This window comes from Enhydra lutris, unplaced genomic scaffold, assembly GCF_002288905.1.
Source record: "Enhydra lutris kenyoni isolate GAN:26980312 unplaced genomic scaffold, ASM228890v2 scaffoldscaffold15, whole genome shotgun sequence".
Taxonomy (NCBI): Eukaryota; Metazoa; Chordata; class Mammalia; order Carnivora; family Mustelidae; genus Enhydra; species Enhydra lutris.
Window position 1 is genome coordinate 20949249 of NW_019154099.1, and position 72089 is coordinate 21021337.

Here is a 72089-nt window from a genome sequence, read left to right on the forward strand (position 1 = left end):
GTTCACTGCAGACCTAAGTTCTTATACAGAACATATTACTATATTTTTAAATTATGTTAATACAAAACATTTCATAATCTTTGACTGGAACATAAATGATACGATGTGTATTGATGATCTAGCACATACCTTACACTATTAGCCCTGTGCTACTTAAAGCTCTGAAGACCAGCATTGATTAGCATTAATTGGGACATTGTTAAAAATGAAAATTAATGAGATGCACCCTAAAACTACTAAGACTGCTGGATGTGGGTCCCAGTTCTCCACGCTATTGTGATGACCACTAAAATTTAGATTACATAGTCAATATATTAAAACATAGTAATTATTTAAGGAGAGAAGTAATGCATGTCCTTATATTCAAAAGCTAAATCAGAAATTATAAAGTAATAGTAAATGTCAAAAATTCTAGTCTTACATTAAGTACATACTTTATGGGTGTGCTTTTGTTTTATTGTTTTAAAAATAGTATTGCATTTCAAATTGCAGAAAAATCCTTTTAACCCATCTAAAATATGAAAATTTATTTCATACAGTACAGTTACTCTTTCTTGTCTGTGATGACCTTATTGCAGAAAAAGGAGAAGTAAAAGCAATGGCTATAAGTATTTGATAATTGTAGTTTCTAGAAGAAAACCTTCTAGAATGTATCTCTGAACTTCTCTAGGTTGATATAAAAGAGACTTCACATGTAATGGAATTCATAAAAATGTTAAGTTTAATGAAAGTTTTCTCCTCATGTTATTCTTTTACGTGAAATTACTTTTGTCAGTGAAGAGTGCCAGTGGCCATTTTGTGAAGATACAAAGAAGACCAAAATAGTAATGGTGAAATAGTCATCAAAATCTTATATTCAAAGATAACTCTCAGTATTGTTTCCTGAATTTATAAATCGAAATTTCTATAAACCACTTTTTTTTTTTTTAATGGGCATAGTACTGAGTTCTAGGTTCTTCCATGGTTTGCTTCACACAGTTGTATAGTATATTTTGTGTTCAACAGCTGTTTTTATTTCTTACTTCAATTTATTCAATTTATTTAAACAAATAACAAAACGTTTATCTGTTTCTCCCATTCTCCAATGCCCACCTCTTCCCTTACATCTGTTAATATTTGCTTTATATGTTTAATTGCTCCTATGTTGGGTGCATACATATTTACAATTGTTATATCCTCTTGTTGGATGGATCCCTTTATTATTATGTCATATCCTTCTTTGTCTCTTCTTACAGTTTTTGTTTTAAAGTCTATTTTGTCTGATGTAAATATAGATACTCCAGCTTTCTTTTGGTTTCCGTTTGCATAAAGTATCAAGGTACCAAATTGATGGGTCTTTTTAAAATTCATTCAGCTATTATATGTCTTTTTGATTAGAAAATTTAGGCCATATACATTTAAAGTAATTATTGAAAGGGATATGCTTACTGTCATTTTGTTAATTGTTTTTAGTTGTTTTTTAGTTCTTATCTATTCCTTTCTTCTTCTTTTGTCCTTTGTGGTTGCATGACTTTTTATAGTGGTATGTTTATATTCCTTTCTCTTTCTCTTTTGTGTATTTACTATAGTGTTTTTTTTTTCTTTGCAGTTGCCATGAGGCTTACATATAATAATTTATATTCATAAATGTGATAAATGTCATAAGTTGACAACAGCTTAAGTTTGATCCCATTCTAAACTCAACATTATACTCTCCCTACCTATTTCACATCTTCTTATGCTGTCCCTTAACTAGTTTTTGTAATCATAGTCTTACTCTTTTTGTCTTTTAACCTTTATACTAGTTTAATAATTAATCTACTACTTTTACAGCATATTTACTTTTCCAGTGAGATTTGTTCTTTCATATGTTTTCTTGTTACTAATTAGTGCCATTTCTTTTCAGCTTAAAGAAGTTCCTTTAACATTTCTTGTAAGGCTAGTTTAATGGTGATGAACTCGGTTAGCTTTTGCTGGAAAACCAACTCTCCTTCAATTCTGAATGATTTCAGCTCAGGTCATGATCCTGGAGTCCTGGGATCGAGTCCTGCATCAGGCTCCCTGCTCAACAGGGAGTCTACTTCTCCTCTGACCCTCTCCCCTCTCATGCTCTCTCTCTCTCTCTCTCTCTCTCAAGTAAATAAGTAAAATCTTAGGAAAAAAAAAAGAAAAAACTATGGCTGATACTGTGCTGAATAGTAATGTAATGACGTTTTCTCTTAACATTTGAAAAAAAATCCAATCTCATCCATTTTGTCAACATTTTACTGCGTCTAAAAATTGCAATAAAGCAAGGCAAATAAATAAAAGGCATTAAGATTACAAATTAAGATAAAGTTCAAAAAATTCAAATATTGCAAAGTGTGACAAGAAAAGATGAACAGAGAAACAAAAAGTAGATTTGAAAGATTAAAAGTAAATATTGAGGGACGTCTGGGTGGCTCAGTTGGTTAAGCAGCTGCCTTCGGCTCAGGTCATGATCCCAGCGTCCTGGGATCGAGTCCCACATCGGGCTCCTTTCTCGGCGGAGAGCCTGCTTCTCCCTCTGCCTCTGCCTCTGCCTGCCATTCTGTCTGCCTGTGCTCGCTCTCTCTCCCTCTCTCTCTGACAAATAAATAAAATCTTAAAAAAAAATGAAATCATTTATAAAAGTAAATATTGAAATAATAAACCTGAATTCAGCCATAACAAAAATTCTATTTCATAAATTTTTTTTAAATATTGGGAAGAGCTTAGGGGTGCCTGGGTGGCTCAGAGGGTTAAGCCTCTACCTTCGGCTCAGGTCATGATCTCAGGGTCTTGGGATTGAGCCCCGCATCGGGCTCTCTGCTCAGCGGGGAGCCTGCTTCCTCCTCTCTCTCTGCCTCTCTCTCTGCCTACTTGTGATCTCTGTCTGTCAAATAAATAAATAAATAAATAAAATCTTAAAAAAAATAAAATAAAATATTGGGAAGAGCTTAAACAATTTAACATATCATTAAATAAATTATAATATGTCCACATAATAAAGTTCCACACAGCTGTGTAGTGTCGTCCATTTACTTAACCATCTTATCTTTCAGTGGTCATGTTGAACATTTTGGAAAATGCTAGAGAAAAAAACTTGGGGTAAGTCTTTAATGTTAATACAGAATATGCTGGAGGATTTTTCACCAACTAGTATAAACTGTTTTTTGGAATGTCCATTATTTAAAAGAGTTTTATTCAAAAGCATTTGCGTTTCACAAAAGACATTGGTTACATAGAATTATTTTTTAATTCAAAATGTAATGAGATCATGCTTCTTTGGTATTGGCAATTTAATTAAAAAACACAAACAGAAACAGAAATAAAGTATCCACTATTCTAAGGCCTTTTAAAGATATAGTTTTTGCTATTTCTTTTTTATGCAGGGGTCCCCTTTTAGTTTATAATTCTGCTTTTAGCTAGTGAGATGACATGCCCTCCATGATTCTCTACTCTTTAAAAGAAAATAGAATTTATAAATATTACAACAATAGAGAAACAATACACATCTTTTAAAATGACCATATTATCCTAATTATTTCAGGAAAAAAATCCCAAAACATTATAGTAGCTCTCCAATCAGATAACTATATATTTGGCAGGATTCCTACAAGGTATTCACATATTGCTTTTCATTAAAGTGTTTTCCCTTGTATACCTTGTATTATTATCTAGAAAGCATTAAAGTAAAGATAAAGATTTGAATTAATTTACATTCACAGCAATTTAGAATCATTCCCTGTGTAATCTCAAATATCAGTAATTTGTGTTTTAGGATCTTATGGCACTAAACTTTTTGCCTTCTCATCATGGTACCTTCCTCAATCTAATCTTTGCCTTCAAACTGTGGTATTATGTCAATAAGTTCTTTCTTGAGCATTCTAAAAAAAAAAAAATAGAAATTTTCGTATAATGATATAAAGCATTTGTTTAATACAATAGAAATTTTATATTTTGAAACTCTTTAGTGCTTGTCACAATAGTATACTTGTCCTAGTAGATAGATATATTGCATATATCAGCTTTTATTTAAGTAAATAGATGGAAAACTCACATTTTTTCCACCTAGTGAGTTCTTTATGTCAATGTGGCATAAACTGGATCTTTTTATAACTTAAATTTCTCCAAATGTAAACTGTATTCATATGTAGACATCCACATCTTAGCCTGAAAAGATGCCTGTCTATTCTTACCTTTTCCCCTTTGTGATCACAGCACTTAATTGTCACCAAAGAACCAAAAGATTTCTGTGTGCAGAGACACTGACAGCTCCATAATGAAGATATGTGAATAGTAAAATGGCAAGGCTTTTAGGGCTGTATATATTATGAAAAGGTTAATGAGTAGTGCTACCCACAGAGCACTATTTAGCTGACTTTGAAATTTTATTGATGAGAAAACTTTTGATTTTCTTTTCTGAGGACTATGCTCTTGATGATACTTATTAGCTTCCTAAAAGAAAGTACACATTTATGTCTTTTTGTTAATTGAAAGGATTTTTAAGCTGTGGAGATATGGACTGCCATTTCAAAATATTTATATTTCTGAGTGGCTAACTTACTGCTTGTTAGATATAAAAGTGCAGAATTGTTGTTTTTCCTATTATGTTGCACTTGTTGCCTCTCCTTACATAGGCTGAAAAATAAGTGCTAATAAAAATAATAAAATAATTATAACAGTGGCATTAGTTGTTCTTGGTTACAAGCAACATAAATTGATTCTGGCTGTTTAAAACAAAAGTTGGATATGTTGGATGTGTATGGGGAAATCACTACATTGATCACAGGTTAGAGAACATAGGCTAGAGAAGTATGCAAAAATGAGAGTTGGCAACAGGAACGTCTGGCCGGAAAGTTGTTAGGCCTTCTATTACCACTGAACATTTTTTCACTGCCAGAATAAGCAGTTTCACATATCCGTTTATTTTGCATCAAAATCTCTACGTTCACGTTTCCATATTTGAGAATCTTGATTGGTTAAACTTCATCATTATAGGCTTCTGATTCAGGAATTTAGGTTATTATCTTTCACAATATAGGACTGGTCTGATTGAAGAAGAGGCTGGTTGATGCTAAATAGCAAAAATGACAAGTAGTCACTATTTTTCACCATTTGGTTATTCAAAATCCAAAAACTCTCTTCTCCTTACCTTTATATTTGTAAGTAAAATAAGGCACTTGTCCCTTAGTAGAGATTCACTCTGTTACCTAAAGAGAGAGAAACCCAAATATTGTCAAGTACTGATCCAGCTCCACATACAGGATCTTTGAATAAAATCTTTAATATTCACTTAAAACTTAATAGATGTATTTTTAAGCAGTTTAGGTTTACAGAAAATTAAATGTTAACTACAGAGAGTTCCCATATATATTACCTTAGTCCTCCCTTCCTCCACTCAGTTTCTCCTAATATTAACATCTTGCATTAATGTAGTTCATTTGTTGTAATTCCTGAATGTGGATACATTATTATTAACTAAAGTAAGCAGTTCACATTTGGTTTAACTCTATGTACTGTACATTCTGTTGCTATTGACAAATATATAATGACATTTATCTACCATTATTGTATATGGAGTAGTGTCACTGTCTTAAAAATCCAACTACTCATGGGTACATATCTGAATTTGTTAACTCTCATCTCCACTACCCATTATTGCCTTTGAATAAGGTCTCAGATAGATGAGATTCTTTACCCCCAGAGTCAAAAACCCTTTTGTATTTATGGGAATATGAGAAAGAAAACATGGAGTTCCTAGTTTTATCCACAGTTCAGCCATTCTCCAGTAAGTGAAATGTGCCTTATTTTTTAGTGATAAACAGGATCTATTATCCAAGCCAATATCCTGAACCTATTTTTTGTTTATTCATCCTGGGATTCATCTACCCAACTTCAAAACTGGCAGGAGCTCTCTAAATGACTCTGTGGCAGTTTTATTTTGGGATCATTACTCTCTTTCTGATGAAGTAGTCCTTTGTGTCATGAAATTGATTCCAGAAACCCAGCAGAGCCCAGAGCTCCAGAGCAGAAGACAAACTTTTGTTTAACAAATCATTGAATAGAACCATCAAAAATCCCTCTCATATACACATTTCACCATTCTCTGAGATGCCCAGAAATGTATGTGTTGTTTTTTCAGAGCTTGCACCAACTCTTTGAAGATGTGCTCCAAATGGGAACCGTATAGAACAGAAACAATGAACTTCTATGAGAAGGTTGATTGGCAAAGTGTATATTCCCCCCAAAAATATAACTTTTAAGTAAATGTTACTCAGAATTATTCTCAAAATTCCTACAGCTATCTCATCACTGTAGGCCTCCCTTCTCTCACTGGATCTTTTATAGATCAATCAACTCTGTCAAAATCTAATGTCAAAAATTGTCAAATTTTGCTATAAGCCCACTTATTTATAGCCAAATATTAAGGCAGTTAGAAAAAAAAAACTATTCAATTAAATGTTACTTGGGGTATACTGAGATATTCAATGTCAGCTTTCCTCTCTGCATTAGAGAGAGCAAGAAAGAATTGGGGGCAAGTAAGAGAAAGATTGATATTCAATTAATTAACATATAGTGTATTATTAGTTTCAGAGGTAAAGTTCAGTGATTCATCAATTGTATATAACACCAAGTGCTCATTATATCACATGCCTTCCTTAATGTCCAACACCCAGTTACCCCAACCCCCCACCACTTTCCCTCCAGCAACCCTCAGTTTGTTTCCTATAGTTAAGAGTCTCGGGGAGCGTGGGTGGCTCAGATAGTTAAGCAGCTGCCTTTGGCTCAGATCATGATCCTGGGGTACTGGGATGGAGCCCCGCATTAGGCTTCCTGGTGGGAGCCTTTTTCTCCCCCATTCCTCTACTGCTCCTCCTGCTTGTGCTCTCTCACTTTGTCAAATAAATAAATAGTCTTTAAAAAAAAAAAAGAGTCTTTTATGGTTTGTCTCTGTCTCTGAATTTCATCTTATTTTATTTTCCCCTCCATTTCCCTATGATCTCTGTTCTGTTTCTTAAGTTCCACATATAAGTGAAATCATATGATAATTGTCTTTCTCTGACTTATTTCATTTAGCCTAATACCCTGTACTTTCACCCACATCATTGCAAATGGCAAGATTTCAAAATTTGGTGGCTGAGTAGTATTCCTGTGTGTGTGTGTGTGTGTGTGTGTGTGTGTGTGTGTGTGTGACATCTTCTTTATCCATTCATCTGTCAATAGACAGCTGGGCTCTTTCCTTAGTTTGGCTATTGTGGACATTGCTGCTATAAACATTGGGGTGCATGTGTCCCTTCGGATCACTCCATTTGCATCTGAGGTAAATATCTAGTAGTACACTGGGTTGTACTATAGCTCTGTTTTTAACTTTTTGAAGAACCTCCACACTGTTTTCCAGAGTGGCTGTACCAACTTGCATTCCTACCAGCACTTTAAGAGGGTTTCTCTATCTCCACATCCTCGTGAACACTTGTTCTTTCCTGACTTATTAATTTTAGCCATTCTGACTGGTGTGTTAATTTTAGCCATTCTGACTGGTGTGAGGTGGTATCTCATTGTGCTTTTGATTTGCATTTTTCTAATGCCCAGTGATGTTGAGCATTTTTTCATGTGTCTGTGGCCATTTATATGTCTTCTTTGGAGAAGATTTTATTTATGTATTTATTTGAGATAGCAAGCAAGTGCACCCACGTGAGTAGGGGGAGGGGCAGAGAGAGAAGGAGAATCTCAAGCAGACTTCCCCCTAAGTGCAGAGCCCCATGCAGGACAACCCAGAAATCATGACCTGAGCTGAAACAATGAGTCAGATGCTTAACTGACTGTGTCACGTAAGGCATCCCTGCAATGTTTTCTTTATACAAACAGAAGAAATTAAAGAAATATCTTGCTAAAGGCGTTTATTTTCTTGGTATTTTAGGACTGAAACATATTTTACCTATACAATTTATCCTTCTATGGTCTCCCTTCATTTTTAAGGATAAGTTTTAATGCCTCAGAATAACAAAGTCCTACATGATCCAGTCCCAGAAAATCTTTCCAACCACAAATTTGTCTTAATTGAATTCTAGTTTTAACATTCAATATACATCCCACTTCCTTCAGAATTTTCTTCAGTCTAAGTACTCTCTGCTCTAGAAAATCTAAATTAATTATGGAACTTTGATTATCCCATTTACTTTCCTATCTCTGTTAATGCCCTATCTTCTGTCTAGAAAGCCCTTTGTTATACTCTTCTTACTTCCTATTGAATAGATACTCATGCTTCAGAACATATTTCAAATGTTACTTCCTCTATAAATTCCTCCTTAACTTTTCCCAGCAGAGTTAATCATTTCCTCTATTGTAGTCTTAGAACACTTTGAAGACGCAGTATTTGCTTTAAATTACTGGTTTACCCATCCTCTTTGCCCACTAGATGGTGATAATAGAGGTTACATCATAGGCATCCTTGTACCTCAATTGTTAAAAAGAATAGATGCTCATTTGTTGAGTGTTGAACATTTGAGATTTCCAGCCACTTTGGAAAGTAGTTGTTTATATGAACAGTATCTCTAATGGAACTTTGACCCTGAAGACTAATCCATATTCAGTATACTAGAGTATTTTTTTTAACATATATTTATTTAGGACTCTAAATGTATCATCTATTTAATAAAAACATGGATACAAAAAGAGACAAATCAAAATGGATTAATTTTTTCACTCAAAATATTCAAATATAGATTAAAAAGTTTTCTCTTTTCAAATTGACAAAAAGAAAGTAGATATTTTAGCATGGAATTTTGGGTAGTTTTCAGAATTGTGATCTTAAAAAAAAACAAAGACTTTATTAATTTGTTCAAAACAAATTATACTGATAAATAAATGAAAGAATAAATACATAATTAAGATTCAACATATGGTCACTGATATGGCTAATGTTATTAGAAACACTTCTTGGAGAAGCTATGGAACTTACTAGGATGGTGGATTGTTAACAATTAAATTTAGGCTTTACCTATAAGGCTTAGAACTGAAACTAATAAAAATTTTAAATGATCATTTTAGAATTGACGATAAGATAGCATGTGAATACACTGGACAGGTTAAATACATCGGAAATCTGAGGTAGTTAAAAATCATGAGCAGTCTCTGTTTTAACAATGCAATTTTGAAATTCTATTCCAGGTTAGCCCCAGGGAAACATGTTAAATACCTATAAAATGATGGCAAATGTCAAAATCTCTAATACAACTAAATGGATAAATCTTCCCCAATTAGGTCAAAACAATATAAAGCAGGTTTCAGTCAACACATCTTTTTGTATGCCTAACATGTTTTGTAACACCTGAAAGAAAAACTAGAAGATAAAGCATCAAGACAACTTGCCAGCTTAGAGATATATACACCCCATATCTCAAAAGACAGTGCCAGTGATGACTGACTAAAATTTTGAAATAACAAGTTATTGAGAATTGTCATTGTGATAAATTATTTACAAAATTTGTCTTATTTATTTTCTTAGCCAGCTCAGGCTAGTATAACAAAATACCATAGACTGAGTGGTTTAAAGAGCAGAAATTTATTTTCTTACAGTTCTGGAGCTTGGGAAAACCAAAATCAAGGTGTCAGCAGAGTCTGTTCCTAGTAAGGGCCTCTCTGCTGGCTTATGTCTTCACATAGACTTTCCTCAGTATGTGTGTATGGAAAGAGACAAGGAGGAAGATCTATAGTGTCTGTTCTAATAAGAGCACTAATCCTATCAGTACCCAGTCTTATGACCTCATCTAATTTCCTCCCAACTGCCCCATCCTACATACATACCATTAAACTGAGGGTCAGCATTTCACCATATAAATTTTGAGGAGACACAAACATCCAGTCTATAACATTTATTAAGTCCTCTTATCTATGGCCAAACTACAAAAGCATTCATTACATTTATTTAGAAAATACCTTTTATTTAAGAAAAAAACATTTAAAAAGATTGTGGTGATTGAGGACAAAATAGAACACAGAATATAGTCCAAAGATTTGCATGAAGCTGTGTGGTCTTTGTCCTCGATCTTGAAAACGAGTGAGAGAGAGAGAGAGAGAGAGAGAGAAGATTATAGTGTCGGTAACAAACTGAACTTTAAATAAACAGAAAATAGTTTCTTTTCCCTGGGAAGATTCTGATTTTCATCATTGTTGTTAGGACACTTAAAAGGACACTTAAAATATTTGAAAGACAACCAGGTTTCAGATTCATGAAGTTATTCAAATAAAGTCACACAAATAGGAAGAAAACTTGGGAATTTTTATGCAGAACAGTTTGAAGTTTAAATCTATATTCATAACAACTGGGATATACAGTCTAAACGATCTCCTGCACCTTTATATTTAAGACATATTAATAAAACATAAGTTACAAAATAATTTAAAAACTAAATAGCTTATGACAAATGCCAATCACATAGTAATTGCTTTGGACTGAATGACTGTATCCACTTTAAAATTCATATGTTAAAATCCTAACCCCCAGTATGACAGTACCAGGAGGTGGGACTTTGGTGGGTGGTTAAATCATGAGGGTGGAGTCCTCATGAATGGAATTAGCACTTTAAAAAAGAAATCCCTGAGAGTTCTCTCACTCTTGCCTAGTGAAGACACAGTGAGAAGACAGCCATCCATCCACAGGCCAGGAAGAGTGCTCTCAATAGACACCAAATCTGCTGGCATCTTGATCTTAGACTTCATAGTTTCTAGAACTATGAGAGATAAATGTTTGTTATTCAAGCCACCCAGTCTATGGTATTTTTGGTATAGTAGACTGAACAGACTAAGATTGCAATTATAAAGATAGTTCAATTTACTGTTTTCCTTTAGTTTTTGTAGAAACCTATTTCAAACATTTATAATTAAAATTATTATTTAATTTTTATTTGGCTTAAGGATCTCAGAAATCAGTGTGAATTAGGGTATCCAATAATACGCTTCAAAATATATTTTTTTGAAAGATTTAATTTATTTATTTGACAGGCAGAGATCACAAGTAGGCAGAGAGGCAGGCAGAGAGAGAGAGAGAGGAGGAAGCAGGCTTCCTGCTGAGCAGAGAGCCCGATGCAGTGCTCGATCCCAGGACCCTGAGATCATGACCTGAGCTGAAGGCAGAGGCTTTAACCCACTGAGCCACCCAGGTGCCCCAAAATATATTTAAAAAAAAATTAAAATAACACTGTCAGATTATTATGCAGAAATAAGATTAAATCCTCAAAGACACTGCTATTCAGTGATTTATGATCATTTTTCATGTTGTTGCTTCAATTTGTTCAAATTATTCAGGTACAGTTGAACCAGAGGAAGCTGATTTATGTCATTTGAACCTGCTCAATAATGATTTAGTTGGAGAATTTTAGACTATTTACTTGGAATCTAGACAATATCTGTTGTCCTTGTGCAAGGAAAATGTTAGTGGGGGAGTAGTGGTCTTGGGGCATCATAAAAGCAGAAAAAGATATGCTCAGTTCACCTCTGTTTTCCAATTGTAGACCAGAGTGGATCCCTGAGGGTGTCCCACACAAATCCCGACTGTATGCATTATGATAAAAACACCAGAAGTAAAGCTGTTCCTCCCAGACACATCATGTTACATAGAAATAATGGCTTTTCATCTTTATCTATTGGTTTAATTTCCCTTATGAAGTTGACCCAAGTGTCTTACTATCTCATCTTTTAAAGATAAAGTTTATTAACCCAACTATCCTATCTTCTTCTTCTTCTTCTTCTTTTCTTTTTTTTTGAGATTTTATTTATTTGACAGAGAGGCAGGTGGTTGGCGTGTGGGGTAGGCTCCCTGGTGAGCAGAGACCCCCCAATGCTGGGGCTCGATCCCAGGACTCTGAGATCATGACCTGAGCCGAAGGCAGAGGCTTAACCCACTGAACCACCCAGGTGCTCCCCAACTATCCTATCTTCTAAAGAAAAAGTTTAACAAGCAAGAATACACACACATGTGTACATACATATACATACTGGACATCCCAACATAAACAACCATAATACTGTAAAAAAGGCAGAAGGCAGCTTTTTTTTTTTTTTTTTTTAAGCTTTGGATAACAGCTTTCAAAATTTCTAGTCCTTAGAGAATAAAAATTCACGGATCAAAGCTTATGATCATATCAGCTCTCCCTGTGGACCACTGCACCATGAGTTTGCATCTAATCAGAGTATGATGGTAGCACTAAGTTGAAGAAGTAGTTATTAGTGAGTGGGGCAGTGATTGGACTTAATGAGGTGAGTCACCAGAGAGAAGTCAACTGCCTACAAGTGTGAGAAGCAATTTGGGTCTAAATTCTCTGTTACCTTAACTAGGACTGGGCTTTAATATACAGAGGACGTCTACAAAATGTTTATCAGATAGCATCTACTACATATTTAGAGCAGGGCAGATAATTGAGGTTAAACAGTGTCAGGAACCACTTAAGGCCTGTTTCAACCCAAGTGTGAAAATTGTGGCAAATCTTTTTGTCACTCCAGTCCTGAAACTGAGATAAAAATTATAGCTCTATCTGCTCCAGACCTACCATAGCAAAGCCTATATCAAATCCCTGCAAAAAAATGATGGGCACATAATTTGAAAGTTGAAAGTCTCACCAAATTACAGGAACTTTGTTAATATAAAGCATTTAGACAGCTCTGCCTTAGGAAAATATAAAACCAAGCCTATACAAGTTCAAGGTGATAAGAAATAGTAATGTCCCAACTAAAATAAAATCAATGATCTCCAGAAGAAGATAACAGAGCACATAGTCTCTACAATTTATCCTCCACAATGTCCAATATACAAGCAATAATTCCACTCATGTAAATAAGTAGGAATATGTGAATCAGAATCAAGAAAAAAAAGCAGTCAATAAAAATCTGTTGCCACGATGGCTGAGAAAGTTGCCTTTAAAAGACAAAAAGGTTAAAAGTTACTATAAATATATTCATTTTTTTTTATTTTAAAGATTTTATTTATTTATTTGTCAAAGAGACAGAGAATACAAACAGGGAGTGGGGCAGACAGAGGGAGAAGCAGGCTTCCTGCTGAGCAAGAACCTGGAGGCAGGACTCAATGGGATCAGGATCTGAGCCAAAGGCAGACACTGGCAGATGCCACCGAGGCATCCCTATAAATATATTCAAAGAGAGGCACCTGGGTGGCTCAGTTTGTTAAGCATCTGCCCTCAGCTCAGATTGTGATTCTGAGGTCCTGGGATGGAGTCAAGGGTTGGACTCCCTACTCCACAGTAGCCTACTTCTCCCTCTGCCTCTCTCTCTCTCTGTCTCTCATGAATAAATAAATAATATCTTTACACACACACACACACACACACACACAGAGAGAATTAAAATAAATGTTTTATTGAATGAATATATAAAATCTTAGCAGAAAAATGGTAAGAGTTTATGATGGAAAAGTAAGTAACCTTAAAAAATGAGTCAATACTCTTCTCCTACCCCCTTAACCCCCCATGTTGCATCTCCTCTCCCTCATATCAGGAGACAAACCATAAGTGACTCTTAACCTCACAAAACAAACTGAGGGTTGATGGGGGGAGGGGGCTTGGGAGAGGGGGGTGGGGTTATGGACATTGGGGAGGGTATGTGCTATGGCGAGTGCTGTGAATCGTGTAAACCTGGAGATTCACAGACCTGTACCCCTGGGGATAAAAATATATTATATGTTTATAAAAAATAAAATTAAAAAATATTTTTAAAAAAAGCTATGAAAAAAAAATGAGTCAATAGATATTATCCCATCTGAAGAGCTGAAGTAAAAAATATATATAAAAAAAGTTTGGAGAAAAATAAATAGAGGTTTATGAAGCTTCGAGCAATATTAAACTATCTAACGTACATGTAATAAGACTCCCAGAAGGAGAAGAGAGAGAAGATGGAAATACAAATAATAAATAAATAAATAAATAAATGTCAAATGTGATTAAAGCATCCAATTATAATTTTCTAATTATAATTTATTAATTATATTAATATTATGTATTAATATTATATATAATATATCATTATATTATTAATATTATATTAATATTATATTAATAATATATTATATAATATTATATATTAATAGTATATTAATATCATATTAATTATAATATCTAATAAACTCAAGTAGGTCTCAGAAACAAAGTAATTAGGCACATCATGATCAAACAGGCAAATATCCGGAGAAAATCTTCAAAACGTATATAAAAAAATGGCATATTACATATTGTATAACAAAGATAAGGATGGTAGAAAAAATTATCAGAAGTAACTGAGAATGGAAGATAGTGAAGAAACTAATGACATGACAGCTTTAAAGAGCTAACCATAATAACAACAAAGTTGCCTTTCTTCCAATAATTCAATATGCAGAAAGAATATCCTTTAAAATTTAAGATTAAAATAAATACATTTTCAGGTAACTAAAAGCTTAGAGAATCTGACACCAGATCTGAGCTATAAGAAATGATAATAGGAGCGCCTGGGTGGCTCAGTGGGTTAAGGCCTCTGCCTTCAGCTCAGGTCATGATCTCAGGGTCCTGGGATCAAGCCCTGCATTGGGCTGTCTGCTCAGCGGGGAGCCTGCTTCCTCCTCTCTCTGCCTGCCTCTCTGCCTACTTGTGATCTCTGTCTGTAGAATAAATACATAAAAATCTTAAAAAAAGAAAAAGAAATGATAATATATATTTTTTAAGTTGAAGAACTATATAGAAACTTGAATCTATGGAAGGAAAAAACATGAACACTGAAAATGATAAATAGATGAGTAAGTAATATACTCATCTAGTCTTCATATACATTTGAGGAAAAGTAATTTGGGGGATATAGGTAAAAAAATAATGGTGTGATGGGTTTTATGTTATATAAAGTTATCGAGGAATGCCAATGCCTCACTAATGAGACATTTCATTATAGTTCTAAAGAAACTGATGGAGTCAGCCATGAAGATACCTAAGAAAAGAGCCTTTTAGACAAAAATAAACAAAAAGACCCTAAAATGAAACTATGCTTGGGGTATTCAAAGGTTGAGAAGGAATTCTGTGTATCTGGTATGGACAGAGGGAGAATGGAGTAAGTAGTAGAAAATATGGACCAGATCAATTTCCAGGACATGGTGAGTATTTGGCTTTGCTCTAAATGTGACAGGAAGCTACTGCAAGGTCTTGAATGAAATGACATAGTATATCTTTAATTTTAAAAAGGCCACTCAGGTTTCTGCAATAAGTAGATGTGTAGAATGCTAGAGTGGATGCAAAACAATCAAAATCTGAATATATTTTTAAGGAGAAGCCAATAGGATTCATGGATGAATTGAATACAGAGAGTGAAAGAAAAAACAAGGAAGATTTGCTAATTTCTGGGCAGTTGATGTGATGAAGACTTTCAGTTAGCATTCATCAAAAAACAGATGGGATACTGAAATCGGGTGATTTGAAAAGAATTTAATAAAGGGAAGAGACTATTTACAAAGGTTAGGTCTGGGAAAATCAAGAAGTGTTTGTACAGTACTCTGGGGGCTAATAACTAATGAGAGAGTGGTTGCCATGATAATCCCTAAGTCTAAGGGAAGCAGCAGTTACCACAAACCATAAAGAGTACTTCCAGAAATAGGATTGCCCTAAGAAAGTTATGTTGTTCAGCAAAGTGTTGCAGACAACACATGGTGATCTTAGTGAAAAGGATCCAGGGCCATAAATATGCCAATATTACTCTTTTCTTGCTCTCTAGACTTCATTCTGGGCTCTCTCATTATAAAATCCAGCTGGAAGTAAGAGGGCAAGAGGGATTCTTCATTCAGTTCATATGGTTTAAGTCTGCTATGGTAGAAAGCAAAGTGGAAAAATTTGAACAATGGATGCAAGGCAGTTATTTGAAGATATATAACACAGGTAGAATGCCAAGAATCAATCATTAGACAGCAAAGAAGTGTTCAGTAGTCTGGAGTTTAAGGGAAAGATTAGCATAAGTAATATAAATTAAAGACTGCCAGCAAAATACAATATATAAAACCATGTGGTCGGATGTGTAGTTTCTAATAAAACACATGTCAAAAGTCTCATACTAGGACTATCTAAAATTAGGTGAAGAAATGAAAGAAATCAACAAATCAGGCTGAAAGGATTATTTGGTGAGGTAGTAGGAGAACCATGAAAGAGTTCTGGCTTATAGCCAGGTGAAGATTGATTCAAGAAGTAGGGAGGTGATGGGATGTATGGGTGGCTCAGTCAGCTGAGCGACCCACTCTTGATTTTAGTTCAGGTCTGATCTCAGGGTTCCAAGATCAAGTCCCGTTTTGAGCTCCACGGTCAATGTACAGTCTGCTTAAGGCTCTCGCCCACCCCGAAATCCACCTCACATTCTCTATCAAAAAAAGATGAAATAGGGAGGTGATTTAAAAAGTGGCGAATATTGCTTATATGTTTAGTAGGATAAGACCTAAGGAATGGTTACTGTTTTTGGTGTTATGAATGTGATTTTAATGAACAGCATCCAGGCCTGGACCTCACAAAACACCCAAATATTTGCCAGTTCCAGGAGACTTGGACTTCCTTTGGCTTTGGTGCTCACTCCACTTTGAGGACCATTAAATTGGCTTGACAATCTCAAATTATCATTAAGTAAACTAGACATCTTAAAGTAAAACTTCCCAAAGCTTCTCTAGCACCAAATTAAATTTAGAAAGGTCTTTAAATCTCTGTAATGATTATTGTAAGGCCAATTGAATATATACACTGTAATTTGTTAGATTGGCTTAATCTACACGTTTGTTCTCTTGTTAATGAGTGTTAACCTTGTGGAAAGTACTGAACCATGCTTGTTGATGACATATTACTCTATCAGTCCTCTCGTTTCAGTAGGATTCTGCATACAGGGCATATAAATACATGGTAGGACAAATCTCAACACATAGCTTTCTGTTCAGCAACCAACTTACTTCCCTGAAAAAATGTATCTTTGTTACCTTAAAAGTAAAGAATAGTAGAAACAAAATTTGCTTTCTAGCAGGGCCTAATTTTTTTTTTTTTTTTTTTTTTTTTTTTTTAGTAACATATAATGTATCATTTGTTTCAGGGGTACAGGTCTGTGAATCATCAGTCTTACACAATTCACAGCATTCACCATAGCACATACCCTCCCCAGTGTCCATAGGGTGTCTAGCAGGGTCTAAATCTAAGAAGTATACAGGATACTATTTTGACCACCCTATTGTAGACTCTGATCTGGATATAATTTTGTGTTTCATGGTGGATAAAGGTCAGTTACCAATATTATAGATGACTTTGAACTATGATTATTTATAACAAGAGCTCCCATAAGTTTTTCGATTTCTCAGTTATTTTATATTTGTGAACAACTACCACACATTTAGTTTACTGTATACGATACTGAAAATCATTTCAGGGACAATTACATTGGTGCCTTTTCTTCCCACAAAGTCTATAGAGGTTTGAAATCTTTGTTAAAGTTTCAAGTCACTTCCTCAAAATCTGTGTATGTTTAGCAAAGAAATGCAGTGTCCCTCCTGATATTGGATATTTGGTTTTAGGCCCTTATGAGAAACTTAACTGCTAAAATTTGATTTCTTAGTCATAAATTCAGTAACAATTTTCCTTGTAACTTCTATAACTGGAAATCCCCTTAACATTTAGTGTTGCCTTTTCAAAAAACTTGAATCATTGCTCTTGAACAACTCCAGGAGAAGAATATTACTTTTTTTTGCCTTTCTCATTCATCTAATTGCTTTCTTATTGATTCATATTGGAATTTCTTTCCACTGTATTATGGATCCCATTGGGAAAAGAGCAAGGCAAATTTGTATGTTTGTTAACATTCATCACAGGGCACAATTCAGTGTCTACCACAAAGTAGGAATCATTAAAAATAAGGTAAATGTATAAATTAAGGCAATCTAGTGAATTGGAATTTATTTATCCATTACATGAAAGTATGTGGTTCCTTTTCATGGGTGTTCACAAGTTATTAAACACATATCTGTTTCTTCTTTTCTTGACTATGTGATAGTCAAATACCTAGAGATCAAAATAATGTTTTACACAATTTTGAATCCCTGGATCTTGTCAGAATATCTGGTGCAGAGTAGACACACACTAGGTACTGGTTGAACCTAAAATTTGCCATAAAATTAGACTGAGATTCTAACTGATTGCCATATCCTCCTGTAATTCAGATAAAGCAATAGAAGAAATATTTTTATATCTCTCATACATATATGTATATATTTGTATTTATATGTCTATATTTAAATTGTCAATATATGTATATATTTAAAATGCTATTATTGTGCTTAAAAGATTCTATCCTCTTAAGTGGAAAAAGTTTGAAGAAATGATCCATATTTATTACAGTAAGGATTACAGGATTACAGATATCTTAAATCACTAATATTTTAGAGAATATGACAAAAATCTAAAAGTCTTCTCCCTTGAATCATCCGCTTATATTCATGCGAAGTTTGATTCCAAAGGGTTCATAAACCCTAACTTCCAGTATCCAAGGGTCATAGATAAAAATACAGATTTATAGTAATCCATATGAAAAGATCCCAATACATCACTTCAATCCATGACTGAGGAAACCATGTTTCAGTGATACATCACTAAAAATCTCAAAGCATAATAACAATAATGTTGGTAAAAATAATAATAAAATAATATGTGTAGTATCATGCAAAGGAAACAATAATAAATTTGGAATTAGGTATCTTACATTTAATTGTATAACACTGTTAAAAAATTTTATTCTTCTTTGACTCAGAACATCAGCCCACATATTGGACATTGTGGAGAAACTATTGTAGGCACTCAGTAAATATGTGTAATCTGACTAGTAATTATTTTCCCATCTTCTGTCTGTGATGGTTAAGCTGATAAATCTGAGTTATAATAATTTGTTTTCTAATAACATTTTCTGTTAGTTCAATACGTGAATTTTAATTTTAAATTCATTTTAAATCTTGTTTGTTTTTAACCTGAGTTTTGATTAATATTTTTAATATTTAACTTCATATTTACTATATCATTTAGTGAGATGAATAATTGGTGTTGATTTAACAAATTAAATGAATGTGCTCAGGAAATAATTCTATATAAGTTTATATTCTAAACTCCTCCAGTTTCTATTCTTGAAGCTGACCTTACAAAAAATACCAGGGTAGTGCAATTTGAGGCACATGGAACTTGTTTTACTGTTTAATTCATTGACACTTGATATCATTTTATTTTTTTCTTCTATCCTGATAGTAGCTAAAGATCTCCAAGATGTATGAATTCAGATACATTCCCAATTTTTAATTTTTTCTTTTTTGTTCACAACTGAACACTTAAGGAATATTAAAAGTTCAAGATACATCGATATGACCTTACACTTCTTTAATAAAATAATAAAGTAACTTCACATTTCTAAAAAATAATAAATGTATAGCCTTATTTTTTAATGCAAGCCAATGATGCTTAAAGTTTAGACAGCAGGCAAATATATATCTTAATGGTCAAATTTTACATGTATTATAGTTTTCTAATTGTTTTCATTTCAATGATATAAATGTTGACATGTTTATCCTGTGAAATTCTACTTGTAAATGATTATGACTCAATTGTAGCTGCACAAATTTTAAAATATAATTTTAAGTTGTAAAATATCAGTGAAATTTACAGTAAAATCCAGTTTATATCAAATTCAAAATTATACTATATATAGTGAAATTATGAGGAAAAAAGAAAGCATAAAATATTCAGAATATTTGTATTAAGATTATGAACAATATCAGTAATACTTTCAAATTGGCTTTCATGAGAACACAGGCATTTATTGTATTATTCTTTATATTCCATACATGCCTTAAGTATATTCTGTAGTATGTATGAAATGTATCACTAAAACATGTAAAAGGCTGAGTTCTAAAATGAGGAAAAATACAGCACACTTGCAAAACTCTTTCTATATGCAAAGCAATATATTTGGAAATTAGTCATACTTTTTTTTATAAATATTTAAAGTATTTATATATTGTTGGAATTAAGAATAATACTTTGGTGAAGTTCCAAAAATGTTTTGTGGATGGCTGCTTTTAACCATTCAACTAATTGTCTCCTCATAATTCCTGACACTTCTAATTCATATCTTTGGCCAAGAAACTTCCTCTATTCAGGAAATGGATATTTTCTCAGTATTATTATCTTAGTTAATTGTCCACTGACATATTATTATAATTAAAAATGCATTTTAATGGTTCACTTATATAAACAGACAGTTTTGCTGAATTCCAGAGAAGGGGGCTTTTTATTTTTAAATGTTATTTGTATAGATATTTTTTATTATTTTAAAGTTCTTAAAGGAGTTTGAAGACTATTTAGAACAATATTAATTTTAAATTTTCTACAATTAAAAATAGATCCTTTTCATTTATGTGATCACAGATGGCCAAGCAATTTTTGACCAGAATAAAATTGCAGAAAACCTTAACATTTAGAAAGGGGTGCTTTATTTTCTTTTCCCTTTAAAATATTATATTGTAGAGAGATTTTCTATTTTAATTTAAAATATTGTTTGAGAGAACTAGTAATGTCTCGCAAAATATGGTTTTGTTTGAAGAGTACTTAGATCTCTGTTAACTTTAAATTTACTGCAACTTAAAAAATCCTTTTTATCTATGCAAGCACACAGCTGGCAAGTCTAGGTAAATGACAAGATTGTGTGCAATATTTAACAATACACCATATTGCAAACAAGAAAAAAACAAAACAAAACAGGTTTTCATTCATGTAATCATTAATATCTGATAAAAAATTAAAAGTCTTTCAGCATTTTGACAATCTGTATGCATGTCATTCAAGAAGATATAGCAGGTAGATTTAAAAATTAATCTCTCAAAAGGCAAAATATTCAATATAAACTTAAAGTGGCTTAAAATGAGCCAGTGATGTTTGTCATTTTTATTATTCTTACATGGCTGCATAGTTTCCACATTAGTGCTTAAATCAAAACTTTTAGCATTGTTCTTAAAAGCCACTGAAAGCTTTTTCTTTTCTTTCTTCCCTTTTTTTTTTTTTTGTTTAAAATTTTTATTTATTTACAGATAGAAAGGGAGGGAGAGAGCACACAAGAAGGGGAAACACAGGCAGAGAGTAGAAGCAGGCTCCGCACTGACCAGGGAGCCTGATTTGGGACTTGATCCCAGGACCCTGGGATCATGACCTGAGCTGAAGGCAGATGCCTAACCTGCTGAACCATCCAGGCATCCCACTTAAAACCTTTTCTTATCGCACAGACTAGTTCTTGGTGTACTTACGGGCTCAAAGCATTCTGATTCATGCTTATTCAATTTCCCTTTCTTTTGGCTCATTATTTTTCAGATGTGCTACATCCACCTCATAATTTTCTGATGCCTTAATTCTCCTCAACTCCTTGTCTCCTTTTTTCTATTCTTTTCTAGGGAAATTCTTCTGCATTTTTAAAAATAATTTTTTTCTCTCATTTTACCTCAGTATGTTCTTCACTAAATAATTCTTTTTCATGAATTTTACTCTTTTTCTTTGTTTACTCTTCCAGTATAGAAAAAAACACACTTAAGACCCTTCATGTCACCAGTATCTTGACATTCTGTGTGCAAAATGCCATCTCTACAACATTTTTCATGCCTTCCTGAGACCATTACAAGCTACTTTTGTCCTTATTCTTGTGCTAAAATTGCTTTCTCAGAGTATTAACTTCTGCTAAAGCATATGAAATAAAGAATAAAAAAAGGGAGCATACATGAATGCCAAAATGGAGACCCAAGGAAATAAAAATATCTATTTATTGTAACAAATATATTAACAAAACATGCACTCAGAACTTGACATCTATGATTTCGCATTGGGTAAATTTATACAAATTATAAAACTAACCTGCATCATAGTTTCCTTTTCTAAAAAGAATAAATTAGTATTAGCTTTCTTTTTTGCTTCATTGTTGTCAGTTACATAAAATAATGTGTTAAGATTTTATGCAAGCCCGGCATCTGGGTGGCTCAGTGGGTTAAGCCTCTGCCTTCGGCTGAGGTCATGGGCTCAGGGTTCTGGGATCGAGCCCCGAGTCGGGCTCTGCTCAGCATGCAGCCTGCTTCTCCCTGCCTCTCTGCCTACTTGTGATCTCTCTCTCTGTCAAATAAATAAATAAAATCTTTAAAAGAAAAAAAAAAAAGATTTTATGCGAGTGACTGCCAAATAACAAACACAGCCCAAATATGGGGGTGTGTGTGTCTGTGTGTGCTCCTGGTATTAAAAACAATCTTTCAGTATTACTTAACCAAAAAAACTTTTGATATTACCTAACTAAAGAGGGAATAAATTTAAGTTGAAATAATGTTCAGTGTGTGTTGAATGAAAAATAAGCATATACTTTTCTCTTAATACTGATATGAAGTCCATATTTTTAGTTACAGACAAAAGTCATTACTCATCATTGGCAGGAAACTGTAATATCTATTTATATGACAATCTAATAAACAAACTTAAATCCTATCACATTTTGAGATTCCAAGAATGGTGAATTCTGTAGAGTTTAAATATAGCTAATCTTCTTTTATTTATTTTTTTTTTAAAGATTTTATTTATTTATTTGACAGAGAACACAAGTAGGCAGAGAGGCAGGCAGAGAGAGAGGAGGAAGCAGGCTCCCTGCTGAGCAGAGAGCCCGATGCGGGGCTCGATCCCAGGACCCTGAGATCATGACCTGAGCCGAAGGCAGTGGCTTTAACCCACTGAGCCACCCAGGTGCCCCACTAATCTTCTTTTAAAATTGAGTCATGCTACTATATTTTATTGATACATATGACTATCAATGAAAGTAGCTCCTGTCAAAAAAGAAAACTAAGTAAGAGATCATTTGTATTTAATGAGTAAATAGGTATTGGTTAATTTCTTAATTTTTAAAAATATAAATGATATATTTTCACTTTTTTATCACTAAGGAAAATATATCAACATGACCAGAATTTTCCCTTCATATAAGATCATAGAAGTAAAAATACTTTTCTATACTGGTCAGTGTACTGATAATTACAGCCAAACATTGCCAAGGTCACAATATGACATTTCTAACACAGGACTTAGAATATAGTCTCAAGAAGTCCATCTTAATTAATCAAAGTATCATATTTTCCAAGTTCTTATTATATGTATATACATGTTCAATTCCATAAATATATCATAATTAAGCAGTCTAATTTCTAATATGGCAGCACAAAGGGAGAATATATATATCAAATTATATGAATTCATATGAATAATTTATTTAATCTGAGACTGTCATAGGGTGGAATGATTCATGTACCGTGCCTCTTAGCACTCATTCTGAAGAATTAACTATAATAGTAGAAACAAAGAAATCAGGAGTTGACAAAATCATCCACTGATTAATATTTTTGGGGTTGTGAAACTGTCCCTCATAGAAGCTATCAATAATCTTTGAATAAAAGTACAGATATTTGCAAGGAAAAACAACTTTCTACAAGCCCTAGAACTGCATTAGCTAAAGTAAAAAGGAACACATACACAAACACACACAGAAATACCCAAAATCTCAATGTGATCAGTCTTGAAGATTCCCAGAGCTATACACAACTTGCCTATATTTCTGGTCATATCAACATAAACACTCAAGTTCCTGTTCATGAGAGTCCATCCATCTTCATATTCCTTTCATAAATCTTTTATTCTCTCTCCTTGTCCAGAAATGTCCAAATCTCCAAACCCTCAAAACAAGATATAAACAAAACATGATCACTGTCCCTAAGCAGTCAACAACAGTCCTGTTGTTATTGTTTGCATAATATAACATTACTATTCTGAGTAAATCTGGGCAATAGCTGTCTTTCAAAAGTCTTTGAAGATTGACTTATTAATTTGTTAACTGATTGACCTCATTCAGACCATCCAAGTAAACTCATTCTGAGAATTTTGATTTACTGGGGCACCTGGGTGGCTCAGTGGATTAAAGCCTCTGCCTTTGGCTCAGGTCATGATCCCAGGGTCTTGGGATCAAGCCCCGCATCAGGCTTTCTGCTTAGCAGGGAGCCTGCTTCCTACTCTCTCTTTCCCTGCCTGCCTCTCTGCCTACTTGTGATCTCTGTCTATCAAATAAATAAATAAAATATTTTTAAAAAAGAATTTTGTTTTCTAAAATTATATGCTATTAAGCCAAAGGTTAGCTTTTATAATTGTTCTCATTGAGGAAATCTGATTTTCCAGGGCCCCCCAGGGGCCTTGCTTGCTTTGCTACAATAGGTTTTTCATTTCTAAGGTCTTCATTTTGATGACCCAATACTCCTCAATAAGCAAAAAAATATAATCTTATCTTTGGGGAAGACTTTATAGATAAGGGTAGAGGCTCTTATTTCAAGTAGATACAATATAAGTTACATTTATTTCAATTACAAATATGAATTTCATTTTGTACTGTAGCAGAAACCAATCAATCTTCATGGGAAACAAAGAGTGTGAAGCATATATGATGGAAGCAGCATTTAAATGTGATACAGTTTTATAGAAACACTTGTTATAAGGGCTCTGCAAGACTGATGAACTAAAGTGTTTTATGTTAATGTGTAATTTTTACATGGGCTACAATCTAAGTATTATATGTGTTTAAAAAAGCAAATTTGACAGAGACACAAGAAAAGATATTGTAGAATGCATGTTTCTTTGCAATAGAATCTAATGTGGGATATCAGAAATTACAGTTTATTATTCCTAAGCAGAATGTAAATTTCAAAAGAAAAAAAATCTTTCCAAAGTAAAGTAGAAAAATTGATTTTTCTCTCTAAAAAATACAGTCTCTAACTTACAATGGTTTGACTTACAATTTTTCAACTTTTACAATGACGCAAAAACAATATGCATTCAATAGAAACTGTACACTGAATTTTGAAATTTTGATCTCTTCCTGGGCTAGTGATACATGGTACCATACTCTCCCATGATGTGGGACAATGGCAGTGAGCCACAGCTGTCAGACACATGATTGCGAAGATAAACAACCGAGACACTTACAACCCTTCTGCACCCATACAACCATTCTAATTTTCACTTTCAGTGCGATATTCAATGAATTACATGAGATAGTCAGAACTTTATTATAAAAAGCTTTGGTGTTAGATGATTTTGCCCAACTGTAGGCTAATGTAATTGTTCTGCACACATTTAAGGTAGGCTAAATTATAAACTTCCATAGGTTAGGTGTATTAAATGCATTTCAACCTATGATATTTTAACTCATGATGAATTTAGCAGAACATAACCCCATCATAAGTCAAAACAGATTCTGGTTTAACTATCCAATTTCTTAATTAAATCAACTCTAATGTTAAAATTAAATTCTTAGGGAGAATATGTATTATTAACATGGAATGAATAAAAAATCATAATTTTTATGTCTTCCACATCCAGTCAGGATTGCATAGGAAAGCAATATACCTTCCTGACAAAAGGATACAAAAATTTCTTATAATCACTCAAAAGAGACTTTCAGCAAAGATAATGAAGCAATAACTAAAATACAGATGTCCTTCCTAGAAATTTACTAAAATGAGAACTTTGTCAATAAAAGCCAAAAATAGGGAAAACAATACATGTTATAACTGAAATGTACTTTAAAAAAATTTCTCCAGGACATGGTAAAAGGGAAACTGAATTAAAGATAAATATTTTCAAAAAAGAAGTTCAATGTCATAAAAGGTAAGTAACAAAAATATTGTCAGAAGACCACACACCATCTTAATTGGGATGATAGACAAATAGTAGCCATTTTTTTAAATCTCTGTATGATTCATTTCAGGTTTTTTTTTTTTTCATTTATATCTAATTTCTAACTTATATCTAGATCTCATGCTGACCAAAATGATAAACAGAATCTTTTAAGACATTCAAAAGAGTAGAAAGCATTAAACCTATCTAAAAGGATATATAAACCAACTTAAGCAAACAGAAATGAGAATTAAAATACATGAGCACATATACAAAGTATACACACACACACACACAATTATATATAATAAAATAATCCTGCTAGGAGAAGTTAGTACAGTGGACATTAGAGCTGGCAGTTGATTAAAAAAAAAAAAAAATCTAGGGGCGCCTGGGAGGCTCAGTGGGTTAAGCCACTGCCTTCAGCTCAGGTCATGATCTCAGAGTCCTGGGATCGAGTCCCGCATCAGGCTCTCTGCTCAGCAGGGAGCCTGCTTCCTTCTCTCTCTCTCTCTCTTTCTGCCTCTCCATCTACTTGTGATCTCTATCTATCAAATAAATAAATAAAATCTTTAAAAAAAATCTTTTCTCAAAAATATGTTTCGGGGCACCTGGGTGGCTCAGTGAGTTAAAGCCTCTGCCTTCGGCTCAGGTCATGATCCCAGGATCCTGGGATCGAGCCCCACATCGGGCTCTCTGCTCCGAGCCTGCTTCCTCCTCTCTTTCTGCCTGCCTCTCTGCCTACTTGTGATCTCTGTCTGTCAGATAAATAAATAAAATCTTAAAAAAATATGTTTCTGAGAAAAATAATAATTTCCAATGGAGCAAACTTTGAGAAACACCAGTTGATAAATGCTCCCTTAGCTAAGTTTAATTCCTTCACTGCGCAGTTCTTGCCATTTTTGTCTTAGGATCAATGGTGTCAAATGGCAGCTCAGTAATGGAGTATGGTAGAAAGAGGAAATCTCTATCAAGGAGAGGAAAGAGCAGTCACTGGAAGCTGGAGCAGAACATCGAGTACTACCAGCATTAGACTGGCACCAGTGACTAGATGGGGTAGGTGAATGCGTAGAGGTCAGAAGGACCCAGAATACATGAGGACATGCATGAGCTTGCATGGTAACCACACATACCCTTGACTTCAAACCCCATGTGGACAGTGACTTTCTGCTTTCGTACAAAGCTCATGGAAAAGAATGCAGGGAGAGCTTTATTTTTACAATTTTGGTAGTAAACTGAACTTTAAGTAAACAGAAAATATTATGTCCCACTGGCAAGTTAAGCTTTCTTCACTATTGTAAAATACTTGGAGTTGCTGAAGTTTCAATTTGTTTTTGAAATCAAGGAGTTCTCATGTTTTGATCAATAATAATATGGGTGATAATTATGTATTATACTAAAAGAAGTATGTACCTAACATGTAAGATGAAAATTATTTTCAATTACAAGCATTTATTTCATTGAAGCAATCCATACATATTATTTTGAAACTAATATTTACAATTAATTATTATTAAAGTTTTAAAATAGTCATTTTCTTACTCTAGTGCATGACATATATGGTGAATTGATGTTGAATATTAAGGATCATGTTTGCAAAAATGAGACAGAATCAAGCATCTGAAGATTGTTTCTTTGTTTCTGATTACTACTTTTTAAAATGGCTCTGGGTAAATTACAGTAATCTAAGATCATTCTCATCACTACAATGGAATAATCATAATGGTAATAATGTCAATAATTATAACAATTTTTAAAAATGTAATGGAACATTTATGAGGTGTTCTGCAATCAGCATAATGAACTGATTTAAGGAATTCTCCTTTGTGGGTTTTAGAGCAATATAGGGACTTACCTTCTAAAGAAGTCAAGGAGAGCTGCTAGTTTTTCTACAAATCTATAACTAGAGTATGTGTACATGCCTCAGGTTTGGACCTCCAGAAGTTCACACTTGGGACTTTGAATATTGAACAATATCTCAAAGACAAAGAAGTAAATAAAAAACTTCTTACAGTGGCAGGGATGGTGACAAGAATCCAGGAGGAGTGATGAGTGTTGAGTGGCCTTCACAATCTAGCTGTGGCAGTGCTCTCTGGTGGCATCCAAGCCTGGGTGTCTCATGGATGTCTGTTCATAAGTCATACTTGCATACTTTCTGAGACTGACAAAATATCTCATCTATGCATAAGTCATCTGATATCCTTCAAAAACATTCTTCTGCTAAAGCTCTCCCAGTCATTGTCTGTTGTTTGAGACTAAGAACTGTAACACCAATCGGTATTCATGGTGTAAACAGGAAGATAAAAAACATGAAATTCTGTAACACTTCGGTATAATGATTTCTTGGAAAACATATTTTTAGTTTAAACACATCGTAACCTTTCTAACCTCTCATTATCTTCAGCAGAGAGTGCCTCCTTCATTAATAAAGAACAGTGTATTAGTTTTCTATTGCTGCCCTAACAAACTGCCACAAATTTAGTAGCGTAAAACATCACAGGTCATTAATTTACACTTCTGAAGGTCAGAAGTCCAAACTAGGTCTAAGTGGACCAAAGTCAAAGTGTCAGCCCAGCTGCATTCCTTTCTGGAGAGGGGAGTCCATTTCCTTGCCTTTTTCAATATCTAGAAGCTGCCCATATTCCTTGGTTCATTAACCTTCATTCACCCTCAAAACCAACTATAGAAGGTCAAGCTATTCTCACCTTACATACCTTAACTTCCTTTTCTGCTGCCTTCTTCTACATTTAAATACCTTTATGATTATATTTTCCCCATTCTGATAATTCAGGATAATCTCATTTTATTTTTTAAAATTTATTTATTTGATAAAGAGAGAGAGGGAGAAAGTGAGAGAGAGAGAGAGAGAGAGAGAGAGAACAGCAGGGAGAGCAGCAGGCTCAGGAAGTGAAAGAAGCAGACTCCCCTTTGAGCACGGAGCACAATGAAGGGCTTGATCCCAGGTCCTGGGATCATGACACGACCCAAAAGGCAAAAGCTTGATGACTGAATCACCCCAGGATAATCTCAGTTTAAAAGGATTGAAAACCTTAATTCTATCTGCCACTTTAACACCTCTTTACCATGGAAGGTAGCACATTCCCTGGTTTCAGAGATTAGGATGTGGACCTCTAGGGGGACATTATTCTACCTACTGTGAAAAGCATTCCAATATGACTTGTGTGTGTGTGTTAAAAACTACATAAACAGCTACAGAAATAATGAAGGATTTAAGGCAGATTACAACATTAATACATAACAAATCATTTAAACCTATTCCAAAAAGTTTATTCATGGGAAAATTTTTGTTTATGCCATTTTTAAAACTGATTTTTGTATTATGTTCAATTAGCAAACACATAGTACATCATTAGTTTTTGATGTCATGTTCAATGATTCCTTAGTTGCATATAACATCCAGTACTCATCACAACACGTGCCCTCCGTAATACCCATCACCCAGTTACCCCATCCCCCCCAGCCCCTCTTTGAGGTTTGTAAAGGATTTCTGAAAGTAACTGAAAAGGCAACAAGTAACTTCATAGTTGTAATAACCAAAGTAACTGAAATAGGAGTTGTACAAAAGATGGGTTCTTAGGAATTGTGTCTCTAGATAATTCCCCCTTTATTTAATATCAATGATAGTAGAAACAGAAATCTTAGAGGGATAAGAAGACAGTTGCTACAAATTGGCAAACACTGAAAACCTCTCAGGATCAAAAAAGTTGAAATCCAAAAAAAAAAAAAAAAGTTGAAATCCATTGGAATAAATGTGTATGAGATTAATGAAGATCTAACTATTAAATCTGTTTCCATTATAAACAGGAAGAATTTTATGAAATATAGAAGAAAAAACAGAATTGAAACTATGAAATACATTTTGGGCTATCAGTTAGGAGACTGAATATATTTAGGAAACAATAAATTACAATAGAGGATCACTGAATCAAATACAACTTAGTAATGAGTAATGTCTTTTTAAACAATCCATCTTAAATATTTCTAACTAACATTTCACTTTTTCCCTTCTGTCGTTAAAGTTCTGTCCAGGTTTTACAAGAAAAATTACTGTGCCTATTTTGTTTGTTTTTCCTATATGAACTATATTTTAGAGTTATCAAATGTAATTGATATGGGAAAGTTATTTTTTATTTAAAAAATTTCAAGGGCATCTGAGTGGTTCAGTTGGTTGAGCATTTGACTCTTGGTTTTGGCTCAGCTCATGATCTCAGGTCTTGGGATGGAGTCCTGAGGCGCAGTGCTTAGCCAAGAATCTGCTTGGGATTCTTTCTCTCCCCGTCTCTTCTTGTTCCTCCCCCTGCTCAAGCTCACTCTCTCTCTCTATCTCTCTCTTAAATAAATAAATAAATAAATAAATAAATCTTTTTAAAAGTTCCACTTAATGCAGAGGAAAAGAGAAAATAAGAGTAAAAAAACAAAAACAAAAACAAAAAAAAAGCCTCATGTATGTGATTCATGGGATTGGCAATGAATGGTAGATGACACCTGAACCCATTGACCAATTTTAACATCCTTAAATCCAGGATGATCTCTTTCATTTCTGTTTCAGAGCCAGATTTTGGTAATAGTCAAAAGTATACCCATATCAGGGACGCCTGGGTGGCTCAGTTGGTTAAGCAGCTGCCTTCGGCTCAGGTCATGATCTCAGCGTCCTGGGATCGAGTCCCACATCGGGCTCCTTGCTCATCAGGGAGCCTGCTTCTCCCTCTGCCTCTGCCTGCCATTCTGTCTGCCTGTGCTTGCTCTCTCTCCCTCTCTCTCTCTCTGACAAATAAATAAATAAAATCTTAAAAAAAAAAAGTATACCCATATCAGAGTAGGAAAAGAAAGTGTATTTGGAGAAAAACTAACCTATCCAGTGTAGACCTGAAATTAACAAGATTTTGTATGTCAATTATACTTCAATCAAAAAAAAAAAAAAACTAATCCACCTTAATAATTTATGGAACAATGCCTAGAGTATCTGAAAGCTTGTCAGATATTCCTCAGAATTTCCTAAGGAGATTTCATCCTCCTTTTAAAATTCTTTCTTCAAGCAGTGGCAATAAATTGAAAAGAGAATATTATATTGACTTTGTAGTTTTTTGTCTGACAGTCTCACAAATACCATATTCTAATATAATCATTGATTATTAATGTATTATGGCTCTATTATGATTCAAATGTACCCATGTTACTGGTCTAGGAACCTAACATTTTAACACTTAACATTTTTAATATCTTAAAATAACCATTCTTAACATTATTTACTTGAGAAACTTTTTGTACGTTCAAAACAACTATACTATTAATTATTGAAAACAACAAATTTGTTACCTAGGAGTGATTAGGTTCTTATGGTTTTCTGTTTTAAACATCTTAATATTTATACTCAGCATTTTTCAGATTATCATAATTAGCATTATTTCACAATGGACTTTCTTTATACTTGAAAATACGAAGTTCTACAGTAGGAAATGTCATACACAATATTATGTAAAGAAAAAAAATCACAGTTCAAATGAAATTAATCTCTTGGAAATTATAATAAAATGTAAGTCATGATGAGATTATGTGAATTGCAGGTTCAATTCTTATGAACATCTATACAGGTTTTCACTGGAGGATTTATTCCTCTCTCAGAGCTCTAGAGTCTGCACACCAGGTTAAATCAATTGACCTCCTCATCCTAGTTTCCTCTAGGCCATTTCATTTCCTACACCGTTCTATTTAACCCCTAATGTATTTTTCAGGAACTCTTTAACCTTCTCCAATAAATGCACAAGCCTTTAGGGATGTTTGGAGTTTGAGACTATTTGTTTTTAATTGATCAGAATTTTCTTAAAAAAACAAAACAACATAAAATAAGTGGGTAGGGACACTCTTACACAGTACATTCAGGGGCCAGTTAAGGTTAATTTTACAATGTTTTATACTAACTAAATTGTTTTAAACTAAACTAATCAAATTTGTTGATAGAATTCAAAGCCATATTATCAACTAAGTAGAAGAAATCAGAACATTAGATTGGAGTAATAATAAACAATAAGGGTGAAGAGACAGAATTTTTAGTTGCAATTCTAAATAGAGGAGATAAGAAGCATGAAGATGAGAGCCTATACAGAATAGGTTACTAAATGGAAGAAATATTTAGTTTTTCTTTGAAGTACAAATATCACAACTACTACTACCATCAATCTTCCCTTCTATAGTATTGAAGAAAATATTCATACAATTTTCAAAATTATGTTAAAGGAATTATCCTAATCTATCCGATAATCTGAACTCAGTTTAAGAGACCAAATATTGAGTGCCTGGGTGGCTCAGTGGGTTAAAGCCTCTGCCTTTGGCTCGGGTCATGATCCCAGAGTCCTGGGATTGAGCCCCGCATTGGGCTCTCTGCTCAACAGGGAGCCTGCTTCCCCCTCTTTCTCTCTGCCTGCCTCTCTGCCTACTTGTGATCTCTCTCTGTCAAATACATAAATAAGATCTTTTGAAAAAAAAAAAAAAGAGAGACCAAATATCTAGATCTAAGCCTTATGTTTTATTTATATTTCAGTATTCTATCAAGGAGAACACAATACCACCTGGCAGTTGCGGCCAAACAGGCAAATCAATGGTAGAATACATTCTAAAAAGTAAACTCAATGAAGAGGAATCTGAATAAGGAAATGATAACAATAAAATAATCATAACCCTTTTGCTCTTATTATTATACAATCCACATAAATATTGCAGTCTTTAACAAAATTTAACCTTGATACACTGTGATCAACATGATTGCACTCCTCAATCAAAGGATCTGTGTTTCACTGTTCAGTGTGCCTGAGGTACAGTAGGATCAAATAAAATCTGCCGCATGAGGTCACCTCACAACTGTTGTTGTCGTAGTAGTGAAATGGAATAGCTTAAAATAATAGCATGAGCTCCGGTTTTTTGTTTTGTTTGGTTTTTGCTACAGAGCTTTGCAAGAAGATAAAATATTTTTAAGAAACCAAGCATATTATAAGATTTCTATTTCATGTAACTACATCTAAAATCTATGTGTTAGAACAAATTATATTTAGCTCAAATATAATCTTTGAAATATATATAAAATATATTGTGATTAGAATATTTCTTTATATTATATATGGAAAAAGTTACTTCCCAAATTAGATCAGTCTCTTGGAAACTACAGTAATGTAAATGTGGACATGCAGTATATTTTAGAAAATTGATATTTTCCAAAAGATAAAATTTTTTCTCAATATTAAAATTCACATTGATAAAATAATCCTGTAATTATAGATCAAGTAAGAAATAGGTGATGTGTTTGGTCCTGACTAAATAATTTAATGCATAAAAATATGTTGAACTGGGCTTACCTTATATAAATATACAATGATTTGTGGTTGCATGCTCCATTTTTCTGACTTCATCAGGTTTTGAGTTTAAACTCAGCAGACTTAAATTTTCAAAGGGATTAAATTTAATGTAAGGTTTATTTTGAACAATAAATGATATGAAGTTTTAAAAATTACATGAAATTGAATGCAATTCTGATTGTGCAACCCTATATGTTGTTGAAAGTTGGGATAAATTATAGTCCTAAATAAAAAAATGTGTTTTGTATCGCTTCTCAGCCTTTGGGCTGAGGTCAAGTGAAAAGTGTGTTTTCTTAGTCAAGAGAATTTTTCAGAAAAATTCTAAAACATAAAGCACTTACTACTGTTCCAAACTGCTATTAATATACTTCTAGAGAGAATAGTATATGGGATTATCACTATTGTCCTTCATACTTAATATGAAATCACTTAAAATGTAATATTATAATTTTTAAAATAAAAATTTCACATTCACTAATTATATTCATTAACACTCATGCCCTAATATATGACAGATGCTGTGATATGACATAACTGATATCATTACTAATTCAATTTTTTATCATGCAGTTATATAAATTATGTTGTAAGATATGTTTAAAACTGTAACTGAAACTTTTTTTTTTTAGTATTAGAAATCCTTGTGGAGGAGTGGTGACTGGGAAGGAGCACGGTAGTGATATAGTATGTCTTAGATGCTGGTAATATTCTACTTCTTGTCCTGGAGAGTGGTTGTCTGGCTAAGTGACCTTTGTAAAATTTGCCAAACTACACACTTACAAATTCCTTCACATTTCTCTACTTGTATTGACCTGGGAGTTTCCTAGGATCAGCCAGCCAGACTACACCTAAGTGAAGCCAGCAATCAACCCTCTGCATGTTTAAAGCTTCCAATCAGCTTTCAGCGTCACTGTCTTTAACATGTGTATATAGACAAGGAGCTCAAAATATTTACAAAAATTCTGTAATATGAAAAATAACAAAACAAAGCAAATAAATAACAGGATAACACTTTGAAACAAAAGCTATACAAGAACAGCCTCCAGAATACATATTAATATACTCAGAAATATAAGAAATCGAATACAATCAGGCCACAAAAGCCAGGATCCTCTCTAAAATAAGATCACTCAGAGAACACAAACAAGGAAGTAGCAATGAAAAACTCTCTAGGAAATTTAAAGATCAAGATTAAAAAAAAAAAAAAAAGGTGAAGATATCTCCTGAAAGGCAAGCAAAATATAAATACATGGAAAAAAAGGAAAGAAAAGATCAGAAAATTGGTGGAAAATGGTACATCAATCTGGGAGAGCCATTAAATAAATAACAAGAGTTCTATAAAAAAAGACAAAGAAAATAAAGTGGAGGAAATTAAGAAATAATGCAAAAACAATTTTACAGAATTTAAGAACCTGATTTTTGAGGAAAAGAATCCACTAAGTACAATGCAAGTACAAAGGATGAAAACAGAAATATAACAAACTGGGTAGAAAAAGAACATCAAGTATTTTTAGGACCAAGTGTATAGTGAGAAAGACAGAGAACAAGGCTTTTCATATAAAATATCAAAATATCAAGTGATCCTGGAAGTGGAGCAGCATCTCAAAAATCAAGAAAAACTATTATTCACCATGAATTTTATGTATCAGCAAATTAGCGTTTAATAGGGGTAAAATAAAGATAGTTTCAGATATTTAATGTCTCAAAGAATTTAACTCCATGCACTCTTTCCCAGAAAATTACTAGACGAGGTGTTCAATCAAATTTGGGGATCAAGCAAGAAAGCAGGAAATATAGGAAAAAGGACTTTATTTATTTATTTTTTAAAGATTTATTTATTTATTTTAGAGAAAGGAAGAAGCAGAGGGAGAGGGAGAGAAAGTAGATTCCCAGCTAAGTGCAGAGCCTGATGCAGGACTACATCCCACAACCCTGAGATCATGAGCCAAAATCAAGTGTTCCAACAGAGCTACTCAGGTGCTTCCAAGGAAAAGGACTTTAAATAGAAGAGATATATGAGTGCAATTATTGAAATGATGGCAGTGGTGGTCTCTGGAGCACAGATGTGAAGCAGGGCTAGTGACAAACCAAAGCACTTTTATAAGGTTGAAATAGTCTTGGGAGAGATTTGTTGAGAATGGTGATACAGAAACACACACACACACACACACACACACACATCAATCACATGCAGGCACACACACAAACATACATACATATTTGAGAGCATTTGATAATGAATTAGGGATAAATGAATAGAAAAGTAAACAAATGGGACAAGAAGGTGATTGTTTTCTCCAGAAAAAAAAAAAAAAAAGTTTCTCAGAAAAGGATAATATAATTCATGTCCACATGTCAGTGGAGTATGAGAAGATATAAAAATTAAAAAATCTCAATTCTTAATACTGGAGAGTCAAATATCTATTGATAAGTCAATCATCCATTGATAAAAGCATTGTCTATGCTCCTTCTTTTAAAAAAGTACAAAAGAAGAAATTTAAGCACATTAAGAAATAGAGAGAATGGGGCACCTGGGTGGCTCAGTGGGTTAAGCCTCTGCCTTCAACTTACATCATGATCTCAGGGTACTGGGATAGAGCCCTGCATCGGGCTCTCTGCTCAGCAGGGATCCTGCTTCCTCCTCTCTCTCTGCCTGCCTATCTGCCTACTTGTGATCTCTGTCTGTCAAATAGAATAAATAAAATCTTTAAAAAAATAGAGGGAAATACAGGAATAACTTAACATAAAATAGAAATGATAATCTCTGAGAAGAAGCACAAGAGAACTTCTATTTTCTGGTTAAAAAGTTTGTAGATTTGGGGTGCCTGGGTGACTCAATCAGTAAGAGTCTGCCTTCAGCTCAGGTCATGATTTTGGGGTCCTGGGATTGAGCCCCACATCGAGCCTCACATCAAGCCCTACATCAAGCCCCACATCGAGCACCACACTGAGCTCTCTGCTCAGTGGGGGAGCCTGCTTCTCCCTGTACCTCTGCCTGCCAGTCTGCCTACTTGAGATCTCTCTCTCTCACTGTCAAATAAATAAATAAAATCTTTAAAAAAATATAAATTTTTTTATACTCTTAATCCATAAACATGATTAATTTTGACAGATTTTTAAAATAATAACAAACATACTATGAACCATGGAACTTCTTAGATCAGCTTCTTCATTTATCAGAAGAGGCAGATGATGCGCCAAATAGCTCATTTTGGGGCAATGATTATAATGGCTAGGCTAAGTTAATGATAAAAGCCTTTGGACTACAAGGCAGGTGCTCTTTTCCTAAGGAAAGTGGTCTCTGTCTTAAGAAAAACATGCAGGAGTTTGTTTCCAGCATGTATATATGTGATTATCGAAACATTCCATTCCATTATCAACATGAAATATGAGTCATTCAATTTTATTACATGATATATTCCAAATATATTTGGCTTAAACCTTAAAAATAACAAGATAACGACCACAATGATAAAGTCACATCATGAAGAGAACTATACTTTATAGAATTCACGAGGATGAACAGTTTACGGCTCAAGTTGGTTCCTTAATACCAGATTCTGAAAATTTTGTAATTTCTACTTAGCGATGGCAAGTGAGTTAAGGAGCCAGTTGTGGAAAGATGCACATATGTACATGCACATAGAACTTCTGTTACATTCTTCTTCAGAGTTTTATTCACATCTTTCATCAAGCTTGATGTTTCCAAAGTAGTAAAACATAATCTCTGCTTTCCTGGATAAGTAAATCCTTCAGGGTATGCTGCTTAATCTTATTCTTGCAGGATCACTTTTACAGGGCTCTCTCAATTGAGGACTGGCAAACCAGAGACCTGTGGGTATGTCTGGATTCACTGAAGATAAACACTAGAGTTAAATATTGTTTCATTTGTACATGCTTACCTTGAGTGTCCTAACTCCCAATGTAATGAATGGAACAGATGCAATCATAATTTAACAATTCCAAGGCAGCTTTCTGGCCTAGCCCCAGGGATGCAAAGTTTTGTTTAAATTTGGCTTATATCAGCAATGAGAGATTCCAATTTAGGAAAAAAAAAAAAAAACAACTTTGTAATTTCTCATACTTTCCTTGACATTAAAAAGAATCAAAATTCTTTGCTTTTGAAAAAGGACAAATAATCAATGATGTACACTGGAAAGAGGGTGTGGGGAGACAAAGCTAAGAATACAGCTTTATTTAAAAAATTTATACTAAGTCATCTAAACCACCTAAGCAATTATTCAACTTACAGGTCTTTTTTATTGTTCCTGGGAGCAAGTAACAAATGACTGCCAGTAAGACATTTAAATGAAATGGATATGAGGAGAAATGTGGCTTCACTTAGAAAAAAAAAAATTAAGGAGGAAAACTTGTGGATATCTAAAGCATTAATAATTTGAAAAAAATAATTGTTTTCTTTACATTTATCCATTTTTTGTTAATTATTTTGTATTTACAAAAATCCACAATGTCATTCAGAAATAATAGCTGCTTTTCTTTCCCAGCATTTGTTAATCTCCTAAATAATGTTAATTTTATATCAAGGAATGAATTGTCTTTTGTGTGGTGCCTATAGGGTAGAGGTCCACTTCACAGAAAATCATCTCACTGATAAGTAAATAGGCTGCTGTAACTCTGTCCTTGGGAAAATTTTTGGCTATAACCCTCTTAGCTAGAGGAAAGTTTGCATTTCTAACTAAGGACAATATTCTATTTCTTTCCTACAAATCATGACACTCAAATGTCATAAATTGCCAGTGAGTGACGAGTTTGTTGCCATTACATATATTTGTGAAGTTAGTAATAAGTGATAGTATATTTTCTTGAGAGTCACAAATATTAATACATTCACCAGTTATGGCTCATAACGAAGAGAAAATTACACTCTTGGACTTTCAGACCAGAGTTCCTTATTGGTGTATGGTCTATTCAGGAGGGACTAAAATAGGTTTTCCTATAATGGATTCTAGGCCAATTCTTCAACAACTTAAAGCCTTCTGGGCACTACATCTCTTCTTAAATAAAAGTTCTATTCTCAGTAGGAACCCAGGCCAGTAAATATGTGGAAATCATTCAGAAAATAGATTTGTAATTTTATAATAGATTTTTAAGCATGCCACTTCGTTGCTGATGATGTTTGAACTATTATTGTTTGGAAATTCAATATGTATTCCACTTTTTAGAGTTATTCATTCATTCATTCATTCATTGAGAGTGTGTGTGTGTGGTGGGGAGTGGTTGTGGAAGTGTAAAGGGAGAGGGAGGGAGAGAATCTAAGCAGGCTCTATGGAGCCCGAAACAGGGCTTGATCTCACAACCCTGAGATCATGACCTGAGCCAAAATCAAGAGTTAAGTGTTTAACCAATTGGGCCACCCAGGTGCCGATCTGCTTTTTAGAGTTTTAATTGGCATTGGCATATAAAGTTAAAAACTAAGATTTTATCCTGATTATATTATCCTACTTATAATATCTAACTTTCTTATATTTGTTAGTCAATGCAAAATATAAAATGCATGTTACCTTGAGATGGATATATTACTCATGTGCTAAACTTGTCTTATCTGAGAGACGTTTTGAGGTAGAATTTGTTATAGTTGAATAGCTTTTGGTTTTAAGTAAAGAAACCTGCTTGACCATCTTTTATTTTTTTTATTATTATTTTTTTAATGGTAACAGTTGACAAACTTATTTTTTAATTTTATTTAAAGATCTTACTTATTGGAGAGAGAGAGAGAGAAAATGAAAGGGGAGAGGGTCAGAGGGAGAAGCAGACTCCCTGCTGTGCAGGGAGCCCAACGTGGGACTTGATCCCAGAACCCTGGGATCATGACCTGAACCGAAGGCGGTGGCGTAACCAGCTGAGCCACCCAGGCACCCCTTGACCATCTTTTAAAAAGCAAATATAAGGTAAATAACTCACAGGAGAATATATAGATCTTAATTTTAGACAGAAAGTAGACTCAGTCATTGGATAGAGCAGCCAGAGGTCTTCATGCATGTCATGCTCTTCTCTCTATATCAGATTCATTTCCTTTTATTTCTGTTGACACATTTTCTGAGTAAAGACCCCCAAGCCAGAATATGGATAGCTCAAATTTTCATAGTTTGCATGCCAAAGTTAAAAAGATCCAAACACACAAAACAAAAATAAAATAAAAACAAAACCAAATATAAGTCCTTGAATTGCCTCACATTTTCAGGAAATAAATTCTGTTTGGCTCAAATTATGTCAATTCCCTACTATTGCCAAGTCAACTATAGTCATAGGATAAGGTTATATGGTGCAATGTGAGTCTTAGGGATTCAGTCCTATGAGTAAGAGTCATTTTCCAGGGGAGAAAAATACATTATAAGATAGGCAAACATTCTAACAGATTTGTAGCATTATATTGTTTTCCATGACTATGATATTTCACTACCATAAATTATAGTTTATATTACATTGATCAAACAAAATATATAAATGAAGTATGAAATTAGTGATTCTATGTAGAAAAGTATTGTGTTTTTTTTTAAAGATTTTATTTGTTTATTTGAGATAGAGTGAAAGTGAGTGAGAGAGAGAGTGGGAGAGCACAAGCAGGGGGAACAGGGCAGGCAGAGGGAAAAGAAGTCTCCCCAATGAGCAAAAAACCTAATAGGGGACCAGATCCCAGGACCCTGGGATCATGTACTGAGCTGAAGGCAGATGCTTAACCCACTGAGGAACCCAGTTTTAAGATAAAACTACACATTGAAAAAACCCCAAGTTAAGCCTAAAATTTATAAAAATCTGCAAGTTGCCAAGAGTCTGTTTTGATTAGGAGAACGTTTAGAGATCAGATACTATGTCGACTTATATTTGGTGAATTCTTCTGGAGGCAGACAGAAGGTCAGGCCACATTTAAGCTTTCTGAATATTAGAAATAAATAGGGATCAACTATGCATTTAGGAAGAGGTGAAAGGTATGCAATACTTCTCATTCCAAATCTAGTCACAGCCATGTTTGGTAAAATATACCAAGGAAGCACACTGAAGCAACACAGATGTTAGATACAGAGTTTGAAATACAAATAACAGTTCTGACCTGCTGGTAAAACCATTGGCTATGTATAACTGAAAAAATTGCATGTACTTTTATGTGTCAAAGGCTGATATGTGTCTGGATAAACTATACTTACAAGCTTTATAAAATTCATTTTTTTTTTAGACTGTGATCCTATTCATTTTGTTTGGGTCCTTTTGAGATATAAAAAATCGTAGTCTTAACAGCATTATTCCATTTTGGGATAGGTTACAGTAGAACTTCATTTGAGACAGATACTAACAAGATGTTTACCAATTTAGTTTCCTTAGTCTAGACACACAGAAAGATGATCTTTCTCAGTCTTCCTTATAATTATGCTGGGGTTATAAACTGGATTCTAGCCAAAGGTAGGGCTAGGAATGATGTGTGTGGATACAAGTCTGGTCAGAAAACACACAGACTCCTCCAAATGTCTGTCTTTGAACACTGGCTGGAAGAATACAAAGGGTCTAGAAGAAAACTCTTTGGGGTCCTTAGGAGAGGGTGGAGCAGCATGATTTAAGAAATCTTTTTCCTTCAGTTGCTACTGAGGAGATCGCCCTGGTGCAGTTATCTACTGTCAGCCACTTGTGACTTGAGTAAGAAATACAGATTTATTGTATTATCTCTAAGATTTTAATTCAAGTTTTGTTGTTGTTGTTGTTGTTGTTGTTGTTTTGTTTTGTTTTGTTTTTTGGTGATCTCTGCACCCAACATGGGGCCCAAACTCATGATCCCAAGATTAAGATTTTAAACAGTTTATATACAAGCTATCAATCATGGCCTTAGTAATGTAATTTGTATTTATATTATATTTTTGTATTTATATTATAAGAAAGTAACCATATCTTATAATTCTCCAGTATTTTAAGGACAGTGCTCACTCTGCTGCTTGTAGTTTCATTTGTTAATGAGTCACTTCTTAAAAGGAAACACAAAACAAACAAAACAAAACAAAACACATTGTTCCTTCAAGTTGTAAGGCATCCTTTTAAAACAATTTTAGATGGACATGCTTCCACCACTGTAGAATAAACATTACATGAAGGGAAAGAAGTGTATTGTCAGGAGAATAGAACTTTTAGAAGATATACTTTCATTTTTAGTTCTACCATCTACTAGCTGTAGAGCCTAAGGCAAGCAATTTTAAGTATTTGGGTTTCAATTTCCTCATATGTAACATGAAGGAGTTAGAGCATACCCCCAAGGTCCCATCCAATTCCAAGATTTAATGATCTAGGAATAGCCATGACTTGGAAAGGATGGGGAGTTGTAGAAATAATGGAAAGAAGAAGAATATAAAGGTTATAGGTTGAAGAAAATAGATGTTGAAATAGAGGTGTGGCAGGGATTACAGAGAGAAAACAAAACTGTAGAATGACATTACTTACTATAGCTGTAGAAATTCTATGTTATAGAAATCTTGATGTATAGAGAGTCATTTTTAAGAATTAGTCTGTGGAACTAAACCAAACTTACTTGAAAGCCTGGGTCTGTATACTTGGAAATGTATCTAGATCACTTTGCACTTGAGTTACCCATTCCATAAATTAAGATAACATTTCTTAACTGAAAATTAATCTGAGAATTAATCGAATGAGTATATGTAAAGAACATAAAATGGCATAAAATTCCTGAGTTATATTCCAAAAATAGGATGTATTTATTCAAGTATTTGCTATTTGAGTCCTTTAATTTCCAAGTCAAATTAAGTTTTCACATTTCTGTATGAGTTATCAATTTCCCTTTAATTTTCTGTATAATGTTGTCAAATGACTTTCTGTTTCCGTGTCTCAATTTTCTAATCTATGAAAAAGATGAACTAAAATACCTTGAATTATTTTCAAACACTAACATTCCATATCTATTTTCTCTGCATTGGTAAAAGCATCTAGTATCGGCAAAATGCGGAAATTAGAGAAACACTAGAAATTAAGTCTATATTTTCTCTTTATAGATGTTGCAAGCACCCGAGGAAAAAAGCATATATGATAATTTCTGAAATAGTCAAAGCTTGTCTTAATTTTCCAAAATTTTCTAAATTACATAAAAGACTTGAGTTAAAGAATGAAATAATGGGCTGAAGTAGTAAAAACACCAAAAAGATACTGTGAATATTAAGTATTAATTGAAATTTCATAAATTTCTTACCCTTTATTTTATTAAAAAAGTAGCACTAAGGATAAAACTAAGTTTTAAGATAAAACTACACATTGAAAAAACCCCAAGTTAAGCCTATAATTTTAAAATTTAATTCACTACACATTAATATGTATTAACTGTTTTGATTATTGATTTGATTTTCATGCACATAAAACAGTATCAGTGGAATTACTTCCAAGTAATAGTCACATTAACACAAATAATAAAAAGAAAGTGATGCTTTTTTTTTTCTCTTAATGCTCACACTTTAACAGCCATTTTAATTAAATCAGCATTTCTTCTGACTTTATTATGTATGGGAAAATACTATTAAAAGGGAGCTTGAGTAATTGCTATACTAACTTTTTTCAGTATAAATATTTAAAATCAAGAACATAAGCCCAAATCAATGTTTTAACTGTGTTTCTGGAGGATTACCAGAGTCATTTGGGATTTGATTTCAGATTTACTGAATCTTAAAATGGAACTATACATGAAAAACATTAATGATTGTACATATGATAAACACAATAAAATGCTGATAGGCAGGAGAATTCTGAAAAACTGCAACATACGTAGGGGAAGAAATTTGGGGAATTAATGTAAAGCCTTGAGATTAATAACATCAGAATGTCATGTTAATTTAGCAAAATGGACAAAATAACGTGAAATTTAACTCAATATTTAGTCTCAAAAACTAAGGTGGAAATCCTCCAGTCCTCCACCTGTCTTTTAAATGTAGCTAGTGATATTTTAAAAATTCTGTTCTATATTTTATCTTCTATTTATTATTGAAATATATCAACGGTGTGTGAAAAATATAAGGATTAAAATGTCAAAGTTCACAGAAATCAACTTAAATGTGCTTAGCTAAAGTAGTCTATTAATTTGTTTCCTTGCATAATTGTGGAGGCTCTGATTCCTGGTAAAATGTTCAGAGTGTAAAATGTGATTATTTTGTATACCTGAACTCAAGCACTATTTATAGTGCTAAATCAATGAACAAGGATTAACGGAGGCGAGTTTCAACCACAAGACTGGTATGAGGCAAGGAGCACGAATCAGTCCACATCGTCTAAGAAATGAAAAACTAAGATGAATTTATTGTTCTTGTACATTTGTATTAAAACTATAGGTGTGAGAACACCCTGTTTATTTAGATTTCTTTCAGAGAATTATCAGCCTAGAGCTGTACAAAGATGTGAAGTGACACAGTAATTTTTAGTAATAAGAAAAATATTCTCTAATAAATCCTCAATTATCTAAATAAATGGGAGAAAGATGAATATTTATCATGATGAACAATTTCAATGACAACCTCATTCTTTTAATTTGCTCTTAAATTTATCTAATGATTTTGTATTTTTTCCAGAGAAAAGAGATGTTACATATCTCCTTATTATCTCTACTACTTACTACTGCCTTATCTTGCTTTCATAATTCTATTAGAACAAGATATCCTAAAAAATTTCTGACATTTTAGAAATGAGCACATTGTAATGCCATCACTAATTTAAAGTGGGAATGTATTCTAAAGCATCCTTTAATTTGTATATCAACATATAGGATACTGAGCCTTAGGAAGAAGTAGTCTCTTTTAACACTTGTCAGTTTTCTACTGTTTTTGATATTTATCTTTCCTAATATCTTTTGGAAAAAAAGATTTTTTTTCCTCCTGTCCATAACTGAGCCATCACCCCATAACGTGCTTCTAGCACAATTCCTAACACTACAGTGGATTACAACTCTCCACTCTGCTGTAATTTCCTAGTGGATGGCCTCATCTGGCAGGATGTGTATCTTTCTGTGTTGTTTTTACAGGAATGAATATCCCTTTAGTGCCTCACTATTCTATTTCCCAGGACTCTATGTGTTATCAGATTGGATTGAGAAACTGGAGTAACCCAAAGAAATCACAGTGTAGGAGGCATGGAAACTCTTCTCACATAACAGCCCCAGCAGAGCAAAGGAAAATTATCCTTGCTAATGCACTGTAGTTCCTAACTTTTCTGTCCTCAAACCTGGCCATTTCTTAGAGCAAATCACCTGTGAACTGCCACGTTGAAAACATGTACCTCCAGAGGGCGATCTACCATCCACCCAGAGAGATTGTCCAGGCTTTAGAATATATTATCCTCCCTTTCTCACATGTATTTCCACACAAGCACAGGAACGCTGCCATTTTCTTCAGTACACTTCTCAGCGTTGAACTCAGTCAGACTAAAATATCAAATGTAGGAGAGTTGAGAAAGATGATGTATTTATAGAATAATCAAGGATCTGCTTTGGATTGGGTATTACAAATCCATTAAAGTCATTCAGAATGGGCTTGATTTCAACAAGTAAAATTTCCTTTAACTCTCCTGGCCATGAAGTGGAGCAGATATTGGTCCCTTTTTTTTTCCCCCCCGTAGTTGAACCTTTAACCATAACATGTAGGAATTCACACATAAAACATATATTTAGTATGTGCCCACTTGTGTCCCTATTTTCATGTGTTATTTATATTTTAGGGTCTAAAGTTTTTTGATCTAGCAAGAACCATGCCCTTGTGACATTTGCATTCTTTGGGGACAAGTGAGAAAACAAACAAGAAAAAAAACCTGTGTGATAGAAGATAATACATACTAAGTAAAAAATCAAACAGGGAGTGTTGAGAATGGGCTGCATTTCTAAATAGGAGTCTGGGAAACTTCACAGAGAATGGGACACTGGGAACAGGGGTGAGAGTGGGGGTGATAAATGGCTTAGATATGAGCCAATAAATGAGCAAACACTAAGGTTCACAGAATTCTCATCGTGCTGGAGACAAATGAAGGAAACCAGTATGGCTAGAATAGACTGCCAGAAGGTGGAGGTATTTGTAGAGCATGCTACCTACTTTGGCTTTTGTTATGTATAAGAAGGAAAAGCACTAGAGGATTTTCTGCAGAGCAGTAATGGGATCTGACCTAAGGTTTAACAGAATCATGCTGACTACAGTGATCAGAAGAGACTGAAGAGGAGCAATGATGGGAAAAAAAGGAGCGCAGTTAGGCATCTACTATAATAATTGGGGTTTCTGCAGTAACCGGAGCTACTATAATAATGCAATGATGAGGAGCTACTGCAATAATTTGACCCTGCTGCAATAATCATAGGTCACTCCAACAACCAAGAAGCTACTTCAGTAATGGGGGACCACTGCAATAACAAGCAGGCCAGTGCGATAATCCAGCCTGAGATGATAGTGCCTGGACAGCGTGGTACAATAAAGACGTTGAGCAATGAACAGACTCAGCCCTTATTTTGAAAATAAGCCCTACAGGATTTCTGGACAGATGCCACATGGAGTGTGAGGGAAAGAGAAGGATAAAGAAAAGAATAATGCCAGCACATATGTTTGTGTACTTGCTTTTGCTAAAAAATTAGGAAATGGAGTTGCTACTGACTGATATGGAGAAGACCATGGGGGAAGCATGTTTGGAGAATTTGGACTGGAATTTCAGTACTGAACACGGAGGATATTTGAAGAGCTTTTTTTCCAAAGTGTGTTCTGAAGGTTACTAGGTACATGAGATTCTTTAATAAAAGTCATGTTTTTATTTTTAGAAATAATTCTCTTTTCATGTCTTAAAATGTATAATGGCTTTTTAAGTCTTACTGTCAATAAACACATCATCTTTATTTCATCTTTCTCAAATGCATTGGGAGATATATATGACCTTGGGTTTTGTTTGTTCTGACATCCATAATCACTGTAAACATCCAATAGAAATATAATTCTGTGGAACAGAAAATGTGGTCGACTTTACAATGGAATATTATCCCAGAATCTTTATTGAGTAAAGACCAAGAAATATACTAGTTCCTTACAAATATCTTTTCCCCTACTCCTTAAAAACCATGCAAAAAGATCATAAATATTTCAAAATTTCAGATGATGGTGGTTTACCTGCATAAAGAAATTATCAGTGTAAGTTTCCTTTCAACCCCCAACTCCAGGAAGAGAGATACACGTTTTTAGATTATGCATTCTACTCACTGCAAGGAACTAAAAATTTCATAAATGAAATTTCTTCTTAAAAGACCAAAATAGTTTTATTTTAATGTCTAAAATGGTCTGTTTCATCTTATCTAGGTAATAGAATTTATTGACTATTAAGGTGATGCCCAGGAGATAAAAGCACATTTAGAAATAAGTACTCAAGTAAGAATTTCTCTAATTCTTGTGGGGTTTAGAGACAAACATACAATAAATACTTATGTAACCTCTGAGGGGAAGCAATTTTGAAAATCGAGAGTTAATTTTGTTAACATTCATACTTATCATTCAATAGTCTTTAATTGTAACTAAGTTGTATTAGGTTTTGTTGGGAAAAATAGCACACACACACATTCAAAATTTTGTGATAGTAATACCTGACAGATATTATAGTAGGATATGTGCATCATTGGCATTTTTAAAATATAATGCAAATAAACTCTAATGAAGAAAATATAATAGGTTTAAATATGATGCAAAGAAGAAGAAGAAAACAATACTTCATTTTTCATTGGGGAAAATCACATAATTATTTAAACTGAAATTTTCAGTTTCAAAATTTTAATTTTATCTATTTTTTTCCATTTAATTTCATTTCACTTATGTTGTTTTACCGCGACAAGTTTAAGGTCAATGAACTATACATTAGAGCAGGAGTTGTTTGTCTCCAAGGGTTGACTAAGTAGCACATAAATATTTTGTAAATATCTTCAGAAATATAGTACAAGGTGTAGGGAGCACTGTGCTTTCAACCATTTCTATCTCTTTGTTTATGACAAAAACAGTGTTCCCACTGAGCTAAATTCTGTTTTAGTTAGTGCTCCTAAAGTTTACTCCATGGACATGTTGCTTTTGCTAGTGATACAAAACAAGTTCTGTGGTTACAAGGATGCAAAAGGGGAAAAATGCAAGTTAGTAGATATTTCATGCAGTTTTATTCTCAAAGACATTAATAAATGATCAATTGTGGTTTAAAATAGATCTGCTCCATTTCCTTTGCTTCTCTTGGTAGTTGTATATGTTTTCATTTTGCCTCTTACATATTTATGTATGACATAAATGGTTATAGCTTATATTATATTAAGTGTAAGTTTTATACTTTACTAGGATGTTCATTCACTAAAAGATGGGAATTGCATCTATTTTTCCTTGTGTAAATCTTTTATTAGATTTTTCTACATCATTTATTATGACATTGAAGTTTATTAAGCTTCTATTTAAGGACTTAGAGAATTTAAAAAAAATAAACAATAAAAATTGAGATATAATTGACATATTACATTGCTTAAGTTTGAGGTGTACAATGTGCTGATTTGATACTTACATATATTACAATATGAATACCACCATACAATATGAATACCACCATTAGCTAAAATCTCTACCATGTCACATAATTATCATTTCTTTTCTGTGGTAAGAACGAGTAAGATCTAAGATCCAGTCTCTTAACAATTCTGAAGTACATAGTAAGGTATTGTTAACAATAATCACAATGCTGTGTGTTAGCTCTGCAGGACTGACTTATTTTCTAACTGGTAGTTTGTACCCTTGACCAGCATCTTCCTAATTTCCCCACCTCCTCAGCCCCTGATAGCCCAACATTCCATAATCTGTTTCTGAGTTCAGCTTTTTTTAGATTCCACATATAAGTAATATCATACAGTATCTTTCTCTGTTTAACTTATCTAACTTGGCTTAATGCCCTCAAGGTCTATCCATGTTGTCACAAGGAGCAGGAATTACTTCTTTTTTGTGGTTGAATAATATTCCATTGGATGTATACACCACATCTCCTTTATTTATTCATCTGCTGACATTTAGGTTGTTGCTATATCTTGACTATTGTGAATAATGCCACAATAAAAATGGGAATGTAGGTATCCTTTCAAGATCTTATTTTCATTTCCTTTGGATATATACCAAGAGGTGAGATTGCTGGATTGTGTGGTAATTTTCTGGTGTAATAAACACCGGGAAATTATATCCTAACATAGTATTTCACACCAAAATAATCCAGCATCATAAAATCGTCACCTTTTGGCCAAAATAATTTCACAAGTATTTGCTATAGGAAAATAGAAGTTTGAATATTTCAAAATTGAACCATTTTCCCGATCTGAGTGCAACAGTAATGGCCTCTCTTCATTTCTGATATCATAAATTTTTCTTCTTTTTTATTTTTCTTGCTTAGCCTGCCTAGATGTTTATAATTTTATTGATCTTTCAAATAACAAATGTAGGTTTTGTTGATTTTTCTCTATTGATTTCTTGTTTTTCAATTTCATTGATTTCTATCCTAATTTTTATTATTTTATTTTTCCTTCCTTAAGTTTATATTGTCCATTATCTACTTTGCTAGGCAGAAGCCTGGATTATTGATGTTCGATCTTTTCATTTTTTTAAATATATGCTCTCAATGGTATAAATTTCTCCTAAGCATTTTTGCTATATCCAACATATTTTCATAACAGTATTTTCATTTTCATTAACTTCAAAATATCTTAAAATTTCTCTTGAGACATTTTCTATGAACCATGTGTTATTGAGAAGTGTGCTGATTATTCTCTAGATATTTGCAAATTTTTCTGATATCTGCTATTGATATCTACTTAGTTTCTAAGGCAGATTTCTCTATTCCTTACCATAGTAAACTTCTGTTCCTTCTCAAGGTAAAGACTCATGAAAGTGTGGGAGACAGGGCCCACAGGAGTTTTAGCTCTCAAGATAGCCTCCATCAATTAGCATGTAAGTGTTTCTGGTTTCCAGTTACTATCTCAAGCAGCCCGATCAGCTTTTATGATGAACTCAACTGTAAATCTCTTTTTATTCTCCTGACTCTTCAGTTTGAACATGATGCCTTGCCTTCCATCCTCATTTCTATGACGGGCCAAAGTAAAGTTTTTGTTTTTAGTTCATTTCAGCTGTTTTTCTTTTTGTGAGGATGGGAATAATTATTTCTAAGTTCCTTCCATAGAGGAGATTAAATCAAAATCCTTAATATTATATTTTTAATTTTCAACATTATTTGTATAACATTTTGGTTTATTGCATGAATGGTATAACTCCTCTTTCACATTAACTTTATTGTTGAAGTTGTGTTTTTTTCCAATATTATCTGTTACCTTCATTGCTATGAGTCACTGATTTTTAGATAGTACTGCTATCTATCTTTCATGTTAGAGTCTTCTAAAGTTTGTGATACACAGCTATTCATTCATAATTAAGTTGGGATACTAGAAAGCTGTTTGTATGGGCAGAGTTTACTACTGACTGGTGAGCTTTACAGTATAGTAACCACTGAAAAGAAACATGTAGAGACACCATGATATTAGTAGCAGAAGACTTGAAATTTCCTGCTTAGAAATATTTGGGTATAAAAGTTACTCTTTTTATTTTAGTATATAATTCTCTTTGGTATATGACTTTAAATCATCTAAAGATTATTTTTTGCAGCTATGTTATAAGTCCTGGTAGACCAAAGTATGATTCTGCAGAAGCTCCTCAAAATAGTGCTTTTTACCCAAAAGTCCTTGAAAAACAACAGGTAATTTCTAGTAACTACTGAAATTCTGGAAGGTTTTACTAGAGACTCTAGAGAGGTTGGAGGAGGCTTAGGACTAATGTCCCATGCACTAAATCACTCTATCACTTTATATCCAACCCATGCATATATTTTTACCCTGGAGAAGAAGTAGTGTATGTGGCAAATATAATCCTGATAATTTTACAATGTTAAGAAAGTCTTCAAGTGTGATAAAGTTGACCAATGATTTCTCTTTCTTTATTCCCCTTACACACATGCCTTATAGATAAATGAGTAATAGAAGACTAAAATCGGCATTTTCTCTCACAAATTTACTTAGAAATGTAAATAAGTATTTTAATATATATGGTGGAAGACAGTGTAGAAGTTGCAATGACTAAGACTGTTAATACGATTGTATACATATTTAATGAAACTGTGTTTTCTGATTAATTCTCATTTATCTGTTCTTTTTTGTTACTCCATTGTATGTAAGCTCAATGACAGTAAATGACTTCGTCATTTTACAAATATCTGATGTGTTCACTGATGTTTCTTAAGCAACTAGAACAGTCTCTGCTCTGTAAAGATAACACTAATGTTTCTGAATTATAATTGTTTTATATGAAAATATATTATGCTGATAAATTAATAAACATTTAATTATAAGGCAAAAAGATAAAAGAAAATTCTCTTCTGACAATTATTTGTAAAGACTTCATAGATAGGAACATAATTAGATTTTATTATTTTAGAAAGCATTAAAAGTTCTCTAATTTGGTATTCAATAGAATATGTCATAATTTTGTTATTATTATTTATGTTATTTGCAATAGAAAATATAGAGTTAAAAATGGAAATGAAAACCAGTCACTCTCATCTGTTTGTGGCCCCAGATTCCATTCTTTTCCTAAAGGTAAGCAAAAAAATCTTAGCTATATCATCCTACAGGTTTTCAAATAACAGGGAGAAGTTAGTGCAATTTAAAAGAAAATAAAACTAAGTTGGGCTCCATCTTAACTTTTTGCCATGGTGTTGGGCCCTACACAAGTTGCCTGAAGTAGTTTCCTTTTTTCTATACTCAACTCAATCTTTATAATCCCTGCTTTAAGATATGAAAAATCTAAACATTATTTTAATTTTTTATTGAAAATATGTTAGGTTCCTTTTACCTAATTTATTTTCCAGTCTATCTTGTCCCCTCTTAAGCAAAATATGTTTTAATATATTTTAATTTTTTTCTATTTTTGCACAACAAATTAATGCAAAAGTAATAGCTGAGAACAGCAGGTGTTTATTTTATTACTTTTATTACTTTTTCTTTTTTTTTCTTGCAGTGGGGCCCAGGGTCAGAAGTCTGGAAACAATTAGCTAGTCCTCAGCTCAGGGTCTCAAAACATTGCGATCAAGGTGCCAGTTAGGCCTGAATTTGTATGTGGAATCTTCACTGGGGAAGCGTTTACTTTGAAACTCACTCAGGTTTTTGGCAGAATTCATTTTCTTGCAGCTGTTGGAAGAAGATCCCAGGCTTGTTATTGGCTCTCAGCTGGAGACTGCACTCAGGCTGTGGAGTCCTCCTACAGTTCCAAGAAACCGCTGACAATTTCTGGAGGCTGTTAAGTAGTAGTTAGCGTCACTGAAGCAAGGAGGATGTCTACATCAAGAGTGATTCACGAAGCAACCAATATGATACATCACATTAACAAAAGAAAAGATAAGAACCATATGATCATTTCAATAGATGTAGAAAAAACATTTAACAAGTACAGCATCTGTTCATGATAAAAACCCTCAACAAAGTAGATTTAGAGGGAAAATAACTCAACATTATAAAGGCCATATATGAAAAAAACCCATAGCTAATATCTTCCTCAATGGGGAAAAACAGAGCTTTTCCTCAATAGTCAGGAATAAGACAAGGATGTACACTATAATCACTGTTACTTAACATAGTATTGGAAGTCCTAGCCTCAGCAATCAGACAACCAAAAGAAAAAACAAAGGCATCCAAATCAGCAAGGAAAAAGTCAAATTTGCACTATTTGCAGATGACATGATAGTCTCTATAGGAAACCCAAAGACTCCACCAAAAAAACAAACAAAAACAAAACAAAACAAAACAAAACCTGCTAGAACTGATACATAAATTCAGTAAAGTCATAGTTCACAAAAATCAATGTACAGAAATCTGTTGCATTTCTCTACACCAATAATGAAGTAGAAGAAAGAGAAACCAAGGAATCAACCCTATTTACATTTGCACCAAACATCCTAAGATATCTTAGGAATAAACCTAACCAAAGAGGTGAAAGACCTGTGCCCTGAAAACTATAAAACACTAATGATAGAAATTGAAGATGACACAAAGAAATGGAAAGAATATTCATGTTCATAGGTTGGAAGAACAGATATTGTTACAATGTTTATACTACCTAAAGTGATCTACACATTTAATGCAATCCTTATCAAAATACCAACAGCATTTTTCACAGAGCTAGAACAAACAATCTTAAATTTGTATGGAACCACAAAAGACCCTGAATAGTCAAAGCAACCTAGAAAAAGTAAAGCAAACCTGGAGGCTTTACAGTTCCATAGTTTGAGTTATATTACAAAGCTATAATGAACAAAACAGTATGGGACTGGCACAAAAATAGACACATAGATCAATGAAACAGAATGGAAAACCAGAAATGAACCCAGAGCTATATGGTCAATTATTCTTTAATAAGGAAAGATTATCCAATAGAAAAAATACAGTCTCTTCAACAGATGGTATTGGGAAAACTGGACAGCAACATATAAAGAATGAAACTGGATCAATTCCTTACACCATACAGAAAAAGAAATTCAAAATGGACAAAAGACCTTAATGTGAGACCTGAAACCATAAAAATCCTAGAAAAGAACACAGGCAGTAATCTCTTTGACTTTAGCCATAGCAACTTCTTTTTAGATATGTCTCCTGAGGCAAGGGAAACAAAAGCAAAAGTAAATTTTTGTGATTTCATCAAAATAAAAATCTTCTGCACTGCAAAGGAAACAATCAACAAACCTAAAAGACAACCTACTGAATGGGAGAAGATATTTGTAAATGACATATCTGATAAAGGGTTAGTATCCAAAATCTATAAAGAACTTATAAAACTCAACACTAAGAAAACCAAATAATCCAATTAAAAATAGGCAGAAGACACGAATAGAAAATTTCCCAAAGAACTTTTCCAGATGGCCAACAGACATGAAAAGATGTTCAAAATCGCTGATTATCAGGGAAATTCAATTCAAAACTCCAATGAGATATCATCTCACACTTCTCAGAATGGCTAAAATCGACAACAAAAGAAACAAGAATTGCTGGCGAGTATATGGAAAAAGGGGAACCTTCATGCACTGGGAATGCAAACTTGTGCAAAACCATTCTGGAATATAGTATAGAGGTTCCTCAGAAAGTTAAAAATAAAACTACCCTATGATTCAGCAATTGCATTACTAGGTATTTACCCAAAGAATATAAAAATACTAATTCAAAGGGAACATGTACCTTAATGTTTATAGCAGCATTATCTACAATAGCCAAATTACAGAAATAGTCCATGTATCTATCAACTGATGAATGGATACAGAGCTTGTGTGTATATACAATATCTAGGATCTAGTGAGATTATATATATATATATATATGCATATATATGTGTGTGTGTGTGTGAATATTACTCAGCCACGAAAAGAATGAAATCTTGCCATTTGCAATGACATGGTTGGAGTTAGAAAATATTATGCCAAGCAAAATAATTCTGCCAGAGAAAGACAAATATATTATTTCACTCATATGTGGAATTTAAGAAATAAAAGAAACAAGCAAATGGGTAAGAGAGAGAGGAAAACCAAGAAACAGACTCTTAACTAGAGAAAACAATCTGATGGTTGCCAGAAGGGGGGTGGGTGGGAGGATGGGTTAAATAGGTGATAAGGTATACATCTGAAACTAATATTACACTATATCTAGCTGGAATTTAAATAAAAACTTGAAAAAAATTTAAAAATTAAAAAAATATGTAATGAATTAATAACTAAAAAAGACCAGTAGAAGACAGAATCTTACATAACACAATGTAATCATAAAGTGGCATTCACCTTTTCTATATTCTGTTGGTTATATTCTATTGGTTAAATTGCAGATCAAGCCCATACTTGGATAGGGAAGATAATACACAAGGTATGAATACCAAAAATGAAAATCATGAGTGGGATATGGTAGGTATCTGAGAACATGTCTGCTGCAATATAGTTCTATAAATATAAAGCAATTCTTGAAATAAATCCTGCCACTTTCAAAATGTGTAAGTAGTGGTACTAAAACTACTTTCATTTGATAGCAATAGTAGTTGTTATTGATATGTATAAAAGTAATTTTAATGCAATTGTATTCTAAATAATGTTTTACAGCATTTTATTTCATTCAATTGTGTATTATGTATATATTTCCATAACAAAGATTATAAATACACATTATGACTTATAGTGGCTACAAAGTGTTCTCTTTCATGAATATATAAAATGTATTTAAGCATTTCCTTATTGATGGACAGTGTATCACTCTTACTTTCTCACTCCTAGCTGCATTGATGAATATCATTTTATATATTTCATTGCAAAACTGTTAAATTATTTCATTATGTAACATTTCCTGATATAAGGTTCCTGAGTCATCTAAAAATATGCACATTTAAAATTTGAAACTGACTGCCCTTCAGAAATTTGCATTTACATTCTCACCTACAGAGTATGAGTATTCATGACCTGGATTCAAACTAGGTAAACTATTAAAACATCTGAACCTTTAACACACAAACCAAAGTGCACACACACATAAATCTCAGAATTACTTTCCAAGTAGATATTCTCATTTTTTTTTCCCAATGGAGTACTCAAAATCAATGAAATCCAAAGTTCTTAGAGACCTTTGAGCTATTTCCAATGGGCTCTTCATTATACTTGTAAGAATAACATGGTGTAGAACTTTTACCATGGAAGGCTTCTGGCCTTTGACTGAATTATTCATTAATATATATGCATGTATTTGACACTGTTAGCATTATGACTGTCTCCTTCTTTCAAGAAAAAAATATCAAATAACCAGTGAAAACCCCTCACTGAATGTAATTTTCCATGTATGAAACTTCAATGACATGTAAACATAAATTATTTAACATTAAAGCATAATATTCTTCCAAATTACAGTAATAAACTCTTACAAATTTTAAATGCTGAAAATAATTTTTATGTTTGAGCTGGTTGTTTTGATGATTTACTGAACTTGCACTTTTGCATATTAAGTATAGTTCCAAAGTTCCCATAGCAGAACTGCGTTTGAACACTTGCTACTTTTAAAAAACTTCCTTTGGCACGTATGATACAAATATGGATAAAATGTAATGCACGGAGAGTCAAATGCTAAATATCATTTTATTTATTTATTTATTTATTTAATCTTTTATTTTTTATGAACATATAATATATTTTTATCCCCAGGGGTACAGGTCTGTGAATTGCCAGGTTTACACACTTCACAGCACTCACCATAGCACATACCCTCCCCAATGTCCATAACCCCACCCCATTTTTAATTATATGCCACATACTCTATTAGAAGTAATGGAAAAATAGGAAATGATTCTTTTTTATGAAGGGCAATATTCCAAATGGTACTTGAGGAGGATGGCTCCCGGCTAAATACCTATGTATGATTTTCAGGCCAAATCATGGACTATGACAAAGACATTACCTGGCAGGCCTCATGGGGGAACTGCGTTACCCACATCCAATCTGGTGCAAAGCTAATGCATTATAGTCTCGGAAGGGAGTCAGTGTACATTCCCAATGTGAAGATATGACCTGTGATGTTTTAGTATCTGAATTCTGTTCTATTTTTCACTCTTTGGAAATATTTCTGCTATGATAGGTGTTCTATAAATGCTCACATATAGCTCTAACTACAGTCATAAAATAGCTTGCAGTTCCTTAAGCATACATTCCTTTTCACATTTAAACATATATATACATATATATACACATATATATATGGAGAGAGAGAGAGAGAGAAAAAGAGAGAGTGAGTTTTGTATGACCTTCATTCTTACAGAAACGTTCTCCCTCTCCTGTTTCTCATTCTTCAAGATTCAGCTCACTTAATATTTTCTTCATAATAATTCTGGTTATTTTGTCCTGTAAGTTCACAGATTTCCTAATAAACTTCAGTTATTGACCTTATTTTCAATATCATTCTTAACTATTTCCTTTTCTCTGACCAAAAAGAAACTTTCCTCTTTAATCTGTACTTCTCCAATACACAATATGACTCCTGACATTAAATTTCTGCTCAATATTTGTTGACTTAAAGGAATATATAACCAATATATAGTAAGGACACATACCATTTTCATTTCTTCAGTTATAATATCCTTTTCCTTTTATAAACAGTCATCAAGTTTGACTTCATTCGTAATTTTTTCTGTGATTATTTTTCCCTTCTTTGATCTATTCTTTTGATGCTCAGCAGTACTGAAAAAATAGTTTTATAATTTAACAATTGTTTATAATTTCTTGTTCCACCAACAGCTATAACACATGCATTAATTTCTGTCCTATATCATGTCTTTTAACTGTGTTAAATATATATCTATGTTAAATATATAAATATAAATATATATAAATATAAATATATATGTGTGTTTCCACATCTGAACTCATAACTAATGATGCAGTAAATATATGTGTATTCAGATATATTTTCAAGTTAATGTTTCCATTTTCTTTAGATTAATACCCAGAAGTGAAATTGTTACATCATATGTAATATCATAGCGTTTTAATTTTTTGAGGAAGTTGATATTGTCTCCCATAGTGACTTTACCAACTTACATTCCCACTGACAGTGCACAAATATTTGAGTTCTCTTTCCTTTTTTTCTTGATGAGTCTAGCTAGAGGTTTGTTAATTAACTAGGTTCAAGCTGAAGCCAGCAGATAGAAAGGGGCATGTTTGTGGCTTCTCTCTCTCTTTGTTCCTCTCCCTTTCCTCTCTCATCCCTGAGCTAGGTTACTAAGGCTTTAGAACTCCAGGACTAGCTGATGGGGAAAGAGAAAGGGAAAGAGGCAGTAATCATTTGGTTTGAACTGGTTTTTTACTTAATTTGCCTTGGAGACAAGGCAATTTCCTTTTCTCTTTCCTTTTCTTTTTTCTTCATAAAACTTTAAGAAGTTTCCCTAATAAAGTCACTCTCCTCCAGTTCTTCTTCTTCTTCTTCTTCTTTTTTTAATTTTATTTATTTATTTGACAGACAGAGATCACTAGTAGGCAGAGAGGCAGGCAGAGAGAGAGGAAGGGAAGCAAGCTCCCTGCTGAGCAGAGAGCCTGATGCGGGGGGCTCAATCCCAGGACACCCGGCTCATGACCTGAGCCAAAGGCAGAGGCTTTAACCCACTGAGCCACCCAGGCGCCCCTCCTCCAGTTCTTCTTATCACCAAGATTCCAAAGGGTACATTTCTATGCCTTCAGATATTGTGCAACTTCATCATTAGCCCTCCCCCCACCCCCAGCCAAGTGTACAAATCTAGCTTCTGTTTGGACCTCTTCCCATTTCAGTTGGACAAAACACAAAATAAACCCATGCTGTCTTTCTCTCATTTTTCTTCCTGAATCTCATCTTAACTACAAAATATATACATGTCCTTTGCTCTAACAAAATCTGGAAATGAACATAGATTTGAATACACTTGTTTGACACCTTCACCAAATAGTTCAGTTAACCACACTGCCTTTTCTAGATTTCCTGGAGTAGAGTCTCTACCTGGAGTAGAGACAAGTAAGATACTCTGATGTAAGGGAACAATTTAAACATTCAGTGTAGTCCCTACTAAATTCTCCAAATATGTTTTAAGTGATCTATAGAAACATAATGAGATGTTTATAATGAATGACTATTATTTTTCCTCAAATATCTAAGGAGAAATTAATCAAAGAATATTCTTACCCCTTGCCCAAACTCTGTCCTTTTACTGGGAAAAACCTCATCTATGAAATATACTAAGTTACAATGATCTTTTTTTTTCTTTGAGTTCCTGAAGATATATGATACCTAGATACATGAATTAACAAAGTGATAGATCCTTTTATTGCATGAATATTGCACTATCAAGATTACTAGATTTTTAGGCCAAGGGCTTCCAGCTATAGCATCTTAATATCCCTAATTTCCTACCCAGACAAATTAGTTAATTATAAAACATAAAATGTACTGAAAATGATAGATGCTTAGAAGTTCATATTGATATATTTAGATTAGTAGATTGATGAATTTATAAGTAATTAGTAAATAGTTTTTGGCTACATTGCACAATCTGTGTATATTAAGTAAAGCTGTTTATTCAGTGTCTGTGATGAGTTTAGACACCTTCTTTTTGAATGCTAAAAAGTGTGTTGGATTTCTTTATATTCTTCAAAAATCTGTGAGTTTATAACTTTTCTGCATTTTTGCTACAATCTTTTTAAAATAAAAAGTCAGGATCTAACCAAATTTTAAACAAATCCTGGAAAGATACATTTTGATGAAAAGTTCTTAGAAAACATGTAATGATTTTTATTGTCCATCAGATTCTGTGATGGACAAAATGGTGGTGTTTGAAGATTATTGTTGAAGTTTCCCAGTGGGCCAGTGAGGAAGAGCAGATATTAAAGTGGTTTATAAGATAGAAGAAACTGATACAGGCATTTACTGAGGATACAATCCATTTTCAGGTGAACTCTGGTTTATAGCTATACACATAAAACTCTGAAACAGTCCCAAAGAACCCTATATCATTCTGTTTTATTCTAACCAACCTACTACATTGCATTCAGTGTAGATTTTGCTTTTAATAGAAGTGATTTAATTTCCTCTCCTATATTAAATGTTGATCCATTCAAAATATTCTTAAAAAAGAAAGAGAGTTACTGAATCTTAACCGCTTGGTTTTCTATGACTTGCTCCTCCATGAACAACAAGCTTTATAAATATCACCCAGCTGTTCACTTCAAAAAATCCTTTCAAAAAATGGAAGATGTTAAACTGACAAGATATATTTTACAATGTGTAAATTCTCTTACTACATATAATTCATGAAGGCATAGCAATACCTCATACTGCATTGTTGCTTTTGACAGTTATCACTGAAATTAAGGCCAGCCATGTTCAGAGACCACTGGGGACTCCACAGTACAATAAAGATGATTCTTTCACAAACACATCTTAAGAAATTACTTAAATGCAAAGTTACTTGTAGTACATTACATATGTGAGTTAATTCGAATGAATGAAGTATCTTTTGAACTTTCTAATATCATTGCTATGTTTGGTAAATTAGTTAATGAGTTGTCTTTTATGTTTCTTGCTGTGCCAATGGATACAAAGATATCAATCTAGAAAAAACAATTCTTTATTAAATATGAAATCAGATACTTGCTTAATGAAACCTTATCTTTTATTTGAAAACTCATATTAAATATGTGATATGTCCAATCTGGTTCATTCGATGGATGTACAGAGAGTTAAATTTAACTTTGTTTTTACATTAGCAGTAAGGCTTTGCTGGTGAGACGGTTCTGCTTTTTTAATTATTTAGTGACTCAGTAGCAAGGCTGCTTCCACAAAGCCAACTGTTCACATGTACTAACAAATGAAATACCATAATCTTAACAAGATTATCATAATAAAGAGTCATCAGAGAAATTAGAATTATCTTCTTTAATTACGAGATTATAACCCCATTAACTCCTCTGCATGAAAAGTGGGAATTAGGGAATAAGAAAGGAGAATCCATTGTTGGCAATTAAAACTCCAGAGCAAATTAAAGGGAGGGTGGAGAAAAACATCCTACATGGATTTAGATATTTCAGGTAATTTATTTAGTAGCATATGTTTGTCGTAGATTGCAAATTCCAAACTATAACCACAGGAAGTGTACTATTTTGGTTTCGAATTTTGTTTTTCCAGATTGCCTAAACAAGCAGCACTGAAAGCTACAAACTTAAGAGAAGACCCTTATTTAAATATGCCTAGAGCTGTGAATTAATTATGGCCTAAATAAGTTATTAGAACAATATTGTCACTGATGCATTATTTATGGATAGTTGTTGAAAAGTTTGTAATCGCAAAAGTACTGAAGTGACATTTCCAAAGACATTAACATGAAAATGAGGAGAATTTGAAGAGAAAAAATTATTCAATATGCAACCTCTTAGTAAGATAGTCTTCAATAATGTATACAGCAACTACATTTTTTTTACTTCTAATATACACATGTAATATTCATAGGCCTGCTCTAAAGCTTTTTCAAATTAAGTTTGCAAGTATAAATGAAAAAATAGACACCCAGTGACAGTAAAATTTATATGATAACAAAATTATATCCAGGCATTGTTACCACATGCACAATAAATAGAGTAAGAACAAAATATCCTTCAAAGATGTTATAGACCATGCAAGTTTTAAAATACTTATCTACTTTCTTACTATGATATTAATATTTTATATTTTAGATACTCCAATATAATTATATTAAATTGTAGGTGATCTGTACCTTTTGAAGATTAAATAAAACAGGAAAACAAGTGAATTGTATTCAGTGAAGCATGTTATTAAATTTCAGCATAGCAGCAATTTTGGTTGTTTGTATTGTAAAAAAGGATAACATTATGACATTGTGTAAAAAAATCTTACTGAAATTAGCTTCTGACAAAAGATTGTACAGAAATAATCCTTGAAACAATTCAGAAAAAAGTAGTAGCTACTGCTACAGTCATTGAAAGATAAGGCATATAGGAAGTAGGATGAGTTCTCAAGATATTTATTATGTATTCAATTTCAAATCTTAAATGGTCAAGCTAGAAGCTTTTCATGATACATTATGTATACTGTGTATATTAAGAAATAAACTCCAATCAGAGTTCTGCAGGGTCATGCATAACTCAAGTAGCTATGAAAAAAAAAAACAAAACCCAAAAACACAAACTGTAGTTTTTGTTAACATACCTGGTATTATTGTTTACTTTGAAATTTCAAGTGCTTTTCTCTTAATATCAGGGAATGGGTATACTAAAATCAAGAAATCATCAGTGTTTTATATCTAGTTCATACTTCCAAAATTTTGGACTTCATTAATTGATTATAGCAAGATACAGAAAGGCCAAGGTGTAATTGTAAGTTATTTGATTTCATAGCTTTAGGAAATATCCCTAGAGAACTGGGAAGTTTTCTTTCTTTCTGGACTTATTTTGAGGTATGTTTCTTAGGTGTTCTTATCATGTGATAGTTTTGTTTCAAAACAAAAATTGTTTCGTATTGGTTAAAGGAAACTCAACTATATTCAGTCACCCTTTGTGCCTACGCAGTATTCAGAAGCAAAGTGAATTACTCCGTTGCCATATCAGGGGTACTTCCTGATTCATCTAAGTCAGTATGTCATTGAATTCTTCTGACCAATCATTGGTTCAGGGATTAGTTTTAGTTATTAGATACTCCAATATAATTTTATTAAATTGTAGGTGATCTGTACCTTTTGAAGATTAAAGAAAACAGGAAAACAAGTGAATGCATTGTATTTAGTGAAGCATGTTATTAAATTTGTAAAGCAGATGTGAAGTCAGCTGTGGGGGCACACGCCTCAGAAACACTTCCTTACTTTTAAGGTGAAGGAAGTAATGGTACTGGAAGATACTATTTGAAGCAAAGTAAGGGCACTACGGTGAGAACAAAAGAATGGAAATGCCTTGTGTCCTTGAGGGCATCATTCATACCACTGATCCTTACCTGAAACTTTTTATAATATAAGCAATTTATTTATTACTAGTGTAAAGATTTTATTTATTTATTATTTTAAAGGGAGAGGGAGATTGAGAATCCCAAGCAGACTCCACACGGAATATGCCTCCATGTGACTCAGAGCTCAATTTCATGACCTTGAGATCATGACCTAAGCAGAAATCAAGAGCCAGATGTTTAAACAACTGAGCCACCCAGGCACCTCACAATCCATTTATTATTTAAGAAAATTTCAGTCGTCACTAATATGGGTCTATGACCTTCTAAATATTACAAATATTAATGAAATATGCACTTCAATGGTAATTGCCGTGTATCAGAAGTTAGATAGCTGTCTAGTATTTTTTAATACACCATTTATAAAAAAAACTTCTTAAAATATAACATTTTATTTTAGGTATGTGATATTCTTTTGCTTTCTGGTAGCTAGAATTATACAGAAATTTTTATTTTTTTTATTTTTAAAAATATTTTAGAAGATATTAACATCCTCTTAGTGTTTATTATTTTTTTAAACACTGTAACACTGTTGCTATTTTACCCTACCAAAATACTCCCAAGGGTAAAGACTGTCAAATGAGCTCTACCCCTGTGCTCACCATTACAGATAATTGTTGGAGAAAGACAATTATTCCTAGTGAAATAATTAATCCTAGTGGTGAGTTTTTAAATGATCATTTAAGAAATAGACCTATAAGTCTTTGAAGATGTATCTGGATAAGAGGAAGCATAGCAAATGGAAATTTAATATGCTTTATTTGAAAAGAGCTAAAATAAATGTAACTTCTTTTCATTTATAAAGAGACATATAAGAGCTTTAGTTAAATTTCTAATTATGTAAGAGTCTTTTTCCAGTTGTCTCCATAAAATATGATTATCATTAATCTATGTCTACATTTAAAGTACTTAAAGAAGGTGCCATTCAATTCCTTTCCACTCAATTCACATAATTAATTTTAGCAGCAATAGTCTTAAGTAGACATACATGCAATTAACTTTGAAAGCTAAGATTTGGTCCCCAAATGTGAAAGGTCACTTTGAAGAGAATACTTCCATGCTGTGCTTCAGTCCTGGATTGTGCAAAATTGATAAATTTACTGTAATTTCCTTAGCCATCCAGTAGGAGGAGCATAGGATCTCAATCTAGTTTTGCTGTTCCTATCTTTGTTACTAGCATCTTGATTCCAACCAATTATTGAATGTCACTTTTATTCAGAAATTAGCTTAGAAAGAAATGCCAAAAATAAAAAGACCCAGATCTTGCCTCCTCTGGTGGAGAACACATTATCATTCTGTGTGACATTACAATATTAAAAACATGGACCCAATACAAAGGTATGATCAAGTAGCTTAAAGGAGAAAGACCAGGAAAGAGTTCACAGAGCGGGTAATTCTTAAGCTAGATGGCATAATGGTAAGAATTTTTAAAAAAAGGTGCTGGGGGCACGTGGGTGGCTCTGTGAGAAGAGCATGTGGCTCTTGATCTCAAGGCTGTGAGTTTGAGGTAATTTACCTTCGACTCAGATCATGATCTCAGGGTTCTAGGATCAAGCCCTGCATCCCGCTTCCGGCTCTGCCAGGGAGCCTGCTTCTCCCTCTCCCTTTGCCTACTGCTTCTCTGCTTGTGTGCTCTCTCTTTCTCTCTCTGTCAAATAAATAAAATCTTAAGAAAAAAAAAAAAAAGAGGTGCTGAAGTGAAGGTGGAGAAGGACAAATCCAAGTACAGAAAGTAGCATAGTTGTACTTGTAAAGAATATTTCAGGGGCACCTGGCTGGCTCAGTCAGAAGAGCATGTGGCTCTTGATCTCAAAGCTGTGAGTTTGAGTCCCACGTTGGGGGCAAAGATTACTAAAAAATAAGCAAGCTTGAAAATAGTACACCAATTACATTAACATATTAAAAAAGGAATATTCCATGAACCTGTGAGAAAACTATAAGCATGAAGCAAAATAAAGCCTTTAACAATTATCAGTTCTGGTCATATTTACTATTTAAAAACATTTTACAGGAACTGGGTAAGTAGATTGAAAGCAATGTTTTTGATATCCTCTAGCATATGTCCATAAACAAGGTCAGTTTTTACCATTTTGAAATGAATACATTGTTTAGTGGATCACGATTATTTTCCTTGATTGTCAATCAATACGCTATTTGAGGAAAAAATATGTTAGACTATGGGATAGAGTCATAACTACCACAAACAAGGAACTCATGTGTATACTCATACTTCCTTAGTATAGCTTATAGAACACAAAGGAATATAAGATTACATGAGAAATAGTTTAAGTTTCTTTCCTCATATTAATATTTTTTTTGCTTTGCTTCAAGCTTTTATCTATTTTGCAGTGTGTTAAATACTCTTAAACTGCATTATCATATCTACTAAATTGTGAGCTTCTTGCACAGAAAGATTACTCATGTTTATGCCTTCTCCAAGAAGTTATCACACTACTTCATATATAATTGGTGTTCAACAACTGTTTATTCAAGTGAATTTTTTGCTTTTCTAATAAAATACATAGTCTGCTCTTTTGTCTATGCAGAAAACTATTAAATCAATATATATATAGCTATTGTAGTATATTTTAAAGCTTTAAAGTATAGTATAATAGCACTTACATAAAAGATGGATTTAATAGCCTTATATTGTCTCTTGAGTGCATTAGAACATGGTGTGTATGGGTGTGTGTACACACATAATAGTTCTTTAAATCCAGATACGAGAACCTATTTCACAGAGGTTAAAAGGGAAACATATAATATCAACAGCATTTACATTTTTTTATCAATTAAACCCTACTTTAGTAATTTAAGAATAGTTTTTCATTGTAAAATATTTGATATGTAATCTTAATTGTAATGCACTATAATTTGATTTTTTAATTTTTGCATGAACTAATATTATTTAGCTAATTATGTTTTACTGGGTTCATCATCTTTCCACCTATATAACCCTCTTTTCTACCAGAAAGATCAAACATCAATAGGGATATTATTTTAATTTTTACCCCCACATTTACCCTATATAATAGGGTGAAAAATTATTCATCTATCTCTCTTCATAATCCCTATAATCTCAAAAAAACAAACTTTTATAATTTTTTTAAGGATCTTATTTATTTATTTGACAGAGAGAGACACAGCAAGAGAGGGAACACAAGCAGGGGAGTGGGAGAGGGAGAAGCAGGCTTCCCAGAAATCATGGAGCCTGATGCGGGGCTCAATCTCAGGACCCTGGGATCATGACTGGAGACAAAGGCAGCTGCTTAACCAACCAAGCCACCAGGCGCCCCCCCCCCCAAAGCAAATATTTACTCTTAAAATTAGAAATTTAAAAAAAAAATCATTACATTAATTTGAAAGAAACAAATTAAAATTTATCATTGCCATAAGACAACCTCCGGTTTGTGGGTCTTAAGTGGGAAATAGTTCTCTTTGCATTAAAGAATCTTTAGCCACTACATGAGGCAAGGATTAGGTAGACACACATAAAAGATCATTAGAAAGATACCTCCAGTACTTCAAGATTTCTGAGATTTAAAAAATGGTAAAGTGGGTTCATTCTCTTTGAATTAAAAACGTTTCATAATGAGAATAAAAGCAGAGAAAAAGGAAAGGGCAATTGAAACAGAAACTAGTATATACTTATATATAATAGAACCAGGTAAATTAGTAAGATGGTCTCCCAGGAAAAAAAAATATAGATACAAGGAAAGAAAGAAAGTAATTAAAGACACGATGAATACAACAAAGACAATGACATATTGTTTTTACTTTGAGCAAGAAACATAAACATAGATCTCATGGGGAAACTCAATAAAATGATAAGAAAATAAAAGACAGGGGCGCCTGGGTGGCTCAGTTGGTTAAAGCCTCTGCCTTCGGCTCAGGTCATGATCCCAGGGTCCTGGGATCGAGCCCCATATCGGGCTCTCTGCTCAATGGGGAGCCTGCTTCCTCCTCTCTCTCTGCCTGCCTCTCTGCCTACTTGTGATCTCTGTCTGTCAAATAAATAAACAAAATCTTTAAAAAAAAAAAAAGAAAAGAAAAGAAAAGACAAAAAATATGAGATAGATCAAACCACACATTCAGTCACATTCAGAAATGTGTGAATGTATGAATTGATTTCATAACTATATAAGGAGGGTGTGTGTGTGTGTGTGTGTGTGTGTGTGTGTGTGTGTGTGTAAGTTTTATTGTTGTTATTGTTGTTGATGTTGTTGTTGTTTTATCTGCACCCTGAACTCCAGTGGCAAATTTTGAATGAAAATACATAGGCAGAATTGAAGTTAGGAAGAACTGAAGTTTTGTTTGTTTCTTGCATGTAAATAAATAATTTTGGTTCACCAGAGCACTATTTTTACATTAAAATTTCTGCACATTAAATGCTAGTTTTTTATCCTCCATGTGATTATTTTATATGAGCAAAAACACATTAATTTTTACTAATCATAGATCCAAACTACTCTCACTACATGTCTAAATAATACCTGATATCAAAGCACTAAGTGAATTTTCCTAATGCCTAAAATATTTGCCTCTCTTCCTCAGAAATGTTCACTTTTTTAATAAGCTTAGTCACTATATATTCATTCTCTTTGAATTTTCCCGGATTACAAGTATGTGGGAAGAGTTGCATTGGCATATGTACAAGACAAATGCTTATATCAATTTATTACTTGTTATTTAGGAAATTTGGGACAAAATTTCAGCCCTAAATACATAATTAAAAGGCATGTTTTAATAAGTATGAAAAAGCTTTCTGTTTTTACATTTCATGAAAAGGATAATTTTAAAATGCAATGACTTCCAGCAACCAATCATTCATATAAATAGAGGATACTACTGTATGAAACTTGAGAAATGTAACACAAGTTTGAGTGGGCTTTATATTATTTTATACTTTACAATTGAAGCATTGCCTTTATAGGTTCATAATAACATTCATCAGAGGCCTCTACAAAGTATTTATTTTTAAAAGTTACCTATTCATTTTAAAATCTTTCTCCAAAGTTATTGGATGCTGCTTATAACTTAGAACCTCTGTTATAGCTTCAGAACAAAAAACGTAAATAAGAGCCCCCATTATAAAAAAATTCCTATGGTCAGCTGTAAGAGGAAAATACTCTCTCAAAATACAAATTGTCAAGTATATTTGAATATTATGTATTTAGCATACTGATTATTAGACTGCTTGATAAGTTAGTGGCAAGGCTGGAGGCCTGCCAGAATGGGTTGAGATAAAATATAAAAGTTAGACTAAATGTGTAAGATTCAGAGCCAGGAAGCAAGAATCATATTAATGTATTATATCTTGGTTTCAGATTCAAAGAAAATATAAAGTGAGAAGAACAATTGCTGGAAAATGTACCTTCTATTTTCCAAATACTGTTTATTTTCACATTATGTCAAGACTATCATCACGTAAACTTTTCACAAAACTAGATAGAAAATGCAATGGGATTTAGCATATGTGATGATTTTGTATATAGGCAAATATTATGCATAACAAAAATAGGAATAAATAGAAGTATAAAAGAAGAGATAGTGACTTAAGAATAATGTACATATAATGACTTCAAATTATTATATTTATTGGAATGAAATGGTATTTGTTGATCCCAAAGTTAATCATTCTATAAACAAAGTTAACAATATTCTCTCTTAAAGGTGTTTGCACAAATTTACCTCTTCCTAAATGCATGCTCAAGTTTAACATGACAAGATTTAAATTGCATTTTTCTAAATTTTTACGATTGAATAAGTGGTAAAAACCCAGGAAGCCAGGCTAATTCACCACTAACAATGTTAATTAGAGAAGAAATAAGTGTCTGATGCCACTTTGCACAGTGCCTTATCCATTACAGCAAAGATCAAAAAGCACAAGAACCGTCATTTTCATAGTGTTCCAACAGGTAAAAACTTGGCTCATTCATAGCAAGAGCTTTCTGCTCCTGGCATCCACAAGCTTTGATAACAGAAGACGTGCCACAATTCAGAACAAAATGATACAGACTGCCGCATACCACCTTAGCCTGTCATTGCAACGGCTACCTGAAGATTAAACAGCTTTTATAACTATAAAGGAATACTTCAGACACTGTGAACACATTAGTCCTCTGCAGAAAACCTACCTACCTCTTAAGAGGTAACAGAAAGTTGGGGCGCCTGGGTGGCTCAGTGGGTTAAAGCCTCTGCCTTCAGCTCAGGTCATGATCTCAGGGTCCTGGGATCGAGCCCTGCATCGGGCTCTCTGCTCAGCAGGGAGCCTGTTTCCTCCTCTCTCTCTGCCTGCCTCTCTGCCTACTTGTGATTTCTGTCTGTCAAATAAATAAATAAATAAAATCTTAAAAAAAAAAAAGAAACAAAGTTGTAGCAACGTTCTGTTTACCAATTAAATCAATACTATATGATTTCTGGAATTCAGCCACACATGCTCTTGCTATAAGATGGATACCAAAAAACAAAAATGAAACAAAAACCATGCAACACACACACACAGACACACACACACACAGACACACACACCAACATTAAGAAGTCCCATATTGAAATTCTCTATCTAAATAATATTGTTTAGCACCACACTCTGCCACCATGAACATGTACAGATGATACACTGAACAAATTACTCCCAAAATGGTATCGTGATCTGAAAATATAGACTGATTTCAAAAGGGCAGGACAATTTCATGGACTGTTGATCCATAACTGACCACGCAAAGAAACTAGATATGTCTATGTGCATAGTCAGCCTTTTGAGTCCAATATCATAGAAAATATTAGTTCCCAAGATAGAATCAGAAATTATAAAATCAAAGACTTACTGGCTGTAAACCAGTATTTTTTCTGAGAATGATATTGGAAATTAAATAATAAGCTCTTTGTGAAGTCTATGAATGTGTGACCATTGTCCATAGAGCACTCTGGATGCTGTCTTATAATGTAAGAACATTACAGGCACATAAGTGAACAAAGACTTGCCATGATCACAGAAATCCCATCTTCAGGAATACAGAGTTGTGTTGATGAACATTTTCATAGTATAAAATAGTAATGTATAAACAAAAATGTACAGTACCAAATGCCTATTTTTTCTTTGTTTTGGTGATTCTTTCCTTTTCTCTTCTTTCCTCCCCTTTCCTCCCTTCTTCTCTTCAGTCTTTTTGCCTCTCTCTTCTTTTCTGTTACTAGCTAGAAAAATTAAAAGTTAGTGTGACAAGGTGCAACATAACACCTTACTTCTCTATCTGTGCTCTTCTTCAGTGTGAATTTGTGACATCTTATCAATAGATGGAGTTTATTTTTGTAACTTCTTGAGTTTAAGTTGGCTGTGTATCTGCCTTGAAAAACACCGTATGGTAAAAGTGATACTATGCCAGACCTGGATGTGTCTTTTCTTGGGCTGGTAGCTTCAGCCTCTTACCTCTCAGAACATTCACTTTTAGTATACTCCCCCTAAGAAGCTAGCAGCTGTACTGTTAGAGGCACCAGTCACATAGACCTGCCAGATTCAGGTGCTCCAGTCAATAGTTCTGGATGAACTGCATCCAGCAGCTGGCTTCAACTGCCAACTTTGTGAATAAACTATCTTGGCCATCTAGTACTGCTGTGCTTTCCAGTCACTGGAGCCTCAGCAACATCTGTGTGAAACTACATGGGAGACTTGAAGGAGGAATTGTTCTGCTGAACCCAGTCAACCAAACCACTGTGAGAAATAATAGTTTTTTTAAGCCATTAAATTTTAGCCTTAATGTATAGCAGTAGGTAGTGGAATAGTGAGAAAACAGTCACAGTACAGATAATTGGAGGAAGTCTAGAGATTAGAAAAGGTAAAAAAATTAGCGGGGAGAGGTTATTTTATTTTATTTTTATTTTTTGATGATGTAAGCAATTGCAAGTGAATATGGCTTGAAATATCTGAAAGTCAACAGGGGGTTAGAAAAAAACGTTGTGAAAAAAAAATCAAAGAACATTGAAGGTGGGGGTTGTGGCAGGGTCACACTGAATCAATTTACTTGTCAAGAAAGAGAACACAAACCAATAAAATGACAATGAAAATCAGTATGCTGAATCATGAAAGGAGAAAATGCAGGGCAGAGGGTGAGTATGTTCTAGAAAGGCATGGGAGTTTATACTGCTTGGGAATGGAAAGCTTCAACTCAGGATAAGAAATAATTACTTTATATGACTGTATATGTTTTCTTAAAACAAGTGTCCTTACTCACTGGCCAGGAAAGAGTTTCCTGTGTTGGTCCATTAAAAGTATGATGCTCCAAAAATGCTCCAAGTTCTTTGTCCTTTTTCGGCTTTCATTGATGGGGTGCTCAAAGTTCATGGCATTTTTGTCATTGTTGTTGTTTTTAATAGCTTGAGGTGATTAGTATGATTTGTGGTGAAACACTATTCAGTTATGATATCTCCAAGCAAGGGGAAATTTTCTTTTTATGAAGAACAAACATCACCAGGTTTTATAATCTTTGTTTACCATATTGTAATTTTTTTCAGACCTCAGAACAAAATCTATCAAAATATTAACATTTTAAATTATTTCAAGAAGCATCAAAATCTTTGAAAATTTTTAAGTAAATTGAACTTACAAAACTTGAAAAAATGTATAGTCTATGTAATCCTTTCAAGAAGATTTATGAAATGCAAGAATAAGATATAAACTCCAACATTTAGGAAACTGTTGAAACAATCCTATTTCAAATCATACAACATAACCCACTGAATCAAGAGTGCTACCTAAACATAAAACTGTAACATAGGAATAGATAACAGCTAAAGTAGACAGAATATTCCTATCTCTTTCAGAGTCCAAGTTTCCAATGTCATGCTTCCTTTTTTTTTTTTTTAAAGATTTTATTTATTTATTTGACAGAGAGAGATCACAAGTAGGCAGAGAGGCAGGCAGAGAGAGAGAGAGAGAGAGGGAAGCAGGCTCCCTGCTGAGCAGAGAGCCCGATGCGGGACTCGATCCCAGGACCCTGAGATCATGACCTGAGCCAAAGGCAGCAGCTTAACCCACTGAGTCACCAAGGTGCCCCCCAATGTCATGCTTTCTGTAACACCAAAAAAAGTTAGGCATTTGTTGGTGTATTCATCATTAACCAATGCTTACACGATATTACACAAACTCAGGTTGAATTGATCAGGAAAGATTCTTACAGAAAACAAACAAACAAACAAATTAGATTATTTCAAGAATAATCCATGGGAATCAGAAATTTTTGAAGTTACTAACAATAATCCCTGTTGTTTTATGTTATATTTAACTACAAAACTATTCCACAAAAATCCATTAACTTATTCCTCTCAATCCCTACTTCATCCCCTAGTTACTCTCTCTCCAATAAAATCGACATTAAGTACCTGACTGGTCATGGACTGTCTCAGAACCTGAGGCTATTTAAATAATTTTCCAGGTTCTGGTTTTTTAAAGTTTAATTTCATGATTAAGCATGAAAATTATTTTATTTAAAAGTAAAATTTACTACTTTTTGAAGATAAAAATGAGCTCTTGGCTAATAAATATGGACGCTTGTAAGGAGCTGTTTGAAAGTAATAGTCTTTTGAACTATTCGTTAAAATGTCAGAAACTTTATATAACTTTTTTGAACAATATTACCTTTTGATACAAGAAAAAAAAAGAAATAATTTATAACCAGACTTCTAATGTATGTAGATTTATGATCTATCCTACAATGCCTTTATAGTTCATTTTCAAGAAGTAATAAGCAAATAAAAATTAAACAAGTGGGAAAATGTGTAGACACTACAGGATCTTTTATTTTCCAGAATTTAAATTAGATGGTCATTAATTCAATGGTAAGCTTCCAAAGTGTTTGCCACTATCTATAACACTGTTAAGGGTTCCAGATTTATGAGCTTACTAACAAAATAATAGTTTTATACATTAGTTATGCATACCTATTAAATTTATTCTATATAGAAGTACTGTGTGATGACAATAGAGAAAAATAACTAAAATGGCTATTTAGATCACGTTAATAAATTATTTAGTATTTACAATTAGACCCTAGGAGATTTTATTTATCTTGTTTGTCTTTTAGTTTTTAATAGAGGCATGGTTTCCATGCTGTACAGATCTTAAGTGTTCCAGTAGATCCATTTTGGCAAGTATCCAATGGATACTTGGCTTCCAGCGTTTGGCTATTATGAAGAAAAGCCACTAAAAACATGTACAAGTGATTGCATGGACATATATTTTCATCACTCCTATGTAAATATCTCAGAATTGAATTGTTAGATAATATAGTAAATGTATATATACTTTTACACAAAATTGTCAAACAGTTTTACAAAGTGGTTTAGTCACATGCTCTGAATATTTACCAACATTTCGTGTTCCAATATTTTCAA